Source organism: Erinaceus europaeus, unplaced genomic scaffold, assembly GCF_950295315.1.
Source record: "Erinaceus europaeus unplaced genomic scaffold, mEriEur2.1 scaffold_426, whole genome shotgun sequence".
Lineage (NCBI taxonomy): Eukaryota > Metazoa > Chordata > Mammalia > Eulipotyphla > Erinaceidae > Erinaceus > Erinaceus europaeus.
Window position 1 is genome coordinate 33900 of NW_026647781.1, and position 61820 is coordinate 95719.

Here is a 61820-nt window from a genome sequence, read left to right on the forward strand (position 1 = left end):
GGGGAGGTGACCTGCAGTGTTCCATAAGGCAAGCAGACGCTCCCTGGACATTGTGCAGAGTTCGTACCCCTTGACACTCGAGGAATCAGGGCACCCTCCCAGGCCAAGTGTTTCACTCTTTGTTTAGAAATAATTAGAGAGCTACAGAAGAAAGGATTCTCATAGCCCTGCTCCACTCTCCCCTGGGTGCTGGTGCTGTGTGCTTGTGCCCATGGCCAGTCTCCCAATAGTGGGCTGTGTGCCTCCCGGGTGAGCCATCTCTAGGCCCCCAGGAAACACAACTCTCAAAGTCCAGCCAGGGCTCTGACATCACAGAGCAGCACTTCGAGGCTTGGATTGTGATGGCAGCAGGCTCCCTAGTTAAAGGACTTTGTGCCGGCCACAGAGGCCCAGAACTCTGTGCGTTGGAGCAGAGTTGCCATTTTCTGATCCTCTTATCTCAGGTGAGCTCTGGTCTGTGGGAGGGCAGGAAGCAGGTGTTCTGTCCCCTCCTACCAAGCCTGTCTGCTCAGCTGTTGCCTCCTGAAGTCACAAGTCACATTGTGGCATTTGTGTCTGAGTCCCCAGTGACAGGGCTGCAACTCAGACAGGGCTGCTCATGGTGTCTTGTGCCTGACTTCACTTTGTCATGTGTGCTTTTCTGCAGATGTGCCACCACCAGGCCCCATTAAGGGAATAGTTTTGTTGAAGTTTGTTTTTATTTTGGAGAAAGTTGACTTATTTTACCTTGCTTTAAAAAAATTATTTATTTATTTATTTTTAGCAGAGCACTGCTCAGTTCTGGCTTGTGGTAGTACAGGGGATTGAACCTGAGATGTAGGAGCCTCAGGCATGAGAGTCTCTTTGTATAACCATTAGGCTATCACCCCTGCCCCTACTTCATGTTCCTTCACTATTAACTCCACATCATTTTTTTTATTTATATTTTATTTATTCCCCTTTGTTGCCCTTGTTGTTTTATTGTTGTAGTTATTATTGTTGTTGTCGTTGTTGGATAGGACAGAGAGAAATGGAGAGAGGAGGGGAAGACAGAGAGGAGGAGAGAAAGATAGACACCTGCAGACCTGCTTCACCGCCTGTGAAGCGACTCCCCTGCAGGTGGGGAGCCGGGGTTCGAACCGGGAACCAGGATCCTTATGCCGGTCCTTGTGCTTTGCGCCACCTGCGCTTAACCCGCTGCGCTACAGCCCGACTCCCTTAACTCCACATCTTAAGTAGAAGGTGCTGGCCTATCCCTCATGCACATGGACAAGTTTGATTTCAGAGACTGCTGGTGAAGAGTGGCTGAGAGAGAGAGGGGGCCTGGGAGCTGATATGGGAAGGCAGACTAGGGCCTGAGAGTGAGCTCACCAGGCAGGGAGCCTGCTTTGCCTTGTGGGGTCACAGGTTTGAGTCTTGCTTCCATGTGGGTATTGCCCTGTCAACAGAGGAAGCTTCAGTACTGAGGTGTCTACCTCTCTGTGCCTCTATCTCTGTCTGAATGGAATGAAGTTCCAGAGTGTTGAAAGGTCTCACATGGAGGCACTTGGTGCAAAATAACAAAACAAAGGTAAAAAAGAAAGGAATGACCCAGGTTCAAGCCCCTGGTCCCCAACAGCTGGGGGGGAAGCTTCACAAGTGGTATAGTAGTGCTGCAGGTGTCTTTCTAGCTCCCTCTTTCCTGTCAATTTTTTTTTTTTTTTGTATGAAGAAAAAAAGAAAGAGAAAGAAGAGATATGGATGGCAGGAAGGAAGACAGGTAGATGGTCAGGTAAGCAAGAAGAAAGAGAAAAAGAAGAAATGGCTGTTAGGAGAGGAAAATTTGTTTTGCATTCACAAAGCCCCAGCAGTAACCCTAGGGGCAATAGAAATAAAAAGAGAATTGAAGCAGGGAGAGTACTCAGCAGCAAAGTGCATGAACAAGTGTCAGTGTTCTTTCACTGGCATATCATTACAAAGTGGCCATGTCCACCTCAGGGGAACAGTGGAGATGGGGAGGTGACCTGCAGTGTTCCATAAGGCAAGCAGACGCTCCCTGGACATTGTGCAGAGTTCGTACCCCTTGACACTCGAGGAATCAGGGCACCCTCCCAGGCCAAGTGTTTCACTCTTTGTTTAGAAATAATTAGAGAGCTACAGAAGAAAGGATTCTCATAGCCCTGCTCCACTCTCCCCTGGGTGCTGGTGCTGTGTGCTTGTGCCCATGGCCATTCTCCCAGTGGTGGGCTGTGTGCCTCCCAGGTGAGCCATCTCTAGGCCCCCAGGAAGCACAACTCTCAAAGTCCAGCCAGGGCTCTGACATCACAGAGCAGCACTTCGAGGCTTGGATTGTGATGGCAGCAGGCTCCCTGGTTAAAGGACTTTGTGCCGGCCACAGAGGCCCAGAACTCTGTGCGTTGGAGTAGAGTTGCCATTTTCTGATCCTCTTATCTCAGGTGAGCTCTGGTCTGTGGGAGGGCAGGAAGCAGGTGTTCTGTCCCCTCCTACCAAGCCTGTCTGCTCAGCTGTTGCCTCCTGAAGTCACAAGTCACATTGTGGCATTTGTGTCTGAGTCCCCAGTGACAGGGCTGCAACTCAGACAGGGCTGCTTTTGGTGTCTTGTGCCCGACTTCATTTTACCATGTGTGCTTTTCAGCAGATGTGCCACCACCACGCCCCATTAAGGGAATAGTTTTGTTGAAGTTTGTTTTTATTTTGGAGAAAGTTGACTTATTTTACCTTGCTTTAATAAATTTATTTATTTATTTATTTATTTATTTTTAGCAGAGCACTGCTCAGTTCTTGCTTGTGGTAGTACAGGGGATTGAACCTGAGATGTAGGAGCCTCAGGCATGAGAGTCTCTTTGTATAACCATTAGGCTATCACCCCTGCCCCTACTTCATGTTCCTTCACTATTAATTCCACATCTTAAATAGAAGGTGCTGGCCTATCCCTCATGCACATGGACAAGTTTGATTTCAGAGACTGCTGGTGAAGAGTGGCTGAGAGGGGTGGGAGCCTGGGAGCTGATATGGGAAGGCAGACTAGGGCCTGAGAGTGAGCTCACCAGGCAGGGAGCCTGCTTTGCCTTGTGGGGTCACAGGTTTGAGTCTTGCTTCCATGTGGGTGTTGCCATGTCAACAGAGGAAGCTTCAGTGCTGAGGTGTGTACTTCTCTGTGCCTCTTTCTCTGTCTGAATGGAATGACGTTCCAGAGTGTTGAAGGTCTCACACAGAGGCACTTGGTGCAAAATAACAAAACAAAGGTAAAAAAGAAAGGAATGACCCAGGTTCAAGCCCCTGGTCCCCAACAGCTGGGGGGGAAGCTTCACAAGTGGTATAGTAGTGCTGCAGGTGTCTTTCTCTTTATCTCCCTCTTTCCTGTCAATTTTTTTTTTGTATGAAGAAAAAAAGAAAGAGAAAGAAGAGATATGGATGGCAGGAAGGAAGACAGGTAGATGGTCAGGTAAGCAAGAAGAAAGAGAAAAAGAAGAAATGGCTGTTAGGAGAGGAGAATTTGTTTTGCATTCACAAAGCCCCAGCAGTAACCCTAGGGGCAATAGAAATAAAAAGAGAATTGAAGCAGGGAGAGTACTCAGCAGCAAAGTGCATGAACAAGTGTCAGTGTTCTTTCACTGGCATATCATTACAAAGTGGCCATGTCCACCTCAGGGGAACAGTGGAGATGGGGAGGTGACCTGCAGTGTTCCATAAGGCAAGCAGACGCTCCCTGGACATTGTGCAGAGTTCGTACCCCTTGACACTCGAGGAATCAGGGCACTCTCCCAGGCCAAGTGTTTCACTCTTTATTTGGAAAGAATTAGAGAGCTACAGAAGAAAGGATTCTCATAGCCCTGCTCCACTCTCCCCTGGGTGCTGGTGCTGTGTGCTTGTGCCCATGGCCAATCTCCCAATGGTGGGCTGTGTGCCTCCCAGGTGAGCCATCTCTAGGCCCCCAGGAAGCACAACTCTGAAAGTCCAGCCAGGGCTCTGACATCACAGAGCAGCACTTCGAGGCTTGGATTGTGATGGCAGCAGGCTCCCTGGTTAAAGGACTTTGTGCCGGCCACAGAGGCCCAGAACTCTGTGCGTTGGAGTAGAGTTGCCATTTTCTGATCCTCTTATCTCAGGTGAGCTCTGGTCTGTGGGAGGGCAGGAAGCAGGTGTTCTGTCCCCTCCTACCAAGCCTGTCTGCTCAGCTGTTGCCTCCTGAAGTCACAAGTCACATTGTGGCATTTGTGTCTGAGTCCCCAGTGACAGGGCTGCAACTCAGACAGGGCTGCTTATGGTATCTTGTGCCTGACTTCATTTTACCATGTGTGCATTTCAGCAGATGTGCCACCACCAGGCCCCAGTAAAGACATGGTTTTGTTGAAGTTTATTTTCATTTTGAAGAATATTGACTTATTTCGCCTTGACTTATTATTATATTTTTCTTTTTAAAAAACATTTATTTTATTTTTTCCCTTTGTTGCCCTTGTTGTTTTATTGTTGTAGTTGTTTTATTGTTGTAGTTATTATTGTTGTCATTGTTGGATATGATAGAGAGAAATGGAGAGAGGAAGGGAAGACAGGGGGAGCGAAAGATAGACACTCGAAGACCTTCTTTACTGGTAGGGAAGCGACTCCCCTGCAGGTGAGGAGCTGGTGGCTCTAAAGGGATCCTTACAATGGTCCTTGTGCTTTGTGCCACATGCGCTTAACCCACTGTTCTACAGCCTGATTCCCTATTATATTTTTCTTTAGTAACTATGTTGTTTAAAGTCACAGTAAAATACAGTATTTCCTACTTAGTTTTCTACATAATACTCTAACCCCCTCACCTAGGTTCTCTCCTCCTCTATCATTTTCAAGAACCTTAACGTTCTCCTCCACCCCACCTCAGACTCCTTTACTTTAGTGCAGTACACCAAATCAATGTTTTCTCCCTGTTTCTCTTTCTTCCTTTCTTTCTTTCTTTCTTTTTTTTTTTTAAATCCTGGGCACTAATCTGCTCTGTCTTATGGTGGTACAAGAGAGTAAACCTGGGACTTTGGAGCCTCAGACATGAGGGTTTCTTTGCATACCATTATGCTATCTATCACTGCCCAAGATCAATCTTCAGCATTGAATTTTCTGGAGTGGTAGTCTGGCATCTCTCTCTCTCTCTCTCTCTCTCTCTCTTTCTCCATCCTCTTTCTTTCTTTGTCTCTCTTTAAATTATGAATGAGTCAATATTAATTTACAACAGGGGTACAATTCCACATGTTCTCACCACCAGAGTTCTGAGTCCCTGTCCCTCCATTGCAGGGCACCAGGGTTCTCCCAAGTTTGCAGACATGGGTTAATCATCATTTCTATAACTATTTGTATTTGTACACAATCCTTCCTTCTTCTCTTTCCCTCCAAGCTACCATAATCCTATCACCTCATCCAAAATCTCTCTCCCCCTTTCCTCCTCTCTCTCTGGGACCTGATGGAGCTGGAGTTCAGAGCCCTCTTGTCCTCTTTCTCCTATCTCTTCTCCCCTACTAGAAGCGTGAATCAGTTTTTTTTTTCTTTTTTTGGCTTGTCTTTTCATTTGTTGAGGAGATATCTGTTACTCATGTTAGTGGTGAATGTAGTCATTCTTAGGTATCAATTTCTGGATACATTTATTTCCATGGTCTACCTCTAATTTTAATTTAATTTGTTTATTTACCAGAGCATAGGTCAGCTCTGCCTTATGGTGGTGCAGGGGATTGAACCTGGGACTTTGGAGCCTCAGGCATGAGAGTCTTTTTGCCTAACCATTATGCTATCTATCCCCACCTCAGTTTTTGCAGTACAGAAGGTAGGAGTTCTGGCTTCTGTCATTGCTTCTCCACTGGAATTGGGCATTGGCAGGTCAATCCATACCCCTAGCCTGTTTCTAGCTTTCCATAATGGGACAGAGCTCTGGAAAGATGAGGTTCCAAGACATACTGGTGAAATCATTGGCTCAGAGAAGTCAGGATGGAATCATGGTAGCTCCTACAACTTGGTGTCTACAAGTAGGCAGGAAAGAGTGAGACAAAATGGTTAATGAGCAGGAATGGAAAAGTAGGAACAGAGCAGATGAGATCAGGAATCTAAGGGTGGAAGAAAGCTAGGAAGTCCACCCTAGGCATGTTTCCGGGGGCCCAGGGGGCCCACATCTGTGGTGGCTCCTGCCTGAGTTTAATAGCTAGTATGAAGCTGGATAAAAACATTGTCTGAGGAAATGATGTCAAAGTACAGAAAAGGGCTGAAAAGTTGGATTAGGACAGAGTAGCTCCTATTCTTGAAAATATTTGCCTCCATCCACCCGACCCAAGGGCCCATATATATATATATTTCACACCAGAGTCTGTGTAGCCTCAGAGTCCCTGTTGGTCTGAGCTCGAACTTAGAGCTCATAGTCACAGCTGGGAACAGTGCAGGCTGCACTCATTTCAGGACCAGTCTTCCTCGAATGACAGTGTTGGCTACCCCAGCCTTCCTTCAGAGACTGGGACAGTCCCTACCATAGCTGCTCTATGGTGAGGGCAAGGTCCTGGGAGGGGTCTTGCCTTTCTCTCTCCCTGCCTTCCTCTTCATAGGTCACACAGTTAGACATTACTAATGAGATAGAAAGCTAGAGCATCACTAGCTAGCACATGGAAGACTTGAACTCAGAACACTATACATACAAGTCCTGAATTTTATACCAAGATGGCATACCTCTGGGGACTCTGTCTGATAAAGATTGTAAAAGTTGGAGATAAGAAGTTGCAGTTACTTATCAATAGCCATCAGCCACCCAATAGAGGGGAGATTTTTTTTTTTAAGTTTTAAAAGATAATTTTACAAAGACTCAAATCATAAGAAATGGACTTATGTCCTGGGAGGACAAAGTTTGTATTTAAATTCTTAAACTGTCAAGTTAAAATAAATTGATCAAGCATTCACCAATCATAAAAGTTTATTAAGGTTGGCACAAAAAACCATCACATTTTTAATCTAATATTTAAATCAGAAACCAAGACACTAGAAAACAAATTCCTCAATGATGGCAATGAGATTTTTAAGTCTCTAACCTAAAATTACATAGATCTTCCCAAGAAAAATCACATTATCTTGATAGCAAAAAAAAAAAAAAAAAGAAAAGAAAAAGCATTTAGTGACTAGCATGTAGCAACACTGATAGGCTAAAAATGTGCAATCAGAGCAAGGAATTAGCTGGACCAGAGCGGGGAGGTGAGTTTGAAGGGTTCAGGATGCCCCATCTCCTGGAAATAGTCTCAGTACACACATACAATTTTAAAACAAATAAAACAAATAAAAATATAAAACATTTTTATTTTGGAGAAAATTGACTTATTTTACCTTGACTTTTTTTTTTTTTTTCCTAGCAGAGAACTGCTCAGCTCTGGTTTTTTGTGGTACAAGGGATTGCACATGGGATTTTGGAGCCTCAGGCATTAGAGTCTCTTTGCATAACCATTATACTATATACTCCTGCCCCTACAAATGACTTATAACTTACAAATAACACGCATCTTGCAGTCTTTTCCCTCGTGGTCATGGAGGGGGTTGGGGCTTGATTTCAGAGACTGTTGGAGAGCAAGCGAGCGCCTGGGAGCAGAGATGGGCTTCATGAATCCTTGTGTGTGTTGGGGTAGGCATCACAGATGCTAGAGGGTCACACTTGGGGTCAGAAATCCCTCCAGCTGTGTTTCAGTGCTGCTCCAGACCACAGTTCCCTTGTACCTGGGAGTGGCCGTGCTTCCGTGGAGGTGTCTGGAGAGTCCTGTTTGGCTTCCATCTCCTCAGCCTCCAACCCCGGGGAAGGCAGGCGTCTTCTCTGTTTCAGCAGTGGACCAGCTCTGCTTAGGCCTCCTTCCTCTCAATGGGGCTTGGGCTGGGGCTGCGTCCAACCATCACCTGCACCTGCCTCAGTGGAGGCTTCTCCTTGTCCATGTCCTCTCCCACCTACTGTTGACTCCCTTGGTCTTTTTGCAGCTGTTCGTGTAATTTTTATGCTGTATGAACATGATTCACCCGAATGAGCCTGCTGACCTCAGCAGCCCCCCTTCGGAGCCCTCCCCACCCGCTGCCTTCCAGTTTGCCCCTCGTCATGGGCATGTGGACTGGGGGCGCATTAGCGCCCTGGATGTGGACCGTGTGGTCCAGGAAGTGGACGTGGGCACCCTGCAGGAGCACATGGGAGACATCACCCTCACCAACTTTGAGGGAAAAGTCTGTGCTCACTGCGCCCAGCCTGTTGCCCCAGAGCTTCTCAAAGTGCTGCGCCTTTTACAACTCAACATGGAGTACTTGGACCATCGGCACACCTGCCAGAGGGCCATGAGCAGGGGGCTGCAGGCGCAGCTGCAGGCCAGCCTGGCTCAGCAGGAGCAGGCCCAGCAGAAGCTGCAGTGCCAGGCTGCAGAGCTGCAGGCTCTGAAGGAGGAGAATCTGCTGCAGAGGGAGAAGATCAACATCCTTGAGCAGATTCTCCTCTACAGGGACTCTCAACCCTTCAATACAGTAAGGAGTCTGGGGGGTTGGGGGGCGCTCAGAGGACTGTGCACCCACAACCCACCCTGGGCCCTGTCTCTGTATGGGCTTCTGTCACCCTTAGGATTTTAGGGGTGGGAAACTACATGCTCGTGTGTGTGCAGGTGAACAGAAGGTGTGTGGAGGAAGCCAGGCCTCACTGTACATGTGTGTAAGGAGAGGGCCTTGTTATTGTGTTTGTGGTGAATGCAGGGCAGGGAGGAGGCATGTTCAGGAAGGAGGAATGTGTGTGTGTAGCATGTGCAGGTGTCTGGGGAAGGCATCTGTGCATGGGCTGTGTCTGCGCAGTGAGCATCTGAGGATATACTGTGGGGTGTGAAAGAATGGAGGATGTGTGTGAGTGGAGCCTGTGTTTGTGCAGGGGTGTCTTGTGTGATTTGAGTGTGAGTGAATGAAGGTATGCACGGTGTGGGTTTGTGGTGTGAGTGTGTATTAGACAGGGGTGTGTGTGCAGGTCAGTTGGTGTGGACTCTGAAGATGTGAGTACAGGTGTGAGTGGAGGGGTCCTGGGTGAAAGCAGGGCCATGCCGTGGGAGCACTGGGCTCAGCATGAAGGAAACAGAGTTTGGAAAGAATCCATCTTTCTGTCTTCTTTTGTGCTGCTTCCCTCCCCTTTGGCACAGAGCTCGCACTGGCTGCATGTCCGTCTATGCTGGTCTACAAGTGCGTCCTGCGTCTGCACTCAATCTGATGAGCTTTTGGCATCACCGGTGATATGCCTGGGAGTGGAGTCTGACATGGCAGTCTCCCAGGCTGACTCAGGTGACATAGTCCTGCCCTTCCCTCTGCTTTCCCTGCAGTGCACCCTCTGCCAGAAGTCATTCACTAATGCCTCTTATCTATGGGAGCACATCCAGAAGAGGCATCTTTACCTATCAGAGAACGGTGAGTCCAGGTGGTGGCTGTGGACCCAGGGGGGACAGCAGGAGGATCTGGGGTGTGATCAGTGTGGGGGAGTACAGGTCACACCAACATTGCCCCAGCACCTCATCATCCTGTTGAGGCTGGGTGGCCCTCCCCTCCCCACCCTCTCTCTGAGGGATCCCATTTTGATGCTCCTGATCTTTTTCTCACAGGCAATGGTTTTCATATGCCCTGGGTCTCCTATTCCACACTCATCTAATGGGCCTCTTCCTCTGTCTCTGAAATCACCTGTTTCCACACAGAGTGCTGTCTGAGCTACAAACTCAGTTTTTGTTTTTCAACAACAACACTTCTTAGCTCTGACATATCACAGGAGCTGGGCTTTTACCTAGGACCTCTGATGCCTCAGGCATGACATATTTTTGAAGAAACATTAGGTTATCTCCCAAGACCTTCAATTCTTTTTAATTTATCATTTTCTTCATTCAGTTCTTTCTATGCCTCCAACTTCCTCTTGAATTGTGTCTGGGTGCAAATGTGTGTTCTCTATATTAATAATCACAGGTACAAGCGCCTTGGCCCCCTGTTGTGTTTCACTGTCATTGTGAATTCACACTTCCATGATTCAGTACTGTGCAAAGACTCACCTGAAATGGCATCCATGGTGCCCATTGATGGATCTACCATGGAGGCAATGATAGAAGCACTTTGCATCATTAAGTCCTTCTGACTAAGCCCTCTGAGTTAGTGCTGTCACTCTCTCTACTCTCCAGTCTGTGGAAGCTCTGAGTATCGGAGATGCTCTGCCATCTGCCCAAGGTCAATGTCCAATGCCAGAGACAGAGCTGGTGTGAGTCTGTGGTGTCACTGATCACCTGTGTGAGGACCCCACTTCATGGACTGGAACTGACCTGAGCCCTCCCCTTTGCATGCTCCCTGCAGAGAATCAACTAAGAAATGAAATAAAGGACCTGAGGCAGAGTCTGAAGAAGGCTCAGGAGGAGCTGGAGGCCCAGAAGAAGGAGGTTCTGTGGCAGCAGCAGCGCCAGCGCCAGAGCCAGGTGGGCCTGGAAGGGAAGCATTGGGTACTGTCACCCCGCACAGCCAGGGCCATGTGGTGCAAGTGTGTTCCCAGGACCTGCATCCTGCCTGTCTTCCCACAGTGGGGACTCAGAGCCAGGAGTGGGCATGTGATTTCATCAGTAGGAAAGGGAAATGCCATGAAATGTTAGTCCTGAATGGCCACAGATTAGAGAGGCGGTGGATGTTCCCCACATCACCCAGCACTCTCGCAGGGAACAAGACTGCTCTGGTTTACAGAGCACTACTAGTGTTTGGAGGAGAAGCAATGGTTCCTCTCCTGTAAGCTCCAGAAGCAGTCCAGAGGGCACACTCAGTCAGTGTCAACAGAATGAAAAGAAAGAACCTACCTTGCTCATTCCTTCATTGCTTCCCCATCACACCTTCCTCAGTGTGCATTTACTGAGCACCAGCTCTGCCAGAACTGGAAGGCTTTGGGCTGTGCCAAGCCAGGCATTCCTGGGGACCCAGGAATGTGTGTGTGTGTGTGTGTGTGTGTGTGTGTGTACGATGAGTCTTTTGTTTGGAGGATTAACTTTAGTTAGTTAATCTTCAGGTAATTTACTTCATTTCCACTTAAACATTATTATGAGTTGAGGAATTCTATTGTCATTCTGATACTTTCAGATGGTTTCGAGGCTGTTTCATTCTTTTCTTGAAGTCTTTGTATTGAATGTGGGCCGTGTGAATGGCTCCTGGCTCTCATTGTCCTCATGGATTTCACTTTGGGCAAAGGATTCTCTACTGATTCTGAGCTGGGGTTCTTTGGAAGCAGGGGGATATAGGTAACGTGAAAATGCTCCTCTTACCTCTTCACTGTTTATTCTTTATTTTACTATGTGTAAAATCTTTTAAGAGTGACTTAGTGTGGGTCAGGAAGAAAGTCATAGCTACAGATATATGAGAAGAAAAAGTGAAAGAGGGAGAGAGGAAGAAGGAGATAGATGATAGATAGATAGATAGAATATAGGCAGAGATTCAGTGACATCATTGCCTAGTAAATAAAGCCTAAAGAGAATTATCCCAGAGTATTAAGCATAATGGCTTCTGCTCTGGTCAACTGCTTTGTTGGTCTGTGGTTTCTGAGAAGCCTTTCCAGAACCTGATTGTGGATACCAGTCTCACTGACTGCTAGAACAGATCAACTGGATTCCTGGACTCTTTTAAATGGATTCTGATCCACAAATGGCTGGAGAGTTGGGACATTCCTCTGCACCATTGACATCAGTTCTACTTTCCATTTAAAGATTTGAGCACATGTTATTTATTTTGGTTTATGATATAAGAATCATAGTTTATGTGTTTATTTATGTTAGTGAGCTACATATGTGAACATTTTCTTCAACAAGCCTTTACCCTACAAGTTATCATTCAGATTTTCTCCTAGAATTCTGCATTCTGTGTTCCCTGCTGCTGTCTGACCATGATCCTTAGCCTCAAGTGTCTTATATTCATGGGCTCCTTTGTTAATTTTAGTTTCATTTCTGAACAAGACATTTAAAACTAAGGAGCAGAAACTGAAGAATGACTTTGCAGCTGAGAAGATGAGATAGCTTGTTTGCAAGGGCCAGGGGCAGGGCCTTGGTGCCCCATCCTTCCTCTCTCCCTTCAGCAGCCCTTTCTTTCAGTCCCCACCTGGACTGACTGGCACAGAGTGTGTTGCTGACACTGTTCCTACTGCTGCCCCATCAGCAGAGGAGACCCTCTGTGCACACAGCAGCATCTGGGCTGTGGACCTGGCCTTCAGACCATCTGCTGTGAGCCCACCTCCCCCTTGTCTTGCTGCAGTACCCCTTAGGGCAATTACCTGGGGTTTTGGTGTTTGCATCCTTCTTTGAGACCCCTCCCTGGAGAGAACCCAGTGACTGTGGGTTGAGTGACAGTTGAAGGGAGTCCATGTGGATGGGCATGAATACTGAGCTCAGTGCCCGGGGAACTGTGGGCCTGGGGACAGGCCAGACAGCTTATGAGAACATGCCCCTGAGGAGGAAGCCAGCTGATGGGGAACTGAGGAATAAGGACCCAGGTCAGCACCAGGCACACGCACACACCTTCCCCCCACCCCCACTACCACACGCGGGCCTCCCCACTAAAATGATCTTTTCACTGTAACATTTCAAAATCAGAAAGACCTCACATTTGTCACAAATCTGGAAGAAATGCGTTAAATGCTACTGGCTCCTAGGTCACTGCCTTCTCCCCGATCCCAACATTCCCTCCAATGACAGTGTTGTCTTTGCTTTCTTTATTGTTCTTTAGAGTTTCTGATACAAATTTAGAAGTGTCCTTTTCTCTTATTCTCAAGGTTGTGTTTTATTAACTTTCCATTACTCCTTTTCTCCTAAAAATACACTTTGAATGATGGAAGGGTCCCCCTTCCTGACTGCCCACACCCAACAGAGCACCCTTCCCCTGGTTGATAGGCCTTCACTCAGTCCTCACAGCTCCTCAGTCACAGCTCAAACATGTGCCTCATCTGGGAGCTGGTGTGTCTGGCTAGAAAGTCCTGCCCAAGACTGGACATGCTCTGCTCTGCTTCAAGTGAACACAGTGGGAACTGGCTGCAGACACCAGCCTTAAGACACTGGGCATCAGATCATCAGGGCGTAGAGGTGTCTGCAGCCCTGGCCTTAGCAGCTGCTGGCACAGATTAAGTGTTGGAGGAGCAGAGCAAGTCTGCTGTCCATTCTCTGCACAAGGTCCACTCCTTTTCTCCTGAGCAGAGGAACCAGCCCAAATCAGAGCCTCCCAGATGGAGGATGGCAGTGGAGTCTTCAGACCTCTTCCCTGGAGCATCTCCTCAATTTCTCTGGGTCAGTTACACTGGTGGTGTCCACCATCAGGTTCCTGGAGAGGTGTGCTCAGACCAACGGAGCAGCTGAGCAGAGCAGGGGCCATACTGCTTATCACTCAGGGTGATTCTTGCTAGGCTTTATTTACCTGGGAATGATGCCATTGGATCTCTCTCTCTCTCTCTGTATCTCTCTCTCTCTCTCTCTCTCTCGTCTTTTGTATGTGTAGGCTGTGACTTTCCTTTTGACCCATACTGAATCTCTGCTAAGAGGAAGAGAGAGAGAGGGAGAGAATCAGAGTTCCCTCAGCAGTGGAACTCCCCTGGAACTGATGCAGTTCCTTGCCCCATATTCTCCCATCTTTTGCAAGATGGATTCAAACTCATGCTTGACCATCATAGTTGAGTATGACTGAGACACCCCAACCACCACAGCCTGTTCAGTGTGACAAGGTGATGCTAAAAATTCCATCAGTGGTCCTGACCTGCTGTTCAAGCCCTGGGCTCCCCTCCAATAAGGACAGCAGAGGGTGTGTTGGAGGGCTGGGCTGCTGTGCCCTGAGCCCTGTCAAGCTCTCAGTGCTTGCAAAGGGGACTGTCCCTTCTCCAGGGCCAGCAGACCCCTTTAAAGCAGAGCTCCCTGTAACTCTAACCTGTTCTGCTTCATACCTTGCAGGTCCTGGCCATGTCCCCCATGGAGGTGGAGGGTAAGTGTGCAGGGGGATGGTCTTGTCTAGTCTTGCTGTTGCCTTGGTGTCTAGGCTCTCCTGTTCCCTCCTGTCCATTTAGCTGGTGGGGTTTCCTGCCTGGCCTGCTCTTCTCTGTGGGGTGGAGGAGACAGCGGGAGGGGTCTTGGCTCTTGGGGACACTGAGTGATAGAAGGTGTGTGTGAAATCCTGAGAAATACTTAATTTTCCCTGTTAAGTGGCTATATGAGTTGATAGATAGTCCTAAATATCTGTGGAACTTGTTTCACGGCATGTGAGGCAAGTCATTGTGTAGCACACCTTAAATTTAATAGTTCAGCCTATCAACTAAATCTCCATAGAACTGGAGGCAGGGAGAAAACATCCCAGGGAACAAACTGCTGTCAGGACTCAAGTTCAAGTCAGAAGCTCAAAGTCTCAGATTCACCTGGAGTAGGAGAGATCTTGAGGTCCACAGAGCAGGGTTCAGGTGTTGGCTTCCTGGAGAGGGGTGTGAAGGTCTGAGGCAGGGTACCAGGAGCAAAGACATCTCAGTCACTGACAGCCTGTGAGGCCACTGGTAGCACAGTAACTCTGGGGTCACAGGGAGGGTCACTGCCTGCAGGCAGAGAGGCTGAGGAGATGGAGGCTGTGGGCATCTGACTAACGTTGAAGGTTTTTGTGTGCCAGATCTGGAGGACTATGACTATGACCATCCCCAGAGGAGGACTCTCAGCTGTGGCCAGCAGGTGAGCACAGTCCTGGGCCCAGAGCAGGGGATTCTGGGGATGCAGAGTTTGCCCCAAGGCCCTGCTGAGGGGCCAGCCTTTCATTCAGACCTCTGTGTCCTGATCCTGATGAGAGGCCCATTGCTCCTGTGTTGTTCACTTGTTTGTCGTGTGCCCACATGGGCACCACTGATATCCAGGAGCACAGAGTTTCTAGCTCCCCCACCCCCACCCCCACCTAGATCTCGTCCCTCTTTCCCTCCTGGGGCTTCCTGAAAGGCCTGAGTCCTGGCCTCTGCTCAACAGGTACTTCCTGCAGTGTGTCTGTACTTTCTGACAGCAGGAACTGAGTCTCCAGTCTGACCTGAGATGCCTCCTTAGCTGGAGTGTCCATCCTGTGTGTATACACCAGATCAGCTCAGGGGAAGGAGGGGTGAGGGAGCAGGTGCTCTAGGTGAACTTTGCCCCTCTAGGATGCTGGGGTTGTGTCCCCAAACACCCTCAGAGCCCTGGAGACTGAGGAGGTGCAGGAGGCCAGAGCTGTACTGGGCAGGCCAATCCGATGGGCGTGGCCCAGTGGTCCTGCAGGTAAGCTGGCAGGAGGGTGGCAGGGGATTGTCCCCCTGGAGGGGCAGCCTTGTCTGTCTGTGTCTCTGCCTCTCCCAGGACCCTGCTCTGAAGGCCAGAGTGCAGGGTGTTCCCAGGTGACTGAGCCCAAAAGGTTTGCCTGGGAGACCATGCTGAGTAGATGGGCCCCAAGCTCCCTGGGGAGGCTGCAGGGGACAGAGCTGGGCTGTGGTCTGTCCTGGAGTCTCCCTGCTGGCTCTGCTGCCCTCTAACTCCTTGAGATGCTGCCATCCCCTCATCTTTAAAATGCTGATTTCAGGTGCTTCTGCAGGTGACAGACAAGAGGGTCTGCTGGCCTCCATCTGCCCCTGGTGCCCTGAGAGTTCTCTGGCCCCAGGAGCAATGACCTGCCCCCCTAGTGGCAGCAGTGTCTTCCTGCAGGGCTGTCGTCACTCAGGATTGCAGGCTGGGTGACTGGAGAGGATGTGATGGTGGGGGCAGCCTCCAGGTCTGGCATTGGAGTGAGGTTGGAGGAGGAGCTGCAGGCATGATGGGCCCTGCTTTCCACTGCTACCTCCAGGGGCTCCTGAAAGGCCTGGGGCAGCACCTGCTCTCCTGGTGTCTGAGGAAACCAGTGATGTTGCCTTCAGTGCAGCCAGCAGGGGGCAGTAGGGAGGGCAGCAACTCAACCTGCAGTGGGGATGGTGGGCAGGGCACAGAGTGACCATACAGCTCCAGGAGTCCCACTGGAGGCCCTGGTGGAGTGCTTTGACATTTGATCCTCTATTTTTAGTAAAAACCCAGCTGAACCCTCTTCTCCTCCATCGGGGCCATGGCAGCCACCATCCTGTGCCGTCCCCGGTGCCCAGCCCTTCTCCCCATCCCAGGGCACATGGATCATCTGGTGGCCAAGCACTTCCAGTGCCTGAACTGAGGTGAGTTCTGACTCTGCCCTCCTCCTTGGGGTGCTGCCAGCCTCAGCCTCCCTATCCTGGGCTCCCTCAGTTCTGCAGACAGGTGAAGGCAGAGACACAAGTGGACAGGAGGCCTCAGGAGACCCCTCTCCAGCTCCCAGGGAGAGCTTGGCCTCATTGGCTCCATGTCTCTGTCTCCCCAAGTCTCCCATCCGAGCAGCCACATGGGGCGGGCTGAGCCCTGTCTCCTCACACAGGGGATGGCATGGCTGTTGTGCTCAGGGGACCCCTGTTGTCTCCTTGACCCAAGTGGGGAGCATGTGGTCTGAGTAGAGCACATAAACACCAGCAGGTGTGTAGTGAGCTCCTGAGAGGTGTTCCCAGCTCACTTCTGACTTCTATTTCTTCTCCTGGGGACTCAGGAATCCTGGGTTCTGAGGTGGACTTGTCTCCTCGGACCCTGAGACTTTCTGTTTTCCCTAGCCTGGTAAGGGCCTGCATGCCTGAGGCCTCACAGCCCAGCACCCAGGACCCAGCAGGACAGGCATCTACTTGTGAGTAACTGGTAACAACAAGGGGCCCCTTTCCAGCCCTACTCCAGGCTTGTGCTCTGGATCCAGAGCCTGCTAGTGCCCAAGACATAGCAGAGGTTCTAGCCCCTAATCCCACTTTTGGGGGTGGGGTAGGGAGGAGGAAGCCTCCTGCACAGTGACAGTGTTGTGTGTTGCAGCTCTCTCTTTTTTCTCCCTTCCTGTCTTCCCTTTGCCTTTCAATTTCTCTGTTCTGTGAAGTAAAATGAAAGAAAAAAAATAGAAGCTAAATATTCTGTGTGTTAAATATGACAAAAACACAAATATATATACAGAAAAAGGCTCACATGTGAGAAATAGAAATGGGAGTTTATGGAGCTGGTGGAAAGTCACATAATTTGCAGACTCCTAGCTCTGAGATGAGCAGGGGCTGGAGGTTAAGTACTAGGTATGCTGTGGAGTGTGTGTGTGTGTGTGTGTGTGTGTGTGTGTGTGTATGAGAGAGAGAGGGAGTTGCTGAGCACACATGAGCATTTCTCATCAAAGGGGAAATTCTTATTCTCTTCAGTACCTATATGAGATCATGAATATTCATAAATATTTGTAGCAGTATTTTCACGACATGTTAACTAAGTCACTGTGTAGTACAGTTAATAGTTAAAATTAATAGTTCAGTCTGTCAGCAAAGTCTCCATAGAACTGGGGGAAGGGAGAAGAGAACCCAGGGAACAAACTGCTGTCAGGATGCAAGTTCAAGTCAGAAGCTCTAGTTTCAGATTCACCTGGAGCAAGAAAGGAGTGAGCTCAGATCTTGAGGTCCACAGAGCAGGGTTCAGATGTTGACTTTCTGGAGAGGGTTGTGAGGTCTGAGTCAGTGGAGTGCTGCTGCCCTGTCCCCTGGTGGCAGCAGTGTCTTCCTGCAGGGCTGTCCTCACTCAGGGCTGCAGGCTGGGTGGTTGGAGAGGGTATGATGGTGGGGGCAGCCTCCAGGGCTGGTGTTGGAGTGGGGTTGAGGGAGGAGCTGCAGGCACGCTGGGCCCTGCTGTCCCACGGATGTCTGGAGTAGCATCTGATATTTGAGAAAACCAGAGATGCTGCTCTTAGTGCAGCCTAGGGGCAGTGGGGTAGGCAGTGACTCAGCCTGCAGTGGGGATGGTGGGCAGGGCACAGAGTGACCATCCAGCTCCAGTGGGTTCTTCTTCTTGGGCTGGAGGCCTTGGTGAATGTGCTCTGACATTTTATGATCTGTTTTTAGTCATAACTCAGCTGAGCCCTGTCCTCCTTCGGAACCGCATCAGCAACCCTTCTGAGCTGGCCCCGGTGCCCACCCCTCCTCTCTGCCCAAGGGCACGTGGATCATCTGGTGCCCAAACACCTCTAGGGCCTAGACTGAGGTGAACCTTGATTCTTCCCTCTCCCTGAATCTACCCTGGGATCTGCCGGCCTCAGCCTCCCTGTCCTGGGCTCCTTCAGCTCTGCAGATAGGTGAAGGCAGAGACACAAGTGGACAGGTCCACCTCCAGCTCCCAGAGAGAAAGTTTGGCCTCCTTGGCTCCATGTCTCTGTCCCCAAGTCTCCCATCCCAGCAGCCACAGGGGGAGGGCTGAGTCCTGTCTCCTCACACAGGGGATAGCATAGCATGGCTGCTGTGCTCAGGGGACCCCTGTTGTCACCTGGGCCCAAGCAGGGAGCATGGGGTCTGAGCAGAGCACTCACCAGCAGGTGTGCAGTGAACCTCTGGGTCGCCCTTGTCTCCATTCTTCTGGGGACTCAAGAATCCTGGGTTCTGAGGTGGACTTGTCTTCTCAGACCCTGAGACTTTTCTTTCTGTTTCCCCCAGCCTGGTCAGGGCCTGCATACCTGAGGCTTCACAGCCCAGCACCCAGGACCCCAACAAGGATTCAGCAGAGCAGGCGGCTACCTGTAAGTGACTGGGAATAACAAGGGCACCCTTTCCAGTCCCAACTTAATGCTTGTGCTTGCTAATACCCAGTGTAGAACCTTCCTCTTTTTTCTGTTTTCTCCATGTGTTTGTTGACCATTTGTCTTCTCTGGTGAGTATGTGTGCAGCTCATTTCCCCCTTTGTGAGTGAGTATGGTACTGTCTAGTTTGTGATTTGTCTCTATTTTCTATGTTAACTTCTTGTCAGGGTGTCATAATATGACTTTCTCCCTTTGAGTAAAATATGTTTGAGTTTTAGGGAAGATTTTTTTTCTTTTTATTTATAAAATGGAAGTATTGACAAGACCATACGATAAGAGGGGTACAACTTCACACAATTCCCACCACCAGAACTCTGTATCCCATGCCCTCCCTTGATAGCTTTCCTATTCTTTATCTCTCTGGGAGTATGGACCCAAGGTCATTGTGGGATGCAAAATGTGGAAGGTCTGGCTTCTGTAATTGCTTCCCTGCTGAACATGGGCATTGACAGATTGATCTGTACTCTCAGCCTGTCTCTCTCTTTCCCTAGTGGGGCAGGGTTCTGGGGAATCAGAGCTCCAGGACATATTGATGGGGTTGTCTGTCCAGGGAAGGCTAGTTGTCATCGATAGTGTCTGGAACCTGGTGGCTGAAAAAGAGTTAAGATTAAGGCAGAACATATTGTTGACTAATCATGAACATAAAGACAAGAATACTGCAGATGAAGATTTGGGGGTCTCTGTTTTGGAAAAAGCTAGTATGTCTATTTTAGATATATTCCAAGGGGCCCCAAAACTACTAGTTTTGCCTGAGCTTGACATCTAACATGCAGGTGACCTAAGTTATTGTCTGAGGGGATGGTGTCATAGTTGGAAAAAGTACTAGAAAGCTGGATCAGGGAAGACAGTAGCTCCCAAATATGAGGAAAATATATAAGTAGTGTTAACTGTAAACCCCACCAGTTTGATCAGGGGCCCATATTCAGCACAGGAGCCTGTGTAAACTCTGCATCCTTGTAGGTCTGAGCTCACATTCTGTGGTCATGGCTAGGAACATACAAGGTTGCACTAATTTCAGGACCCATCTTTGTCAGGTATTATGTAGAGTATGTTATCCAACCTCCCTTTTGAGAATGGAACATTCCCAATCATTATAGATCTACATGGAGAGCAAGATCCTATAGGGGCCCACAAAGGGGTCCATTATGTTGTTCCTGATGTAGATGACCAGTGGCAGTGGTGAGAGGAATCTGTTAGAGGTCCATCATGAGGGAAGATTTTATTTATTTATTTTTATTATTTTCCCTTTTGTTTCCCTTTTTATTGTTGTTGTAGTTATTACTGTTATTGATTTTGTCATTGTTGGATAGGACAGAGAGAACTGGAGAGAGGAGGGGAAGACAGAGAAGGGAAGAGAAAGACAGACAGCTGCAGACCTGCTTCACCCCTGTGAAGCAACTCCCTTGCAGGTGGGGAGCCGGGGCCTCAAACCAGGATCCTTATGCCAGTCCTTGTGCTTTGTGCCATGTGTGCTTAACACACTGTGCTGTCTGGCTCCCAAGATTTTTTTTAACTGGTTCACTGATCAGCTCTGGCTTATGATGGTGCGAGGGATTGAACCCCAAGTCTTAGGGGCCTCAGGCATGAATCTCTTTGCATAACCATTATGTTATCTACCCCCACCCAGTGTTTAAGTTTTAATGATAGTTTGACAGTGCAGACCCTTTCTGGCTCTTTGGAACCCCACTCATTTATTCTCACTTCTGTTTTCCTTTGAGTAAAGTCAGGTAGACATGCCTGGTGCCAACTCCTGAAGGGATTTGCCTATATTACTTCACATGTATTTTCTGGTTTCTATACTAATATCTTGAATCCCTTTGACTTACTGCACAGGAGTGGTTAGAAAGTGATCCAGTTTCACTTTATTACATATGACTATCCAGTATTCTCAACACCAATTATTGAAGGGAATATTTTTTCCATCATTACAATTATTTTGTTATTGGCTAGAGATAGGGAGAAATCAAGAAGGAAGGGGAATTAGAGTGAATTAGAGAGGGGAGAGAGACACCTGCAGCACTGCTTCGCTGCTAGGGAATCTTACCCCCACAGTCGGACACCCAGGGCTTGAGCCTGGCTCCCTGTGCATTGTAACCTGTGCCCCCAACCAGCGCACACCCACCCGGCCCGAAGAGAATTTCTTTCCTCCATTGTGTGCTCTTGACTTCTTTGTCACAAATGAATGGGCCACCTGTGTGAGGCTCTATTCCGGGGCTCTTGGTTGTATTCTGTCCCTCTGTGAGCCAATACTTACACCATTGCTCAGTTTCCTAAATCCCACATGTAAGTGAGATCTTAGGAGATGCGTCCTCTCCAGGCTCTTTTCACTTAGTGATTCCCTGCAACTGCAGCCATGTTGTAGCAAAAGGAAAGAACCATCTTGTCCTCTAGCTGAGTAGCTCCTCCTAGTGGGCACTTGGCTGATTTCCAGATCGTGGTCATTGTAAATAGCACTCAGCCAACAGCCATTCTACATCCTTACAGATTTCTGTTTTTCAGATGAGCAGAATAACATCGAGCCTGCCAGGCCAAAGAAGGTGAGAGCATTTCTGCAGTCAGGTGCACTAAGCTGGGAGGGTGCCCTCTTCTCCCCCAGAGGCAGCTTTTGAGTCCTGGGTGGGGCTTCAGAAGGGCAGGGAGTGTCAGCCTCTACCCTAGGGGACACTGCAGGCAGAAGCCCTCAGCTTTTCCTCTGTAGGTGGACACATGACAACCCTTAGAATGTGCCTTGCACATGTGTGAAACCTGAATGACATTATCAACTGGATTTTTTTTTTTTTTAGATCAAGAAGAAGAGCAGGCTCTCAAAAATATTGAGGTGTTTCTGCTGGCCAGTCCAGTAAGCACAGGTAAACAATTGTATACAAGATCAAGGGTCAGCTACCTCCAGGCCCTGAGATGGACACTTGGAAATGCTGACTTGCCTCCATGTGGACAGGAAAATCAGCCTTTTGATTCCCTATACACACAAGTCCTCAGAGGCTGCTTGTCCTGGCCAGCTCCCATTTCTGCTGAAAGAGCTGGGACTGGCCCCTGGCTAACTTGACTGGTTGCTTCCTCCTGGCTCTGGCCCACCCCACAGGGCGCCCTCCCATTCACTCCAGCAGGGGCCCCACATAAGGCTGTGTGTGTGTGTGTGTGTGTGTGTGTGTGTAGTGCTGTCTCTCCCCTTAGGGTGGGTTTTGAAGAAGCACCTTACACCCCCCTGTGAGGCCACAGTCTCCATGGGAATGTTCAGACTCCATTGTTCTCACTTCAGGCCCTTCCCTGTCACTGAGTGTTGTCTGTCAGATCTCAGTACTGTCTCTCTCGGGTCTCAGTACTGTCTCAGGTTCCACCTCCCCCCAGGATGAGAGCTCAGAGGCTCAGTCTGTCAATCAAAAGGGCCAAAGTAGGATTGTGAATCCTTTGTTCTTTCATCCAGAAATAGTGGGAAATTGTTAGTTCTCAATAGGCCCTGCTGTGCTCTCCCTTTACTACAGAATGTGCTCTGTTCAGTAAGCAGAGCATATGAGTCATGGGAAAATAATTTTAAAAAAATCGACAGATATTTTAAAAAGTTTAAATTGCAGAATGACCTGAGCAGACTCATCCAGGGGGCCAGCAGTTTGCTCAGCCAGGCAGTGGCTGCCCAGCTCCAGGCGGATGCCCTGCAGAAATGACCACCAGCCGCCCAGCCTAGCTAATGGAGAGAGTACACCGCTGATCCTGCATGTGCCACACAGCCTCCTGGCCCCCATCCTGGCCCCCGAACCTTCAGGAAACAGAATCAGCATTGTGGCCACCCGCTACCCCACCCTCTCAGTTCCTTCCAGAATCTGGCGCAGGGCAACAATCACTACCAACTAGGGCCTTCCAGGTCCTGGATTCTCAGCAGAAGCCTAGTCACAGATCCCGAGGACTGCCTCACCCCCAACGACACCTGCTGGCCCCTCCCCGCCCAGCACAGGTGACCTTGCTCTGGGCCCAGAGTGGAGACTGGAGCCCGTGGCCTTGTGGGGCCCGGGGTGTTTGCCCGGCCAGCGTGGTGGCCAAGTGTGCTGAGTCATATAGTAATTAAAAAAAATTTAAAAAACTCTGATATGGCTTTGTCTCAGGGTTTAAACAAATGGGGGTTTATTACACTGTGGGTTACTTAGGTACAACAAAATAGGCAATGGGGCAAAGATCAGCTAGTCATGATGGCCCAGGAGCCACGAGTCTTTTAAGCTAGTTATTAGTGCTTGGCTCTACATGTTTGGGTCCCGTGGGAGTTGCATGGTAGGTCGGAGGAGAAGAGCACTAAGAATTGGACGCAGGAACTGGGCACAGGAACCAAAGGAACTGAAAGCAGGAACAGAGACTAGTCACCAGTGCTTGGCTCCACGTGTTCATTCAGAGGGAAGCAGCATGGCAAGTAATGGAGAGGTGAGAAGGCACCAAGAGCGTGCAGGAAAAGAGGCCCATTGTTGGCAGGCATTCGCCTAAACTTCTGACACACCCACAGTCCCTTGTATGCTAGTCAGGTTGATGTCAGCTGTATGCTAATTATGTCCCCATGTCTATTATTCACACTGTGAGCTGTTCCCAACAGCTAGGAATAAACCCAGTGTGACCTTGCCAAAATATATTAAAAAATAAAGTCTAAGTTCCAAGAGCATCTTGATCTGCACACAGGACACAGCAGGGAGGTTGCCCTGGTTTAGTAATGGGATCCATCAGGAGAGTTTGACATCCCTGCCCCCTGGTGTCTGATGCTGGTCTTGGAGAAAAGCACAGAGAAACAGGAGCTGCTTCCACTCTTGCCATCCCCCCTTTTCCCATGCCCACCCTGGGAGCACAGCTTCTGTATTGGATGCATTGACTATTTCCTTCTATATTAGTGGCTGGGATGGAGACCCAGTGCACAGAGCCGTTCAGAGCCCTGAGCACTACCTCCAGGTGCTCATAGCCCTGGACTATTTCCGGAACGGGAGCCTCAGGCTGAGAGCTGGTGATAGCAGAATCAGGGCTGTCCCTCAGCCTGGTGGATCTGCTTCCTGATGTACTTTCCCAGCACAGAAGCCTGTAGGCTGGAGCCTGGCATCCTCACAGCCTCTGTGGTGCTCTGTACAGTCATTAGTCTGAATTGCATGGAATGTTCCCTGACCCTGGCTCGCTCCCTTTGAAGTCTCCAGGCTATGAGAGCACAGAATGAGTTGTGTAGCCCATGTAAGAAAGCACGTAAGGGAATAAAGCAAGTCTTGGGAAATGAGTTTAAGCCCATCCTGTCAAAGAAAAACTTAGAAGCCCAGGCACCTGAGTTGAGTTCTGTGTTTCCACCTGCAGCATCCACACATGTGTGCCATGAGTCACCCCAGCTTCACAGCCACCTCACCTGGCCCTGTGGTCAGCCTAGCTGCTCTGAGAGCTGTTTTTTCCACTAAATTCCCTGGAATGGGGTGGAATGGGGTGAAATTACTGGGTCATAAGGAAGGCCCCTTTCTAGACTTGTAAGGGTTCTCCAGAGAGCTCTCCACAAGGGGTTAGGCCAATTTGCATTCCCACCAGCAGTGCAGGAGGGTTTCTTTGTCAGTGCCAGGCTTGCCTCGCAGGAGGGAGAGATGACCCAGGAACCAAGCTCGTGGCAGTAGCAATGCACATCTTTATTCGTGTGGGAACCCCAGACTTGGGCGTGAGTGCAGTGGGTTAAGGCTCCTGGTCTGCACGTCTGCCCTTTTCTAGGTCAGGACGGGGAAGAGAGACCAGAAAAGGAAGTGACTTTTATAATATCATAAGTGGGAGGAGCTGGAAATGGGACCCAACAACACCCTGTAGGGACTTTAGGAAGGAGACCTTTAGTCATATGTAAGACAAAGCAGAAGACTGGTATGTAGATGATAATACTAGCATGGAAATAGGGTGCCAAGCTCACCCACATCTGCACAATTTCCCAACAGTCCCCACAGCCTCTCAGCATTGTTGTTTCTGATGTATGACATTCTAGGTCATAGCTCATTTTTGTCTTTTGCAATTCTCTGACAATCAGTTACTTGAAGCAATTTTTCATATGGCTGTTGGCCTTTCGTATCTCTTCTGTAGTGAATATCCTGTCCATATCCTCTCCCACTTTTGAATTGGGCCATTTGCTTTTTTGTTTCTGAGTTTGGTTATCTCTTTATATATTTTGATTATTAGCCTCTTGTCTGATATAGGGCATGTGAGGTTCTTTTCCTAGTCTGTGAGGTGTAATTTGTTTAGGTAATGTACAGAAGCCTTTTTTTAATATGGCATTTTTTTCTCTTTTTGCCAGAGCACTGCTTAGGGTGGTGAGGGGGATTGAACCTGGAACTTCAGAATCTCAGGCATGAGAGTCTCTTTGCATAATGATTATGCTATCTACTCCATCCTGAAGCTTTTCAATTTGATGTAGTCTCATTGGTTTATTTTTGTTTTAGTCTTCCTTGAAACTGGGTCTGTATTATCAAAGATGCCCTTGAGATTTAGATGGGAAAGAGTTCCACCAATATTTTTGTATGTCAGTTTTGTAGCCTGACACCTTATTATATTGCCTAATAATTTCCAGAAGTTGTCTGCTGGATTCTTTAAGTTTTTCTATGTATACTACCATGTCATCTGCAAATAGTGAGAACTTGACTTCTCTTCCAGCCTGTATCCCTTTAATTCCTTGCTCTTGCCTGATTGCTATGGTGAGAAATTCCAATACTATATTGAAGAGTTATGGTGATAGTGGGCAACCCTGACTAGTACCTGAGGGGGAATGCTCTCAGCTTCTCCCCATTGAGTATGATGTTAGCTGTAGGTTTGTTATATAAGGACTCCACTATCTTAAGGGATTTTCTTTTTTCTCACTAAAAATTTTTTTTATTTATAAAAAGGAAACATTGACTAAAACATAGGATAAGAGGGGTAGAACTCCACACAATTCCTACCACCAGAACTCTGTATCCCATCCCCTCCCCTGATAGTTTTCCCATTCCTCCCTCTGGGAGTATGGACCCAAGGTCATTGCGGGATGCAGAAGGTGGAAGGTCTGGCTTCTATAATTGCTTCCCTACTGAACATGGGCATTGACAGTTCGATCCATACTCCCAGCCTATCTCTCTCTTTCCTTAGTGGGGAAGGGCTCTAGGGAAGCAGAGCTCCAGGACACATTGGTGAGGTTGTTTGTCCAGGGACGTTTTTGATCATGAACTGATGTTGGATTTTGCTAAAGACTTTCTCTGTATCTATTGAGATAACCATGTGATTTATTATTATTATTGATGTGGTGAATCACATTGATTGATTTACATGTATTGAACCAGACTTGCTTTCCAGGGATAAATCCCAGTCATTATGAACATTTTTTTTTTATTTAAGAAAGGATAAATTAACAAAACCATAGGGTAGGAGGGGTACAATTCCACACAATTCCCACCACCCAATCTCCATATCCCAACCCCTCCCCTGATAGCTTCCCACTCTCTATCCCTCTGGGAGCATGGACCCAGGGTCATTGTGGGTTGTAGAAGGTGGAAGGTCTGGCTTCTGTAATTGCTTCCCCGCTGAACATGGGCGTTGACTGGTCGGTCCATACTCCCAGTTTGCCTCTCTCTTTCCCTAGTAGGTGGGTCTCTAGGGAAGCGGAGCTCCAGGACACATTGGAGGGGTCTTCAGTCCAGGGAAGCCTGGCCGGCATCCTGATGACATCTGGAACCTGGTGACTGAAAAGAGAGTTAACATAGAAAGCCAAACAAATTGTTGAGCAATCATGGACCCAAAGCTTGGAATAGTGGAGAGGAATAGTGGACCTAAAGCTTGGAATAGTGGAGAAGTACACAGCCTAGTGTACTTCTGCTTTCAGGTATATATTTTGCAGTAGTTTATGGATACGTGTGAACATATGCTCTCTCTCACAGAAACTGGTTTATATCTAGGTTTTGGGACTTTGTTAGAAAGTGAACCACCTGAGATGGAATTAGAGTATACTATGAAAGGAAAGGTCTCACCCGAGTAATGAAGCTGAAGGGTTGTCATTCCACATGTGAAGTCTCTGGACACAGTCTGAAGTGAAGCATGTTGAGGTGGCAATCGTTGTGTTGGTTAGGTTGAGATCGGCGGATGCAATATTATTTTATATGGATTGGGAGAGGCATACGGGAAAGTGGGCCCTATCCAAGGATTCCAGGACTGGGGGAAGTAGAGGCTCTCTAGTGGAGATGTGAGGTTCCTGCTTTATTAGGGTTCAAAAAGACAATTGATAGTTAATGTTATCGTCACATTATTTGGTAATTGGATTAACTTTGAAAAGTCCTTTTGTTAGGGTTTGCTGTACAGTACCCAGTATCTTGTATATAGCTGTGCTATTGGTTGCTTCTGATCTACTTGGTCTAGGCTTTTGAGAGAGTCCGCCTATCAAATACACAAATATATTAAAAAGATTCAGTCTGTGTTTTAAAAAACTTCAAGACATAAAATTAATTTTCCCCCTCTCATATTAATTAACTAGTGATTTATATGACTACATTTTACTAGGAGTGTACATAAACACCATTCCCACCACCAAAAGACTGTGACCCATCCCTCCCACCCACTCCCACCCCCCACTGGCCCAGGAAGCTGCATGTCTACCCCTCACCACAGGGCTTTTACTTTGGTGCCCTACTTACAATTTGGTCAGGTCCTGCTTTTAGTTTCCCTTTCAGATCTTCTTTCTCAACTTCTGTTGATGAGTGGGATCATCCCATACTCATCTTTATCTTTCTGACTTAGCTCACTTAACATAATTCCTTCTAGCTCTGTCCAAGATGGGTCAGAGAAGGTGGGTTCATTGTTCTTGATAGCTGCATAGTATTCCACTCATCTGTTGTTGGGCACCTGGGTTGCTTCCAGGTTTTAGCTATTATGAATTGTGCTGCTATGAACATAAGAGTACACACCTCTTTTTGATTGGGTGTTATGGAGTCCTTGGGGTATAACCCCAGGAGAGGAATTACTGGATCATATGGAAGGTCCATGTCTAGCCTTCTGAGAGTTTTCCAGACTGCTCTCCACAGAGGCTGTACCAATTTACATTCCCACCAGCAATGTAAAAGGGTTCCTCTAACCCCACAAATTCTCCAGCATTTGTTGCTGCTGTCCTTTTTGATGTATGCCATTCTTACAGAAGTGAGGTGGTATCTTAGTGTTGTCTTAATTTGCATTTCTCTGACAGTCAGTGACCTAGAGCAGTTTTTCATATGTTTGTTAGCCTTTTGGATCTCCTCTGAGGTGAATGTTTTGTTCATATCCTCTGTCCATTTTTGGATGGGGTCATTTGCTTTTTTGGTGCAAAGTTTGCTGAGCTCTTTATATATTTTGGTGATTAGTTTCTTTTCTGATTTATGGCATGTGAAGATCTTCTCCCATTCTGTGAGGGGCCTCTTTGTTTGTTTAATAGTTTCTTTGGCTGTGCAGAAGCTTTTCAATTTGATGTAGTCCCATTGGTTTGTTTCTGCTTTAGTCTTCCTTGCAATTGGGTTTGATTCATCAAAGATGTCCTTGAGGTGTAGGTGGGAAACTGTTTTACCAATGTTTTCCTCTAAGTATTTGTTTCTGGTCTGACATCCAGGTCTTTGATACATTTGGAGTTGATTTTTTTTTCTGGTGAGATAAAGTGGTTCAATTTCATTCTTTTGCATGTTACAGCCCAGTTTTCCCAGCACCATTTATTGAAGAGAGCCTCATTCTTCCATTTAATCCTTTGGGCCCCCTTATCAAAGATTAGATGTCTATAGGTGTGGGGATTTATTTCTGGGCTTTCAATTTGGTTCCACTGGTCTGTGTGCCTATTTTTGTTCCAGTACCATGCTGTTTTGATGATGATGATGGCTTTATAATATAGTTTAAGGTCTGGGAGTGTGATGCCTCCATTTCTGTTTCTTTTCCTCAAGATGGTTTTGGCAATTTTAGGTGTTTTCAGGTTCCAGATAAATGATTGTAGTGTTTGTTCTGTTCTCTTAAAGAAGCTTGGTGGAACTTTGATGGGTATTGCATTAAATTTGTATATGGCTCTGGGGAGAATATTCATTTTGATGATATTTATACTTCCAATCCATGAGCATGGGATATCTTTCCATTTCTTGGTATCCGTTTCTATTTTCTTGAGTAGCGACTCATAGTTTTCAGCATACAAGTCTTTGGTCAACTTTATTCCTAGATATTTGATTGATTTTGCTGAAACAGTAAGTGGGGTACTGGTACTTTAATGGTACTCAAAGTCAGGTCATAATGCTGGTACAAGTCTGGTACTCTACTCACTATGGCACCTCCTAATTAAGTATCACTCAATTAATTTTTTTCCATATTAGCTAATCAAAAGCCAAGTGCATGTCCACACAGGATGTTTATCAGAAGTGTGCAGTAAAGACATCTTTCCATTTCTTGGTATCAGTTTCTATTTCCTTTAGTAGCAACTCATAGTTTTCAGTATACAAGTCTTTCACTTCTTTGGTCAACTTTATTCCTAGGTATTTGATTGATTTTGCTGAAACAGTAAAGGGGAGTGATTTCTGGATGTCTTATTCTTCATATTTAGTGTTTGCATAAAGAAATGCCACTGATTTTTGTACATTGATTTTGTCGCCTGATATCTTGCTATGTTGCCTAATAACTTACAGTAGTTTTCTGCTGGATTTTTTAGGTTTTTCTATGTATACTATCATATCATCTGCAAATAGTGAGAGCTTGACTTCTTCCCTTCCCATCTATATTCCTTTGATTTCTTTCTCTTGCCTGATTGCTATGGCACGAACTTCCAATACTATGTTGAAGAGTAACGGTGACAGTGGACAGCCCTGTCTAGTCCCCGATCTGAGGGGGAATGCTTTCAGCTTCTGTCCATTGAGTATGATGTTGGCTGTAGGTTTGCTATATATAAACTCCACTATCTTGAGGAATTTCCCATATATTCCCACTTTTTGTAGAGTTTTGAGCATGAATGGGTGTTGGATTTTGTCAAAGGCTTTCTCTGCATCTATTGAGATAATCATGTGGTTTTTGGCTTTACTTTTATTGATGTGGTGAATGACATTGATTGACTTACGGATGTTGAACCAGCCTTGCATTCCTGGGATGAATCCCACTTGGTCGTGATGAACAATCTTTTTGATATGTTGCTGTATCCAGTTGGCCAAGATCTTGTTTAATATTTTGGCATCTATGTTCATCAGAAATATTGGTCTATAGTTTTCCTTTTTTGTTCTGTCCCTATCAGCTTTTGGTATCAGGGTGATGTTGGCTTCATAGAAGGTGGTAGGGAGTATTCCTGTTTCTTCAATCTTATGGAAGAGTTTAAGAAGTATGGGTACTAACTGTTTCCTGAAAGTTTTGTAGAATTTGTGAAGCTATCTGGTCCAGGACTTTTGTTGTTGGGGAAATTCTTAATAACGGTTTCAATTTCTTTGTCTGTGATTGGTGCATTTAGATTTTGTAGTTCTTCTTGGTTCAGTTTTGGAAGGGCATATGTGTTGTTGAGGTGGTCTGGTGTCGGGCTGCACCACGGAGAAGAGAGCGGACGTCCAGAGCAAAGGGGTACACAAATCTTTATTATAGGATGGGGGGGGTTTGGTTCAGACCACGTGGAGCCAGCCAGCAATGGCCAACCACGGGGGGAGAGCAGGGAGTGAGACCTCAGAGAGGGAGAGCTGAGAGCCCAGAGAGAGGGGGGGGGTGAGGGGGCTTTTTATTGGGCGACAACCAGAGGTGACGTGTAGGGCCAGGATTGGTTGAAGGGGGCAATGCTAGGGTTTCGCGCGGCGTAGTAAAACCTGGGGGCGTAGACTGCATCAGAATAACTCCTCAGCAACATCTCCTCCTATCCCTTTATATCTAAATGGACACAGTAAAGAAAAATGGAATGGAGCAGGCTTAAATGTTTTAGAGGAATGCCATGCTCAGGTGGGAAGATGTAGGACTTTCTGTGGAGGATGGAAGGCTTAAATGGCTGCGAACCTTGTGAGATTTATGCGTCCTCCTGTGCTCAACCCCTCTTTAGAGAGAGAGACTTACCTGGAGAGACTCATCTCATAGGTTTAAGCGCAGCCTGCTCAACCATCTCTTCACAATATCTCTACTTCTTTTCTATCTTTCTATCTAGTAATTGCATAAGATGTACAAAGTCTGTAAAAGACTATCATGGGGCAGAAACCTTTTGGGCATAAGCCTAAATGATATAACAAAGCAGGAAGGGACAAGTAGTGGAGTAGTAAAAGCCAGTGTGGTGTGAAGGGAGGGATTGTTGTGTAAAGGAACATTCTCTGCTTGGGTGGGGAAAGGGGCAAGGGTACATAATGAGGGGGAGGCGGGAGGCATGACCCACCAAACAGAGGGGCTATTTGGCATTGTATAGTCCTCAAGGCAACAGTCTGTAAAGTCTATGAATTACTCAGGATCAGTCTATGAAAAACCAGCAGCGTGAAGGGAAATAAGCTGCTTCAAAATTGTGTAAAATGTATATAGGGTATGTCAGAAAGTCCGATACAAGTCTCAGTCCGAAGTAGATGGCTAGAGGAAGAAATTGGCAGGGGATGCAGCGCTGCATGAGGGAGGTCAGCCGCTGGAATGTTGCTTTTCTGTAGATAGCCAGCTGGAACTGCCAACACGTGACAAGCAGGCCAGAAGCAGGAACGATAACCAGGCATGAAGAAAGTTCTGTCCTTGGAGTCTGTGTATCAGGTTCTTCAGATCGCATTGAGTGACATCTAGGGTTTCTGGGGGTGTGCCACGGTAGTCGTGCCATCTAGTGGGTGATGTCAGGGTGTGCAGGGGTTCAGATGGTTTTTCCGGGATTCCTGTGAAGAAACACAAATGATCTGCTTCTCGTGGTTAATTTGAACTTGTAACAAGTTATAGGTTTGTTATAGTTGATACCTCGATGATTATAATTGGTTTAGAACCTCTTTATGATTTTATTTAAAGGTCATCTAATGTGACCTCCTGTAGCAGCCTCTACCGCAGGATCTTGAGACCAATTTTAGCTAAAATATGTATTTTAAACAGACTCAAATTGCTTAGAGAGTTAACGCATATTCGTGACAATGATTTTAACGTTTACAGTGCCAGATTGATGCCAGATCTATTGTGGATTAATTTCCACAAGATAGTTTACAGGGCACCTTTGGGGGCCCTTCAAAGGTGTCCTGTATATAAAATTTATATAGTTTAGTTTTGGGAATGAATAGTCACGTTGAACATTTAGACTTTTACCTAAATAGTAAGTTACCTTAACAAATTAATTTTTACCTAATCTGGTAAAAGTGTAGCTGTAGGGTTACACTTTTGACCATTTAGTGTTACCAAACTTGAGACATACCCATAAACATTTAGTTATAACAAACTGGAGGAAAAAGAACTTTTGTTATAAAAACACATTATTTAAAAACAAATTTAAATCTGTCATTAGTCACACAGTTTAAGACTAAACACTTACATATATACCAAAACTATATATAAAATTCAAAAGAGGGAGAAAGAAAAAAAAATTTGGAATGTTTCTGGAAGTCTCCAGGAACTTTGGCTGCGTCCAGCATTTTTATATAAAACCAATTACCTTTTAGAGTACTCCAAGCAGATGGGTCATGCAAAAAAAAGATTATTTTTTTTTTTGTCATTCAACACACTCACTCACAAAAACAACTGGCCAGTTATAACATAAGACAAACAGGGAAAGGGTAGGAGAGAGGTCTCTGTGAGCCACATTTTGCAGGTTCTGCCATGTCGTATTACGGGTACTCGGATGTATCCTGCATCTGGTCCTCTTGTAGTATTTCTTGTTCTTCAGGAATAACAGCGCCATCCTGCGGGTATTGTCGGACATGGCGGGCAGGAACCCAGACAGGTTTAGAGAAATTTTGAGGGAAAATGCATGCGAAACCCCTTCCCATGGTCAATAATGGGTCAGGACCTTTCCAAATTTTATCGAGTCGGTCTCTCCATTTGACCTTAATAGATGGGAGGGTAGATGGTGTTTGCCAGTGAAGAATCATAGGGGGTAAGGCTGAGTTATTGTAAATATTAAAGAGATTTAATATAGTTAAGGCTTTTGCTATCTGGATTTTGGGGGGATATGTTCCTCCTTTATCTTTAGTTGAGCCTTCAGAGTTTGATGGGCCCTCTCGACAATGCCTTGTCCCTGTGGATTGTAGGGAATGCCCATGGTATGAGTAATATTCCAGAGGGAACAAAAATCTTTAAATTGTTTGCTTGTAAACATAGGTGTATTGTCTGTTTTCAAAAATAATGGGACCCCCATAACGGCAAAACAAGAGAGCATATGGCTTACAAGCTTTTTAGCACTTTCTCCTGTCTGAGCTGTAGCCCACATAAATTTAGAAAAGGTATCAATTGAGACAAACACATATTTTTGTTTGCCAAAGTTTGGTATGTGGGTGACATCAATTTGCCAAATAGCATTAGCTTTTAAACCTCGGGGGTTAACCCCAAGGGTCTGGATAACAGGTGTCTTTATGAGACTTGCACAAGAAGAGCATGTAGCGAGGATATGTTTTAACTGTGGTACAGGAACATCAGGGAATCGAGCTCGAAGGCCTTTAAGATTAACATGGGTTAGAGAATGAAAATTAGCAGGATCAGAGACAGAGACTGGGAAAGTTCCTGTGGAGGCAAGGCGGTCAACTGCGGCATTCCCTTCGGACAGGGAACCAGGAAGAGGGCTGTGGGAACGAAGGTGTTGAATATACAGTGGTTGGGTTCGAGAACAGAGCATAGAGGCGATTTGAATCAAGAGAGGGGAAAGTGGGTTGTCATCAATTTTCACATAAGAACGAGCAAGCCATGGAAGTAAGTTAACAGTATACACACTGTCAGAAAAAAGGCTGAAGGATTCTGGTACAGCTTTTAGTGCAAGAAAAACAGCATAAAGTTCTTTGTACTGAGGGGAATTATCAGGAAGCTCAGCAAAGAGAGGTTTAGGAGATTGTCTGGGTAATATATAAGGGCAGCAGCTCCCCTTTTTCCGCCATCAGTAAAGATTGTAGGAGCAGAGGGAATGGGATCCTGAGAGAAAAGTTTAGGTGCTAGTAGAGGCAGAAGAGGTAAAGAAGCTATCAATTTATTAGAAGAAAAATGGTTATCTATTTGTCCTGGAAACCCCATGAAGCTTATGGCAAAGCGGGAATGATGGCGTATAAGCCACTCTGTATCTGTGAGAGAAAAGGGCAGAATGATTAAATCCGGTTCTTTCCCTAAGACCTGCACAGACCTATTTCTCCCTTGGCGAACCATGAATGCTAACGCGTCTATCTCAGTGAGGAGTCTTGGAGCTCCTCCTACTGGTGTGTGAAGCCATTTGAGAACCCCATGGTCTTGCCACAGTGCCCCTACTACTGTGGGGGTGGAGTTGAAGATTAGAAGGTTTACCGGAGAGGAGGGGGAGAATCGAACAAGGTGCATGTCCTGGAGGGCCTGGTTAACCCTTTCCAGTACCAAGGAGGCCTCAGGAGTTAACTTACGTTTTGAAGAGGGCTGTTTGTTTCCTTTCAACAGGTCAAACAGTGGTTGGAGGCAGCTTGTGGGCAGATAGAAATACTGCCTAAACCAATTTAAATATCCTAGAAAACTTTGTAAAGAAGTAAGAGTAAGCTTAGAAGGGAAGGTAACATTAGATTTTAAGGGACAAATTTGCGTTAGAGAAATCTCTGAACCTAGGAAGGATATTGGAGGGATTAGCTGTATCTTCTCAGGGGCTACATTAAGGCCGCTTTTCTTTAATGCAGGAATGAGAAAATCACGTAAGGCATAGAGATCTGTATCTGATTTTCCCCACATTAAAATATCATCTGTATAATGAAAAATATTAAGGCCCTTATGAATATATGGGACAAGGGCAGATTTAACAGCCTCCTGACAAATTGTAGGACTATTGGCCATACCCTGGGGCAGCACCACCCATTCAAATCTATCAGCAGGGCTGGCGTTATTAATAGATGGAACAGAGAAGGCAAAACGTTTACAATCTCGCGGATGCAAGGGGATAGAGAAAAAACAATCTTGTATATCAATAGCTATGATTGGAATTCCTGTGGGAATTGCAGAAGCAAGAGGCAAACCCCTTTGGGGGGAGCCCCAGACCTGCATGGTTTTATTTACTGCATGGAGATCTTGAAGGAGGCGCCATTTTCCTGAGTGCTTTTTAATCACAAAGACAGGAGTATTCCATGGGCTTCGAGAATGACGAATGTGTCCCAAAGACAACTGCTCTCGGACGAGATCTTTTAAAATTTTTAGCTTATCCCTAGGTAAAGGCCACTGTTCCACCCAGACAGGCTCATTAGAAAGCCAGCTTAAGCGGGGTGTTTGGCTACGAACAGTGGCATTTAGTATTGGGGGTGCTGAATAGACCTGGTATTGTGGGAATGAGCTTTACGCTCTGCAGAGGCGTCTGTGGATATCCTAACATCAAGACATTCCAGAAGATCCCTGCCCAGTAAGTTGGTGCTAATATTAGCTACCAAAGGGTGGAAGTGTCCAGTAGAACCTTCTGGGTCTTCCCACATGAGCGAGTCTCATGTGCAAAATGCTCTGGTCATCCCTCTTCCATGTAAACTGGGTCCAGGGATAAGTTCCCAATCTTGGGGAACCTCTTCTTGCCTTAAAATCGTCTTTTCTGCCCCCGTGTCAATCAAAAATTTAAAAGGAATATTGCCAATCTTTACTGTCATAGAAGGGTGGCCCCGTTCTAAAACAGGAGTGGTCCACAATATCTCATGCCCCAAATTTGTACCATTCAGGGGCGAACCATCTTTATGAAATTGGGACCAACAATCTCTCTTCCAATGAAACCCCTTACGACATTTTGGACAAACAGTACGTGGTCTCTGGCTCCCTGACTGAAAGCGGGGTTGCTCTGGCTGGAGGCATGGTTTCCCTGTCTGGAGGCATGGTCGCAACTTATCAGGACATTGGTTACGCCAATGTCCTTGGCGACCGCACTGAAAGCAGGCCCCGTTTTGCTTACGTGGGGCAACTGCATAGACCTGTGTCGTAGCGGGTGCCCCATAATTGCCTGATGTAAGTTCCTGTGTCGCTAGAATCCAATTATCTGGGTGTAGGTGTTTAAGATTAAGGCATACCTGATGGAATTGTGGTGTCATGCCTTCCCAGACAATAGAGTGCAGGAGTAGTTTGCGGACATCAGGATTATAAACCTTTCTCTCTAAGTTTCTCTTCACCCTTGAGATGAAGCTCGCCAATGATTCATCAGAGCCTTGGTGAAAAGAGTTAATGGGAGCTGACGGATCTACATCAGGTGTGGTCACCCTTTCCCATGCTTGTGTTGCACAGATGTGTACCTGTTCAAAATAACCGGTTGGAAACCTGGCTTCTGCCTGCTGAGCTCCAGATTCATAAGCTCCTGCTCCAAACAAGGCATCAGAATTCCATTCTACCTGTTTGTTACTATTTTCCTGTGATTGTCTAGAGCACTCATCGCGGAAGCATGCCTGCCACTGAAGATAGAGTGGGTCTGGGAGTGCAGCACGAGCCAGATGTTTCCAGTCTTGTGGTGTATTTAAATGCTGGTAAAAGCTCCTCAAGACGGACTTGGTCCATGGAGAATGCATCCCGTCCTCCCTGACTTCTTGTCTGAGTGTTCTAAGATTTTTAGAAGAATATGGCTGCCACGGCTGAGGGTTTTGTTTAGAAGGGGCCAAGTTTACCGGGAATGTGTGGATTTGGTCCGATGGCGTGGGAGAGGGAGCTACAGAAGTGGAAAGTGCCGTAGAAACTGCTGTAGTGGCTGCAGGGGAGACTAAACACATATCTACGGGGACAGAGCTCCCGGGGTGTACTGCACATGGTTTAAAATCCTTAAATGCTGAAAAAATATCCTTTAGCTCTCGTATCTCAGCCACTAGGTCCCTTAATGGTGACGTATCAGCAGGGGGTGTGGTCAGGAACGAGGAAGCCTCAGGCAGAGCTGAAACTGCAATGGCAGGGGCTGGGGGCGGAGCTGAAACCAGGGCAGCAGGGGCCTGGGGCGGGGTCAGGAACAAGGAAGATGCAGGCGGAGCTGAAACCGGGGCGGCAGGGGCAGGGGGCGGGGTCAGGGACGCAGAAACCTCAGGTGGAGCTGAAACCATTGCTGCAGGGGCCGGGGGCAGGGTCAGGAAAACGGAAGCTGCAAGCGGAGCTGAAACCGGGATGGCAGGGGCGGGGGGGGGGGGTTCAGGGACACGGAAGCTGCAGGTGGAGCTGAAACCATGGCAGCAGGGGCAGGGGTGGGGTTCAGGAACGCAGAAGCTGCAGGCGGAGCTGAAACCGGGGCGGCAGGGGCAGGGGTGGGGTTCAGGAACGCAGAAGCTACAGGCGGAGCTGAAACCGGGGAGGCAGGGGCCAGGGGCAGGTTCAGGGACGCAGAAACCTCAGGCAGAGCTGAAACCAGGGCGGAAGGGGGCGGGGTCAGAGGAGGAGCGTCTAAACACGTGTGCGTGTCTGTGGGAACGGAATTCTTGGGTTTAGGACGTGTAAGTCTTAAGCACATGTGATTTAACTCTCGTACCTCAGCCTCAAGGTCACTTATCCTTATGGCATACCACGTTTTACATATCTTGAAAGTGGCCACCACAGTTAAAAAAAATCCAAGGGGTAGCGAAAATTAAACCGTTTATGACAGCGCGAATCTGTCCCAGGTCAAGAGATAATGACTGGGACACCTCCTCATAAAACGAGAAATTTCCCATGGTGGAGGGAAATGCAGGGCCACAGAAGTGGGCGGATGCCACCTACCTGTGTCTGGGCGGTTTCGGAGACCTCAGGCCGGGCGTGGTGTGGGTACGGGACACGATGGGCGCCAGATGTTGTTAAGGTGGTCTGGTGTCGGGCTGCACCGCGGAGAAGAGAGCAGACATCCAGAACAAAGGGGTACACAGATCTTTATTATAGGATGGGGGGGGTTTGGTTCAGACCACGTGGAGCCAGCCAGCAATGGCCGACCACGGGGGGAGAGCAGGGAGCGAGACCTCAGAGAGGGAGAGCTGAGAGCCCAGAGAGAGGGGGGGGTGAGGGGGCTTTTTATTGGGCGACAACCAGAGGTGACGTGTAGGGCCAGGATTGGTTGAAGGGGGCAATGCTAGGGTTTCGCGCGGCGTAGTAAAACCTGGGGGCAGAGACTGCATCAGAATAACTCCTCAGCAACACATATGCTTCTAGGAATTGTTCCATTTCTTCCAGATTCTCTAGCTTGGTGGCGTATAGTTCTTCGCAGATATTTTGCAGGATTCTCTGGATTTCTGTGGTGTCAGTTGTGATATCTCCTCCATCGTTTACAATTCTCTTAATTTTAGTCTTCTCTCTTTTTTGTTTAGTGAGTCTGGCTAGGGGTTTGTCAATTTTGTTTAATCTTTCAAAGAACCAACATTTGGCTTCATTGATCTTTTGTATGGTTCTTTTATTTTCGATGTGGTTTATTTCTGCTCTAATTTTAGTGATTTCTGTCCTGGTTGCTTTAGGGTTCCTTTGTTCCTCTTCCTCTAAGTCCTTGAGGTGTGCAGTAAGGTCATTCATTTGGGCTTCTTCTTGGTGTTTAATATGTGATTGTATGGCTATAAGTTTCCCTCTCAGTACTACTTTAGCTGTGTCCCAAATATTTTGATAGGTTGTGTCTTCATTTTCATTAGTTTCCAGGAACATTTGAATTTCCTGCTTGAGTGACTCTCTGACCCAGTGGTTCTTAAGGAGTATGTTGTTTAGTTTCCAAATTCTGTGACTTAATAATTTTCTGTTTGTTGTTAAATGTTAGTTTTACTCCACTGTGGTCTGAGAATATACTTGGGATGATTTCGATGCCCTTGAATTTATTGATGCTGTCTTTGTTGCCTAACATGTTGTCTATCCTTGAGTATGTGTTATGTGAATTTGAAAAGGTGTATTCCAGTTTTTTGGGTTGAAGGACTCTGAAAATATCCAAGAGGTCTAGTCTGTCAATCTCTTCATTCAATTCTCTTGTATCTTTGTTGGTTCTCTGCTTTGTTGTTCTAAGTGTGAGAGTGGGGTATTGAAGTCTCCCACTATTACTGTATTACTATTAATGTATTTTTGAAATTCTTTCAGTACGTGCTTGACGTATTTAGATGGTCCCTCATTGGGTGCATAGATGTTAATAATTGTTAAGTCTTCTTGGCTGATTGATCCTCTAATCATTATGTAATGTCCTTGCCTATCTTTTATTACTTTATTTAATTTAAAATCTATTGTGTCTGAGATGAGAATGGCTGTTCCTGCCCTTTTTTTTGTGGTCCGTTAGCCTGTATGACAGTTTTCTATCCTTTCACTTTAAGTCTGTGTTTATCTTGTTGTGACAGATGGGATTCTTGCAAGCAGCATATGGTTGGGTTATGTTTTCTGATCCATCCCCCCACTCTGTGCCTTTTGATGGGTGAGTTTAAGCCACTGACATTTATTGATATTATGGATTTAGTGTATTGTAGTGCCATTGTTCAAAATAATTTTTTTTTGCTCTGATATATTGCAAGTATTATAGTGACGTTCTTGTTTTTAAGAGGTCTTTTAGAACCTCTTTCAGGGCCGGTTTGGTGATGGTTGCTTCCTTTAACTGTTGTCTTAGAAGGTTTTGATCCCTCCATCTAGTTTGAATGAAAGCCTAGCAGGATATATTATCCTTGGTTGAAACCCTTTTTCATTCATGGCTCAGATTTCCTCAAAACCCAGATTTCCTCAAACCTCGTGAGCAGTGGCAGCTGATTGTTAAGAAAGAAAAACAAACAAACAAAAAAACCTCAGGACCAGACAAGGATAGCTGACATAGACAGTTATGCAAATCTACTATCCACTGTATATTCTAGGGGTAGCTAAAGGAGGAAGGGAAGTTGAGCAGAGATACTCACAGTGAGAGTCTACTCTGAGTCAGAATTCTTCCCCAAAATAATTCCCAAAAGTGTATCAGTGAAAGCACACTGTTTGGTGGTGTGGGGGATGGGGCCTGTGGCTTTGCAAGCTGTAGGATTAAGGAAGAAAGGATGACAAAAATGAGAAAAAGAAAAAAAAGAGAGAAAAAAGAAAAAGATAAGAAAAATAACAGTAATAAAAGAGCAGTGGAAGGAAAGAGTTTTTTATTTAAAAAATTTTAAAAATTATTTAATTAGCTATGCAGGGTGGGGGGCTTGCCTACTTAGAAAGAAAAAAGGCCAGAGGTTTCAGAAGGGACTAGACTTAGAATTAATGATACTCCCTGGTGGGATGGGAATCCTGGTAAAGAAAGATGCTCAGCAGGGGAGCCTGCTAGGAGCTGGTCCCCAGGGATTGGTTGTGAGGGGGAGGGGGAGGAGGTATGCTTTGGAGATAATAATAGAAAAATTTTTTTTCTTTTTTTTTCTACTCTATTTTTTAACCCAAATTAAGTTATAGTCACCTCCTTGGTGTCACCGCTAGGACCCCTTATTGACTGGCCTACTAAAGGTAGAAAATCCTACCATTTCCAGAGGATGTGGTGAGAGCTCAAGACACTAGCAGCTTCTCAGTCCACCATCTTCCGGGAACCCCTTATGAACATTTAAAAAAAAATTCTTTGAGGATCAATGGTTACAGTCAACAGTAAAATACAGTAGTTTGTACATATGTTACATTCCTCAGTTTTTCACAAACAATTCAACCCCCACTAGGTCTTCCTCTGCTATCATATGAAAAATATACTGCTGTATCCAGTTGACTAGAATGTTGCTCAGTATTTTAGCATCTATGTTCATCAGCGATATTGGTCTGTAGTAGTCTCCTCCTCCTCCTCCTCTTTGTGTGTCCCTATCTGCTTTTGGCATCAGAGTGTTGCTGGCTTCATAGAAGGTGGAAAGGAGTAGTCTTTTATCCTCGACTTTTTGAAATTGAGAGAGGGAGAGAGAAAGACATTTGCAGACCTGCTTCACTGCTTGTGAAGTCCCCCTACCCCCCACAGGTAGGGAGCCAGGAGTTCAAACCAAGATTCTTGTGTCAGTCCTTGCACTTCATACTTTATTTGCTTAACCTGGTATGCTACCGCCCAGCCCCCTGGTTCTCTTATATTCAGTGTTATTTATTTCTGCCTTAATTTTAATTATTTCACTCCTTCTGCTTGGTTTAAGTTTCCTTTGTCTTCTTCTAAGTCGTTAAGGTATGCAGTCAGGTTGTTTACTTGAGCTTTTTCTTGTTTCCTAATGTGAGCTTGTATGGCTATGAACTTCCCCCTCAGTACTGTCTTTGCTGTGTCCCAAATATTTTGATAGTTTGTGTCTTCATTTTCATTGAACTCTAGAAACATTTGATTTCTCCCTTAATTTCTTCTTTGACCCAGTAGTTGTTAAGTAGTGTACTACTGAGTTTCCATATTTTGGGGGAATTTTACTATTTTTTCTTTGTTGTTATCTATTAATAATACCACTGTGGTATCATAAGATGCTTGGAATGATTTCAATGCTCTTGAATTTGTTTACAACTGTCTTTGTGGCCTAGCATATGGTCTGTTCTTGAAAATGACCTGTGTGGACTTGAATAAAATGTGTATTCCTGTTTCTTGGGGTGAATGACTCTGAAAATATCCAATAGTTCAAGTGTATCTATCTCTTCCTTTAATTTTCTCATTTCTTTGTTGATTCTCTGCCAAGATGATCTGTCAAGTTGAGAAAGTGTAGTGTTGAAATCCCCTACAATTACTGTGTTGCTATTAATATCTTGCTGTAGCTATTTTTTTATGATCTTTATTCATTTATTGGATAGAGACAGCCAGAAATCAAGAGGGGAGAGGAAGGGATAGAGAGGAAGAGAGACAGACACCTGCAACACTGCTTCACCACTTGTGAACCTTTCCCCCTGCAGGTGGGGACCAGGGACTCGAACCTGGGTTATATATTATTATAACATGTGTGCTCAATCAGGTGTGCCACCACCTGGCCCCATCTTTAGTAGATGCTTGATGTATTTAGATGGCCCCTCATTGGGTGCATAGATGTTAATAATTATTAAGTCCTCTTGATTGACTGATACTCTGAGCATTAAGTATGTCCATCCCTATCTTATTTTATTTATTTTAAGGTCTATCATGTCAGATATAAGAATAACTGTTACTGCCCTTTTTTGTGGTCTTATTGAGTTAGGTGGGATTCCTGTAGACATGATACGATTGGGTTGTGATTATTTTTCTGCTCTTAAAGGAAATACTTTAAGCAAGAAAGCATATGACAAGAATTAGTTGAAGAGATAGACTAGATCTTCTGGACATTTTCAGAGCACCGAATCTCAAGAAAATGGAACACACATTCTTTTAGAATACACACTGAACTTTCTCAAGGAAAGACCAAATGTTAGACCACAAAGGCAGTATCAACAAATGCATTGAAATCATCCCAAGCATCTTCTCAGACCATAGTAGAATTAAGCTCACACTTAACAACAAATGAAAAATGACTGAAAGTCCCAAAATATGGAAACTCAACAACACACTGCCTAACAACTACTGGATCAAAGAGAAACTCAAAGAAGAAATTCAAACCTTCCTAGAATCCAATTAAATGAAGACATGAGCCATCAAAATATTTGGGCCACAGCTAAAGGAGTACTTAGAGAAAAACACAGACATACAAGTACACATTAAGAAATAATAAAAAGCTCAATAAACAGCTTGACTGCATGCCATAAAGACTTTGAAGAAGAGGAACAAAGAGACCCTAAAACAACTAGGACTAAAGTAAATAAATCTGGGCAGAATATCAAAACTAAGAGACACTAAATATTGGTTCTTTGAAAAAGTGTAAAAAAAAAAAAATTGACAAACCCTTAGCCAGACTCACTGAAAAACATGAAGAATCAAATAAATGAGGTTGTAAATAATAGGGGAGACATCACAACAGACACTAGAGAAATCCAAAATATCATGTGAAGCTTCTATGAAAAACTATATGCTACTAAGCTAGAGAATCTGGAAGAAATGCAAGAATTCCTAGAAACATATAACCTAATACTGAACCAGAAAGAACTACATATCATAAAAAGGACCAATCACAAAATCTAAACAATTATTAAGAACCTATTCAACAATAAAAATTCCAGGACTAGATGTCTTTACAAATGAATTCCTCAAAACTGTCAAGAAACAGTTAATGAGACTACTCAATTTCAAAAATTTTCCTGTCCTCTCTCAATTTCTCTCTGTCCTATCCAATTAAAAAAAGAAAAGGACCTAGTGGGTGTTGTATTATGTGGAAAACTGAGAAATTTTATGTATGTACAAACTATTGTATTTACTGTCAACTATAAAACACTAATCCCCCCCAATAAAAAAATAAAAGAACCAATGAAGATCAATAAAGCTAAATATTGGTTTTTTGAAAGAGTAACAAAATTGACAAACCCATATCCAGACTTAAAAAAAAAGGAGAAAACAAAACAAAAAAACAAAAAAAAAGGAGAAAACTCAAATAAGTAGGATTGTAAATGAAAGAAGAGCTACCACAACAGACACCACAGAAATCCAATGTATTATGTGAGGCTTCTATGAACAGTTACATACCACCAAGCAAGAGAGCCTGCAAGAAATGGATGAGTTCCTAGAGACCTACACACTTCTAAAAAATTAAATAATGAGGAACTAGAAAACATGAAAAGGACAACCACAGCCAAAGAAATTGAAACATTTATCAAGATCTTTCCCAACAATAAAGTTCTGCACCAGTTAGTTTTACAAATGAATTCTACAAAAACTTGAAGAATTCCTCTACTTTTAAAATTCTTCCAAAAGGCTGAAGACACAAGAACCCTCCCTTCCAGCTTTTATGAACCCAACATCACTCTGATGCCAAAAGCAGACAGGGATACAACAAAAAAAGAAAACTATAGACCAATGACTAATGAATATAGATGCTAAAATATTGAACAAAATTCTAGCCTACTGGATACAGAAGTAAATAAAAAAGATTGTTCATCCAGAGGTCTTAGTGGGGGTTGTATTGTTATATGGAAAACTTAGAAATGATATGTATGTACAAACTTTTGTATTTATTGTTGAATGTAAAACATGAATTCCCCAATAAAGAAATTAAAATTAAAAAAGATTGTTCATCATGACCAAGTAAGATTTATTCCAGGGATGCAAGGTTGTTTTATTATATGTAAGTCAATATGATCCACCACATCAATAAAACGGAAGATAAAAAACCACATGATTATCTCAATAGTTGCAGAGAAAGCCTTTGACAAAACCCATCCCTTTATGATCAAAACTCTACAAAAAAGGGGAGTATGTTGTCTGGGTAGATGGTGTCAGAGTTGGAAATAGGACTAGAAAGCTTGGTCAGAAAAGAGAGTAGCTCCTAAGTATGAGAAGAGTATATAAATACCATTAAGCGTAAGCCCTATCAATCTGATCTGGGGCTCACATTCAGCACAGGGTCCTGTGTAACCTCTGCATCTGTAGGTCTGAGCTCTCATTCCATGGCCATAGCTAGGAACACTCTAGGCTTCACTTACCCCAGGACCTATTCTCTTCGAGTGGTGGAGCATGTTGAATCAGCCTTCCTTCAGAAAGTGGGGGCAGTCCCCACCATTGTTTCTTCACATTGAGGGCAAGGTCCTGGAGAGGCCCATAAGAGGGTCCATTATGTTGTTCCTGATGAAGATGACTAGCAACAGTGGAGAGAGGGATCAATAGAGGTCTAGGCCCGTCATGTCCATTTAGGAACCCCAGGATTCCCCACCTAGGGACTTAAAATGATGGGGTGGCCTGATAAGTGACCAAAAGAGACATCATTAAAGTATGCCAACTTCTTGTCCTTATCCATCTTTTGTAGTCCTTAACTTTATCTGACAAGGTTAGCCCTAAGAGTGTTTGAGGGAAGTGAAATAGGAAGTAGGTGAGGAGGGTATCTAGGTCTAAGTAGAAACTATTTGATTAAATACTTTATGGTGTCCTTTCTAGGTCTTTCTACTAGCTTGCTGCACTTAATGAGCCACTGCAAGCCATTGTGCACTTTTACTTTAAGGTTGATATTTTCCCCCTAACTTATGGATACTTGTGCTCATGTGCTCTATCTCATGGGCTGACCTGTCAATGCCCATGTCCAGTGGAGAAGCAATTACAGAAGACAGACCTTCCAACTTCTGCATCCCATAATGATCCTGAATCCATGCTCCCAGAGGGATAAAGAATAAGAAAGCTTCCAATGGAGGAGATGGGATACAGAACTCTGGTGGAGGGAATTGTGTGGAATTGTATCCCTCATCCTATGGTCTTGTCGATCATTATTAAATCAATAAGAAAAATAGGAATATTGGTGTATTGCACCAAAGTAAAGGACTCAGGTGGCGGGTTTCATATCCTAGAACATGATGCCAGAGGACCTAGAGAAGATTGAATTGTTATTTGGAAAGCTGAGACATGTTATACAAATACAAACTACTGTATTTTATTTTTTTGTTACTGTATTTGTTGACTATAAACCATTAATCCTGCCAATAAAAATTGAAAAAAAAAAGGGAATAGATGGAAAGTTCCTCAAGATAGTGAATTCCATATATAAGAAACCTACAACCAACATCATACTCAATGGTGAAAAACTGGAAGCATTTCCCCTCAGATCAAGTACTAGACAGACAACAATGGGATACCACTTCACTCTTGTGAGAATGTCATACATTAGGAAAGGTAGCAGCAACAAAGTTTTTGGACAAAGGAACGCTCCTGCACTGCTGGTGGGAATGAATGTAAATTGGTCCAACCCCTGTGGAGAGCAGTCTGGAGAACACACAGAAGGCTAGAAGTGGACTTTTACTATGACCCTGCAATTTCTCTCTTGGGGATGTATTCTAAGGACCCAATCACATCTATCTAAAAAGATTTGTGTATATCTATGTTCATAGCAGTACACTTTGTGATAGCCAAAACCTTGAACCAACCCAGTTGTCCAACAACAGATGAGTGGCTGAGAATGTTGTAGTATATATACACAACGGAATATTACTCAGCTAGTAAAAATAGTGATTTCACTTTCTTCAGATTAAATGAGAAGTCAGAAAAAAGATGGAAATGGGATGGTTTCACTCATAGAAGTTGAAAAATAGTACCATGATGCCAGCCTGCCTTTCCTGGACAGATGACCTCATCAGTGTATTCTGGAACCCCACCTCTCCAGGCTTTTACTCCACTTGGGAAAGGTTGAGGCAGGCTGGGAGCTTGGATCATTCTGCCAATGCCCAGGTCCCATGGGGAAGTAATTACAGAAGCCAGACCTCCCACCATCTATGCCCCACAGAGATCTTGGTCTCTATAACTCCCAGAGGGATAAAGATTAGGGAACCTTCCAATGTAGGGGTTGAGATATGGCATGCTGGTGGTAAGAACTGTATGAATTATTATTAAATCACTCATAATAAATGATAATAAAAAAGAAGTTTAAAAGTTTAAATAAGAAAGCACAAAGCAAAACTTGAACTGGGTTTGGTGTATTCCACCAAAGTAAAGGACTCTGGGGTTGGGGGAAGGGTTTAGGTCCTAGAACATGATGGTAAAGGACTTAGAGGGGGTTGAATTGTTATGTGGAAAACTGAGAAAAGTTATACATGTACTTTATTGTTGATTATAAACCATTAATCCCCCAGTAAAAAAGCATATATATATATATATATATATATATATATATATATATAGAGAGAGAGAGAGAGAGAGAGAGAGAGAGAGAGGGAGAGAGAGATTGTTCACAGTTGCAAATATTAATAGTTTTTAAAAAAATCTTAATCCCTGTGATTAAGCACAGTGGCTGTTAAACCTTTATTATGTTGATAGTAGTTTGTGATTTATCTTCCCTGTGAGATATGTGAGCCTGAGCCAGAGGGCTTTTTAACTATAAGTAGATTTTTTTTTTAAACTTAATTATTTACTGGTGACCAAGAGATAAAACAGCCTGGAGGATAGGTAGCACAATGAATATGCAGAGACTTCCACACCTGAAGGTCCAAGGTCCCAGCCAGAGCCAAACAGTGCTGGGCGACATATAGAGTTCCTGAAGAAATCCTGGTTGCATTCTGTGGAGTCCTCAAGTAATTCTTCACAGTTCTTCCCAGTCTATTAGGAGAGCTATGCAAAAAGGCTCCTACTCCATATCCACACCTCCAGATAGTCACTGTACTCCTATGTGCCCTAGATATCAATGTAGGTTTTCTCTACTGCTGTTCCAGCCTCTGAGGGACAACAGCAATGGAAACTTGAGAACCCACTGTTGTAAGTTGGTGAGTTTTAGGTGATTTTTTTCTTCCTTTCTTCTTTTCATTTTTCTTTCTTTCTTTCTCTCTTGCTTTCTTTTCTCCTTTTTAGCAGTCTTTTTGTTGTTAATACTCAGACCTAGAAGTGGTGTGTCTCAGCTGGCAAACTCCTGGACATGCACTAGCCATTCCCGAGTATGAAATTTTAGTCCCAGGAATCTCACCCTCAGCCCCTTTCTGTCCACAAGCCATACATGTTTGTATTCACCTCTGGCTTGGTGAGTTCTTGAAGATATCCTGGTCATAAACTGTTGAAACCTCAGGTGATTATCATTGCTTTTTGTGGTTCATGGGGGAAAGAAAAATAAAGTTGCTGCTACTCCATCATCAAAATAATTTTGACCCATAATCCCAGTGGGGGAGAAATGATAGGAAGATGATCAGAGGATTCTGAACTCCAACCCCATCAGAATCTTGAGAGACAAGGAGAAAAAGGAGGGACATTTGGATGTATATGTGACTTGGAAAGGAAGAGAAGATGAGGCCTTAAAAATGGGCAAACATATAGAAATATAGACAAATAGGTGTAGAAATAATAGTTAACCCAAATTTGCAACCTTAGGAGATCTGCTGTAGTTTACAATGGAGGGAATGGGGATTCACAACTCTGGTGTTGGCAATAGTGTGGAGTTGTACCCCTGTTATCTTGTAATTTTGTAAATCAATATTAAATCATTAATAATGAAAAAAAGTCAGGAAGTCTATTTTAGGTATGTTCTATGTGGCTCATACCTTTAGTCATTTTTGCCTGAGCCCAATAGCTAACATGCAGGCAGGCTAAAAGTATTGTCTAGGAAGATGGTATCAGAGTTAAGCATAGGGCTAGAAAGTTGGATCAGGGCAGAGAGTAGTTCCCAAACATGAGGAAAGTATATAAATACTATTAACTGTTAACCCCATTGATCTGACCTTTACTTCTTACAGCGATAGGGAGAGGAGGTGGGAAAGACACAAAAGCCTCTCCACCAACCTTAGTGCCTCAGTGCTTCTCTGTTGTCTCCATGGGGCACCAGTATGGTCATCCCACAGGCACAAACACAGAAGGGCCTTGTCTATCCAGGCCCTGATAGACACTCTTTTCTTTTTCTTTTTCTTTTTTTTTCTGCCTCCAGTGTTATCACTGGGGCTTGGTGCCTGCACCATGAACCCACTGCTCTTGGAAGCCATATTTGTTGCCCTTGCTGTTGTTGTTATTATTGTTATTGGATAGGACAGAGAGAAATTGAGAGAGGAGGGGAAGACAGAGTGAGGGAGAGAAAGATAGACACCTGCAGACCTGCTTCACCGCTTATTAAGTGACCCCCCCCTACAGGTAGGGGAGCCAGCCAGGGGCTGGAACTGAGATTCCTATGCTGGTCCTTGCGCTTGGCACCATGTGTGCTTACCCCGTTGCTCTACCGCCCAACCCTGACACTTTTTTTATGTCACAGCATTTTATTTTTGTAGTGTTTTTTCAAAAATCTTATTAGTGGCTTTGTACTGATTTACAGGATTATAAGATAATATAGGTAGACTTCTACACGACTCTCACCATCAAGGACATGTGTTCCCACCCACCCAACAGTAATCACCATAGTTTCCTAAGTAATAGACATGGGTTGATCTGGACCTCCAAGAGATCTTCCAAAGAAGTGATGTCAGAATTGCTCTCATCTGAAAGCTGAGAGCTGAAAGACCATAGACATATATATGATCTTCTTTTTTCAAGTCCATGCATTTCAATTATCTATATTCCACATATAAGTGAAATAATCCCAGAATTGTCTTTCACTCATAGTCTCATCTGTTTTGCTCAGTTCTGGCACTGGGCATGCTGGGATGTCAGCTGGACCCTCACACCTACAAGTCTTTGCTCTCATGTGTTGGGTGTTTCCCTGACTCTCAGGTGTATTTTTCTCTGCTTTCTTTCCTGCAGCTTTCAGATGAAAGCGGTTCTGACATTTCTTTGGAAGACCTCCTGGAGGACCAGCTCAAGGGCAAGAAGCCCTGAATTTACTCAGAGTTCCCAGGGAAGTTTGGGGCTGAGCTCTGAAGCCCCACACACCCTGGTCCTGGCTGTTCTTCAGCCCCCAGAGACTGGTGACTTTGGCACAAGGCAGGGGTGACTCAGGGCCCAGAGCACAGCAGGGTCACTGGGTCAGTGTACACCCCTTCCTACACTGAACAGACTTGTCTGTGTGCACTGGAATGTGTCATGGATGCCATATATAGATGTGTAGATCAATCTCCTCCAGTCTCTGCACTGTTGAGCTGAACATGTTACAAGGTTGGTGAAAAAGCTATGGGACAGCACGCTGCTTTGCCATGTGCGTGACCCAGGTCTGAGCTCAGCTCCCCTGCATTGGAGGAAGCTACAGGGCTGGAATCTCTCTCTCTCTATGATTCAGTACCTCTCTTGGACAAAAAGAAACAAAAACAAATATAAACAGTTCTCAAAAGGAGGCACTCTTGATCCTCTTAGGTTTCTGCCAACCCCCACCCCCTTCCAAAATGTCATCTCATGGCATCTACACATATTCGCACCTTTGTTTCTAAAATCTACTTCACTTTCAGACAAGATTGGGTGTGTTCAGGGTGGTATGGCTGTAGACTCTACTTCATTTTCAAAATAACCATTATGACACCAACACACACACACACACATACACACACACACACACACACACACACCCCAAAAGCTGGAGCAATAGCTCACTTGGATAGTGGGCTGCTTTGCCATGTGCATGACCCAGGTTTGAGCCTGGCCTCTACCACATTGGAGGAAACTCTATGCTGTGATCTCTTTCACTCTTTCCCTGCCTTTCTGTTCCTGAATAAAAAAAAAATAAGAAAATTTTGCTTTAAACTATTTTCATGAATTTATTTATTTTGTATATGGACAGAGAGAAATGAAGAAGCAATGGGAGATAGAATGGAGAGAGAAGGAAAGATACCTGCAACACTACTACGCCACTCATGATGCTTCCCGGCTCTAGGTGGGGACTGGGAGCTTGAAGTCAGGGCTTTCTTTGTACATGGTAATGTGTGAACTCAATTGGTTGTACCACAGCCTAGTCCTGAAAAAAAATTCTAAACAAATCTAGTATATCATCAGTCTTCATTGTCCTCTGTTTTGCTAAACAGCTTTAAGTCTCACCTATAGCTTCCTCGTCCACTGACTCCCTTTCCTCCTTTTCTCTCTCCCCACCTTCCTCCTCTTCACTTCCACAAGGGTAGCTGTGAGCCACCCTCTCTGAGAGGAAATCCCTTTCTTCTTCCCCAGTCCTGGTCAGGGACCCTTTTCTCCTGAGCTTCCTGCCACGCTCTGCAGGGGAGAGAGGTTTCCAGGCCTTTGAGTCAAAGATGCTCCTCCACACCTCATCCCCAAGCTATGGCCCATCACAAATGCAGTGACCTCTGTCAAAGGGGCAGAGTTAGCTCTCCCAGTGGGCCACTTACAGAGCCAGTGGGCTCAGGTCTCGCTATGCTCAGCTTGGGGCTGGCGGCCACTGCTGTGTTCTGGGAGTGCAGTGAAAGTGGGGGCGGGGTAGACATGTGGGGGCCTGGAGCACCTGCTCCTCATGTCTGTCCACCAGGCCCTGCAGGGTGCAGAACACTCGGAGTTGCTGCGTGTCCTCCTGTGAGAGTTCACTGCAGCTCAGGGCCCCCATGTGTAGAGAGAGTGTCCTCCTGCAGGGCTGTTAGGAGGAAGTGCACTTGACAAGCACCCACGTCCACCTCGTTGGGAATTCCACAAAGAGTCCAGCTTCAGAGCCCTGAGAACTAGTACAGCAGATGAAGTGTTGGGCTCTCAGGCATAAGGTCCAGAGTTTGATTCCTGGCAGTGCATTTACCAGGGACACTCAAGGTGCTTTCTCTCCTCTCATCTCTCTCATCTCTCTCATAAATAAATAAATGATAAATTAATGAATATATAACTCTATACATGTTTTTTGAAAAGAGACACAAAAGACTCCCTCTTCATCTGACCAGGGCCTCCCATGCAACCCTCACTGTACCCCAGCTCCAATAAGGCCAAGGGTTACTGGGAGCCATCTAAGTGCCAAACTCTGCTCTGGGTCTTTGGATACCAAGAGTTTATACCTCTTTGCTCTGTGTAAGCCAGGTTTGAGCCCAGCTGCTACTGCATTGGAGGAAGCTTTGGTGCTGTGGTCTCTTTTACACTCTTCCTCTGCTTCTCTGCCTAAGCAAACAAAGAAACAAACAATTTTCCAGAGGGCTAGGTCATGCCACCCTGGGAAGCGATCACCATGGCCAATGTGTGACCCAGGAGCAGGTCATAGGAAATCAGCCCCAGCTGGCAAATCTAGGGACAGCCTATCCCCTAAACAGCTGGCACTGAATGAAAGATGGAGGGCAGTGCTCCTCAGCCCAGCACCAGAACCTGCTTCCTGACCCAGCTCAGACCCTCACAGCTGGTCCCTTCCCGACCTCTCAGGACATAGCCCCTGCTCTGCCACTGCAAGGCCTGCAGACTCCAGGAGTGACACCAGAGCACCCTCTGGTGACAGTGTATGTCTCCACACCCCAGAATCAACTTGTGAGGCCATCTCAGGTGAGTAAGGCAGGCCTGCACACTAGAGCTCAGATTCGCATTGGCTCCACATTGTCCAGATGTGGAAGTGAGGACCAGTGTGTCAGGGTCACTACTCCCTGAGAGGGTGAGCCCCAGGGTTCTGCCTGTGGAGACCCTAGAAGAGCTAAGTAGCAGCTGGGGTTCTGGGGGCAGGGTCAGTGGACAGTCAGGGGGAACAGAACCAGCCTCAGGGCTGACTGTGGTGTCAGGAATCTGAGAGCCCAGGGCAAGGAATTGGGAGTAAATAGCTGGCCCAGTTGTCAGTATTTTTATTCTGATTGTCAGGTATTCTGGACAGTGATTCTCAAAGGAAGAACTGCCAAGATGAGAATATATATGCACGTGTATTTGAAAAAGCATCATAATTTTCCATTTGGCCAAAAATACCTTTTTTTCCCTCACAGAACAATCTTCCATAAGGAAAATTTTAGAAAACCCTGATTGATAAGGACTTTTTAAATGAAGAAGTATTAATTATCAGGCCTCCTCAAAAAGGGGGTAAATATTTATGTGGCGGTATACAGGGCCACAGGTTAAGTTTTGATTTTATGGTTTGCCTACATAGTGAGGAGTGGCAGACACTGTGGTGAGGAGGGAGCTTGAGAGGGCCCTTGACAAGACGTGAGGACTGATGCTGTGAGGACCCACAAGGCACTGAATATGTGCCACCTATCATATGTTGAATTCTTTTCTTCTATTTTTTACAAATAGTGACAGAGCCAGTGAGAGACTGTAGCTGCACAGCCTTCTATGTGTAGGGGACTGGGCTTTATCCTGGGCTGTGCATGCACATGACAAAGCAGTGCACTAATCAAGTGAGCTATTTAAGTGGCCTATATGTTGATCTCCTAACTCCCCATGTGTTGACTTAGAAGATAGGGCTTTGGGGGGTGGGGGGCGATATAGGTCATGAGGGTGGAGCCCTCGGGGTGGAATTAAGACTCTGATAAACTGAGCCTAGGAACTGACAGCAGTCCAGTCTGCCACCTGGAATAGGATCTTTACCCTGACTTGAGGATGAATATGACCTCGTGATTTTGGCCTTCACAACAGAGTTTCTGTTGTTTTTCAAGCCATTTAGTCTGTGGTCCTTTGCTAGGTTGGTCCCAACTGACTAAGACAAGGCTTTGCTTGACCCTGTGGTAACTTGAATACTTGCACAAGTACTTAGGACACCAAAGTGATTCAGTTAAAATGGACTGGCTGGGGCGGGAGTGTCAGGAGATATCTTGCCAGATAGAACACAGGCCTTCTTGAGCATGATGGCTGGGTCAAGACTGGACAACACTGGATGATATTGTGGGAACTGCATGGGTGATAGAATGTCTATCTATTCCACCTCTCTTTCTCTCTCTCTCTCTTCTAAAAAGAGAATAAAAAGATTGGGCGAGGGAAGCCCTCTATAATCCCTTCTATGTAGGGAGGAATAGGTACATTCCCTAGCGGAATATTTATAATAATATTGACTAAGTACAATACTTAGTATAAAAGTCAGGATGAGATATCGAGTCTCTTTTCCCCAGGCTTCCCTGCTCTTTTGCAGTTGTTCCTGGTGGTCAGCTCTGACCTTTGCCAACATGCTGTGCCCTGATGAGCCTGTTGACCTCTGCAGCCCCCCTCTGAACCCTCTCTACCCACTGCCTTCCAGTTCTTCGCTCATTGTGGGCATGTGGACTGGGGGTGCATTAGTGCCCTGGAGGTGGACCGTGTGGTCCAGGAGGTGGATGCGGGCACCCTGCAGGAGCACATGGGAGACATTATGCTTGCAAATTTGAGGGGAATGTGTGTGCCCACTGTGCCTAGCCTGTGAACCTAGAGCTGCTCAAGGTGCTATGCCTCTTCCAGTTCAGTTTGGAGTACCTGGCCCATCGGCACACCTGCCAGAGACCTACGAGCAGGGGGCTGCAGGCGCAGCTGCAGGTCTGCCTGACCCAGCAGGAGCTGTGGCACCAGGCTGCAGAGCTGCAGGCTCCAAGGGAGAAGAGATTAACATCTTGCAGCAGAATCTTCTCTATAGGCAATCTGACACCTTCAACACAGGAAGGAGTCCCAGAGACCTCTGTGAGGGCTGTGCACCCACAACCTGCCCTGCCCCTCATCCTTGTGTGGGTCGCTGTCACTCTTAGAACAAATACAGAGCCCAGAAATACTGAAAAACACACTCCATTCACCTGTTATAAGGAAAATGAAATTGAAATCACATTTAGATGCTACTTTACACTAGTGAAAATGGTCTGCCTCAAATCCTAACACACATCTCGATTGAATTAAGCTTCAAGCTTGACTTTATAACTTAGAAGCTGACTGACCACAGAATGTTGGAGCCCCAAGTCCCACATACATAAATCATGTGGGGGCAAGTAACAGGCTCAAAGCTGAGTAAGAATGATTTTTGAAAATGTTCATGTGTTACTTGGTGCCACGACTGAGTGATGTCCCAGGCCAAGTTTTTCACTCTTTGTTTAGAAAGAATTACAGAGCTACAGGAGAAAGGATTCTCATAGCCTTGCTCCACCCTCCCCTGGGTGCTGGTGCTGTGTGCTTGTGCCCGTGGCTGGTCTCCCAGTGGTGGGCTGTGTGCCTCCTGGGTGAGCCATATCCAGTCCCTCACAAAACACAACTCTGAAAGTCCAGTTGGGCCTCTGACAATCACAGAGCAGCACTTTGAGGCTTGGATTGTGATGGCAGGAGGCTCCCTGGTTAAAGGACTTTGTGCTGGCCACAGTGGCCCAGAACTCTGAGTTGGACCAGAGTTGGTCATTTTCCTGTAGCTCTCTAATCCTTTTGCATCTTATCTCAGGTGAGCTCTGGTCTGTGGGAGGGCAGGAAGCAGGTGTTCCATCCCCTCATACCAAGCTAGTCTGCTCAGCTGCTGCCTCCTGAAGTCACAGTTCATTGTGGCATTTGTGTCTGAGGCCCCAGTGATAGGGCTGCAGTTCAGAGTTATGCATGGCGTCTTGTGCCCAACTTCATTATGTCATGTGTACTGTGCAGCAGATGTGCCACCACCAGGCCACAGTATGGAAATAGTTTTGAAGTTTATGTTTTTATTTTGGAGAAAGTTGATCTATTTGACCTTGACTCCCCCTCCCCCAAGTACTGGTAAAAACCTTCCTCTGGAAGCACATCCAACATAGACATCTATGTTTATTAGAGAAGGGCTTTATCAGCTTATGGGGGTGCTGGCTTATGGGGGTGCTGGCTTATGGGGGTGCTGAGAATGAACCTGGGACTTTGGAGCCTCAGGCATAAGAGTCTCTTTGTATAACCATTATGCTATCTACCCTACCCCTACAAATAAAGCCACATCTTAAGTAGAAGTTGCAGCCCTTTCCCTCATGGTCATGGAGGGGGTCAGGGGTTTGATTTCACAAACTGCTGGTGGAGCTGCTGAGAGAGAGAGAGAGAGAGAGAGAGAGAGAGAGAGAGAGAGCCTAGGAACTGAGATGGGTCTCATGAATCCATGTGTGCATGTGTGTGTGGGGGGGTCACAGATGCTGGAGGGTCACTCTTGGGGTCAGAAATGCCTCCAGCTGTGTTTCAGCGCTGCTCCAGACCTCAGTCCCCTTCTACCTGGGAGTGGCTGTGCTTCCATGGAGGTGTGTGGAGAGTCCTTTCTGGCCCAAGACCCAGACTCCATCTCCTCAGCCTCCAACCCCGGGGAAGGCAGGCAGGCTGTCTTCTCTGTTTCAGCAGTGGACCAGCTCTGCTTAGGCCTCCTTCCTATCACAGGCCTTGGGCTGGGGCTGCGTCCAACCATCACCTGCACGTGCCTCAGTGGAGGCTTCTCCTTGTCCATGTCCTCTCCCACCTACTGTTGACTCCCTTGGTCTTTTTGCAGCTGTTCGTGTACCTTTGATACTGATCTTTGAATATGATTCACCCTGATGAGCCTGCTGACCTCAGTAGCCCCCCTTTGGAGCCCTCCCCACCCGCTGCCTTCCAGTTAGCCTCTTGTCGTGGGCATGTGGACTGGGGGCGCATTAGCGCCCTGGATGTGGACCGTGTGGTCCAGGAGCTGGATGTGGGCACCCTGCAGGAGCACATGGGAGACATCACCCTCACCAATTTCAAGGAAAAAGTTTGTGCTCAATGCGCCCAGCCTGTGGCCCCAGAGCTGCTCAAAGTGCTGCGCCTTTCCCAACTTAGCGTGGAATACTTGGACCATCGGCACGCCTGCCAGAGGCCCATGAGCAGGGGGCTGCAGGCGCAGCTGCAGGCCAACCTGGCCCAGCAGGAGCAGGCCCAGCAGAAGCTGCAGCGCCAGGCTGCAGAGCTGCAGGCTCTGAAGGAGGAGAATCTGCAGCAAAGGGAGAAGATCAACATCCTTGAGCAGATTCTCCTCTACAGGGACTCTCAACCCTTTAACACAGTAAGGAGTCTGGGGGTGGGGGCTTTGTAAGGACCATGCACCCACAACCCACCCAGGGTCCTGTCCCTGTGTGGGCTTCTGTCACCCTTAGGATTTTAGCAGTGGGCTACTGAATGCATGTATGTGTGCAGATAGACAGAGAGGGTGTGTGGAGGAAGCTTCACCTCACTGTAGGTGTGTGTAAGGAGAGGGCCGTGTCTAATGTGTTCGTGGTGAAGGCAGGGCAGGAGAGCATATTCAGGAAGGTGAGAATGTGTGTGTTTAACGTGTGTAGGTGTCTGGGGAAGGAAGGCATCTGTGCATGGTCTGTGTGTCTGCAGTGTGTGCTGCTCACTCATGTCTGGGTGAAAGCAGGGGCACTGTGTGCAGCATGCGGAAACAGAGTTTGGAAAGAATCCATCTTTCTGTCTTCATTTGTGCTGCTTTCCCTCCCCTTTGGCACAGAGCTCGCACTGGCCGCATGTCCGTCCATGCTGGTCTACAAGTGCGTCCTGCGTCTGCGCTCAATCTGATGAGCTTTTGGCATCACCTGTGATCTGCCTGGGAGTGGAGTCTGACATGGCGGGCTCCCAGGCTGACTCAGGTGACACAGTCCTGCCCTTCCCTCTGCTTTCCCTGCAGTGCACCCTGTGTCAGAAGGCCTTTCTGAATTCAACGTACCTCTGGAAGGAAACACATCCAGAAGAGGCATCTTTACACATCAGAGAAGGGTGAGTCCAGGTGGTTGGTGGCTGTGGGCCCAGGGGGGACAGCGGGAGGATCTGGGGTGTGATCAGTGTGGGGGAGCACAGGTCACACCAACACTGCCCCAGCACCTCATCATCCTGTTGATGCTGGGTGGCCCTACCCTGCCCACCTGCTGTGAGGGCTCCCACTCAGGGCTCTGCCCATGTGTGAAGAGGAGTCATACCCGTGGGTCTGGCTTAGCTTGTCCCTTTCTGTCATGTGACCCAGCTCAGTGCTTCCTCCTGAGTCTCACTGTGCACAGGACAGACAGACTCCTTGTGAAGAGCCCTCCCTGCAGCTTTCTGCAAACCTGCTGTCCTCTTGATGCTCACTGGGGTTGACACAGGGGCCCTTGAGCAGGCTGACTAGTTCTTGGGTTTCTTTATAAAGAGATACTTTACTGACTGGGTCATTTCAGTGCTTCACCCCCAAATCAGTAGCTAGTTGTATGTTATCCCCTAGAATATCTGCATTCCTTATATCCAGGTTTGATGCTGATGATCTCATAGTGGATAAAACATACAATCAATATAAAGGAGTATGTCAAGATCATTTAATTTTTTTTAAATATTTATTTTATTTATTTATTCCCTTTGTTGCCCTTGTTGTTTTATTGTTGTAGTTATTATTGTTGTTGTTGTTGTTGGATAGGACAGAGAGAAATGGAGAGAGGAGGGGAAGACAGAGAGGAGGAGAGAAAGATAGACACCTGCAGACCTGCTTCACCGCCTGTGAAGCGACTCCCCTGCAGGTGGGGAGCCAGTGTTCGAACCGGAATCCTTATGCAGGTCCTTGTGCTTTGCGCCACCTGCGCTTAACCCACTGCGCTACAGCCCGACTCCCTTTTTTTTTCTTTTTTAGTTCCAGTATTGTTGTTGGGACTCAATGCTGACACTATGAATCCACTGTTACTGATGACCATCTTTTCTTGTCTTTTTTCTTTTTGTTTCTTTCTTTCTATTATATTCAATATGCCAGAGAAATTAAGAGAGAGCGAGAGAGAGCTAGACACCTGCAGTTCTGCTTCACCTCTTGTGAAGCGTCTTCCCTGCAGGTAGAGGGAGCAGGGTCTCAAACCTGGGTTCTTGAGAAGGTCATTCCAAATTGTACTATGTGAACTTAATACGGTGTGTCACCACCCTGCCCCATCAAAATTATTTCAACTAAGCTTATCTTTCTTCATTTAAGTTTATCTTCTAAGAACAGATGCAGTGCTTTAAAAACAGCACCATTACCAGTGCTATCTCAGTACTGCTTACTTAGTATATATATATATATATATATATATATATATATATATATATATATATATATATACATGTGTATGTATTATTCTGATTAGTGAGCAAAAAGCCAGAAAAGATAAAGTACATGCATGAATAATTTGTTTAATTCTAATTAGAATTTTGACATAACAGCTTACTAGCCTTCAGTATGTTGCAGTAAGAGAAGTTAGTCACAAAAGGACACATCTTATATGATTCCATTTCTATGAGATGCTTATATTTGTCAGTTTCATAGAAAGAGAAAGCATAATGGAGATTGGCAGTGTTGGGAAAGAGGAGTGGGGTGTTCTTGATCACTGCATATAGAGTTTCTGTATTACAGGCTCAAAGTTTTCAGGAGATAGGTGGAGGTGGTGGCTGGACATGGTTGTGAACGTATTTAGTGCCACTAAACTGAGTGCTTAAAATGGTTAAGATGATACAGTTTTTGCTGTGCTATGTGCTATGATATTTTATCATAGCAAAAAATATTAGGGAAGTTGCCATTGAGATATTTACATATAGAAAGGTTAAGGAAAAAGAATAGGAAGTGTCAAAAATCAAAATGTTGGCATGTGCACTTTAGCTACTTTTCTCCATACTTAGATGTTCATTTCCTACTCAGTTCTAGTTACTGTATATTTTTAAAAGTTTCATAAGGTCATCGTGTTTGAAAGTGTGATTTTTAGTGATGGATGGTATTCTATTTTATGGCAATTATAATTGATTACATAGTTTAATTATTTGTTTATTTTTATTGCCAATAGGATCATAGCTGCATCTAAATTTCCTAGAAGCTTTTTTTTTATAGGACAGATAGAGATCAAGAGGAAATTGAACAGATAGGGAGAGAGACAGAGTGACACCTGCAGCACCACTTCACGTCTCATGAATCCTGTCCCCCTGCTGGTGAGAACAGGGTGCTTGAACCCATGTCCTTGCACATGGTAAGTGTGTGCTCACCACTTTTTATCCCCATGTTTAATTCTTTCTTTTAAAAACTTTCTTTCTTTCTTTCTTTCTTCTTTTTTTTAATAACCAGAGCACTTCTCAGCTTTGGCTTATGGTAGTGCGGGGGATTGAATCTGGGACTTTGGAGCTTTAAGCATGAGAGTCTCTTTGCATAATCATTATGGTATCTACCCCTGTTAATTCTTTCTTATTTATTTTTGTTTTATTTTATTTTAATGAGAAAGTGTAGATACAGAGAGAGAAAGAAAGAGATCAGTTTTGGCTTATGGTGGTGCTGGGGGTTGAACCTGGGGCCTCAGAGGCTCAGGCTGGAAAGACTTTTGCATAACCATTATACTTTTCCTGAGCCCTAATTATTTCTTAGTTTATATGGTCACCAAAAATTTTCCCTTCCAAATCACTTGATGGTCAGTATTCATGAATGTGTATCGTTGTGCATCCTTACTACTAAATAATGTCAGAGCCATGAGGAGAGAGAAATATTTTCATCAGGAGCATATGCAATGTCTTTACAGATGCCCTGGGTGTCCTATTCCACACTCATCTAAAGGGCCTCTACCTCTGTTCCTGAAATCACCTTTTTACACAGAGTGCTGTCAAACTCAGTTTCTGTTTGTTTTTCAACAAGAGCACTTCTCAGCTCTGACATATCACAGGAGCTGGGCTTGAACCTAGGACCTCTGGTGCCTCGGGCATGACATATTTTTGAAGAAACATTAGGTTATCTCCCAAGACCTTCAATTCTTTTTAATTTATCATTTTCTTCATTCAGTTCTTTCTATGCCTCCAACTTCCTCTTGAATTGTGTCTGGGTGCAAATGTGTGTTCTCTATATTAATAATCACAGGTACAAGCGCCTTGGCCCCTGTTGTGTTTCACTCTCATTGTGAATTCACACTTCCGTGATTCAGTACTGTGCAAAGACTCACATGAAATGGCATCCATGGTGCCCATTGATGGATCTACCATGGAGGCATTGATGGAAGCATTTTGCATCAAGTCCTTCTGACTAAACCCTCTGAGTTAGTGCTGTCACTCTCTCTACTCTCCAGTCTGTGGAAGCTCTGAGTGTCGGAGATGCTCTGCCATCTGCCCTAGGTCAATGTCCAATGCCAGAGACAGAGCTGGTGTGAGTCTGTGGTGTCACTGATCACCTGTGTGAGGACCCCATTTCATGGACTGGAACTGACCTGAGCCCTCCCCTTTGCATGCTCCCTGCAGAGAATCAACTAAGAAATGAAATCAAGGACCTGAAGCAGAGTCTGAAGAAGGCTCAGGAGGAGCTGGAGGCCCAGAAGAAGGAGGCTCAGCGGTGGCAGCAGCAGCAGCGCCAGTGCCAGGTGGGCCTGGAAGGGAAGCTTTGGGTACTGTCACCCTGCACAGCCAGGGCCATGTGGTGCAAGTGTGTCCCCAGGACCTGCATCCTGCCTGTCTTCCCACAGTGGGGACTCAGAGCCAGGAGTGGGCATGTGATTTCATCAGTAGGAAAGGGAGATGCCATGAAATGTTAGTCCTGAATGGCCACAGATTAGAGAGGCGGTGGATGTTCCCCACATCACCCAGCACTCTCGCAGGGAACAAGACTGCTCTAGTTTACAGAGCACTACTAGTGTTTGGAGGAGAAGCAATGGCTCCTCTCCTGTAAGCTCCAGAAGCAGTCCAGAGGGCACACTCAGTCAGTGTCAACAGAATGAAAAGAAAGAACGTACCCTGCTCATTCCTTCATTGCTTCCCCATCACACCTTCCTCAGTGTGCATTTACTGAGCACCAGCTCTGCCAGAACTGGAAGGCTTTGGACTGTGCCAAGTCAGGCATTCCTGGGGACACCCAGGAATGTGTGTGTGTGTGTGTGTGTGTGTGTGTGTGTGTGTATGTGTGTGTGTGTGTACAGTGAGTCTTTTGTTGGGAGGATAAAGTTGTGTCGTTTTCGACGGGTTAGGTTGTTTTCTCCGGGCTGGCTTCACGGGCAGGTAACAGACGACCAGGGACTCATAGTTGAGCTGTAGGCAGTATCTCTTTATTCATGCAGGACGCAGCACAATCTAAGACGAGCTAAGCTAAACTCAAGGTAAAATACTCTAAAACTCACAATGCTGTCTTTATATATACTTCCCAAGTAGGGTGGAAACAGGACGTGACATAGAGAGGGTGGAGAGAAAAGTGACTGGTGAAAATCAGAGTGTGACAAAGAGGGGGCAGATTAGGCGAGAATCCTATCACTGAAAGGGTCTCATGCATACCAACAAAGTTGGGTTACTTTAATCTTCAGATAATTTACTTCATTTCCACTTAAACATTATTATGAGCTGAGGAATTCTATTGCCATTTTGATATTTTCAGTTGGTTTTGAGGCTGTTTCCTTCCTTTCTTTGTGATTTAATGAGTTTCCTTTGGTTGTGATGTGTTTTGCTTACTTTGCCTTTTCTTTTGCCTTTTGGTACAGGTCTTCTCTACAGGGTTACTATAGGGGGTTACTAAAGCTTTCTGGTTATACCAGACAGTATTTTAATGGAGGGGGTTGATGACTTATTGTACACTTGTTGACACATGGATATAACTTCTGATCTCACCATGATAGGTGTTTGCACAGCAGTCTCTCCCCAGCCTAAGCCCTTCTCCTTCTTGCATCAGGATCCCAAGTCCTTTTCCCCACCCTGGCCCCCCCTTTCCTCCCAGAGTCATCTGCTTTGCTGCAATACACCACAGCCAGTTCAAGTTTTACTTGGGGACAACAGTCCATTTTCATCTATAGCAGCCTCACTCCAACTGCAGACAAACACTTTGAAAACTTTTTTTATTATCTTTATTTATTGGATAGAGACAGCCAGAAAAAGAGAGGGAAGGGGGTTATAGGGGCAGAAACAGAGAGACACCTGCAACACTGCTTCACCACTCACAAAGGAATCATGTATGTGGGGACCAGAGGCTAGGACCTGGTCCTTGAGCATTATAACATGTGCAATCAACCAGGTGAGCCACCACCTGGCCCCTGGACAAATACTTTATTGAGTTTTCCCT

General features: G+C 45.8%; 2 protein-coding genes across 2 annotated transcripts; both read left to right on the forward strand.

The window, feature by feature from the left end:
- Positions 1-7962: 7962 nt before the first annotated feature.
- Positions 7963-60670, forward strand: LOC132536469 (cilium assembly protein DZIP1L-like). The gene is made up of 3 exons (XM_060184383.1): positions 7963-8466; positions 9297-9381; positions 60023-60670. The coding sequence occupies exons 1-3, from the start codon at positions 7963-7965 to the stop codon at positions 60310-60312; spliced, it is 879 nt and encodes a 292-aa protein (XP_060040366.1). The 3' UTR covers positions 60313-60670.
- LOC132536470 (uncharacterized) lies at positions 13410-22725 on the forward strand. Its single transcript, XM_060184384.1, has 10 exons — positions 13410-13938; positions 14608-14666; positions 15119-15233; positions 16006-16147; positions 16610-16680; positions 17912-18050; positions 18497-18579; positions 21139-21176; positions 21423-21488; positions 22212-22725. Exons 1-9 carry the CDS (start codon positions 13917-13919, stop codon positions 21480-21482), a joined length of 729 nt encoding a protein of 242 aa, XP_060040367.1. The 5' UTR covers positions 13410-13916; the 3' UTR covers positions 21483-21488; positions 22212-22725.
- Positions 60671-61820: the final 1150 nt, after the last annotated feature.

Excerpts from the sequence above, each read along its gene's own strand:
- LOC132536469 (XM_060184383.1), top strand. The coding sequence starts at position 7,963 with ATGAACATGATTCACCCGAATGAGCCTGCTGACCTCAGCAGCCCCCCT. Across the intron at positions 8,467-9,296 it reads ACTCTCAACCCTTCAATACA|TGCACCCTCTGCCAGAAGTC; the intron begins GTAAGGAGTCTG and ends CTTTCCCTGCAG. Across the intron at positions 9,382-60,022 it reads TCTTTACCTATCAGAGAACG|AGAATCAACTAAGAAATGAA; the intron begins GTGAGTCCAGGT and ends TGCTCCCTGCAG.
- LOC132536470 (XM_060184384.1), top strand. The coding sequence starts at position 13,917 with ATGTCCCCCATGGAGGTGGAGG. Across the intron at positions 16,681-17,911 it reads AGCAGGACAGGCATCTACTT|TCATAACTCAGCTGAGCCCT; the intron begins GTGAGTAACTGG and ends ATCTGTTTTTAG. Across the intron at positions 18,580-21,138 it reads AGCAGAGCAGGCGGCTACCT|ATGAGCAGAATAACATCGAG; the intron begins GTAAGTGACTGG and ends TCTGTTTTTCAG.